This window comes from Vigna unguiculata, chromosome 5 (assembly GCF_037176805.1).
Source record: "Vigna unguiculata cultivar grain cowpea cultivar isolate G323 ecotype 2 chromosome 5, ASM3717680v1, whole genome shotgun sequence".
In the NCBI taxonomy this organism is placed as follows: Eukaryota; Viridiplantae; Streptophyta; class Magnoliopsida; order Fabales; family Fabaceae; genus Vigna; species Vigna unguiculata.
Window position 1 is genome coordinate 17,042,737 of NC_140796.1, and position 55,992 is coordinate 17,098,728.

Sequence of the window (55,992 nt, forward strand, 5' to 3'; positions counted from 1 at the left end):
CTCATTTCTCAAACTTCTGAACATGTTCAAAGTTTTCTCACCTTCTGAGTGTGTAACCAGCATCAACAAAGTAACCATCTTAAGCATGCACATAGCGAAATCAACAAACAAATTAAGTAAGATACCTTCCAAATCAACAAGGGGGTGGATGGACAAATAAACCCTAACTAAGCCTTTAGTAGGCAGCTTATGGGAATTTTTTTTAGGATCCCAACGATCTACCTATCTTATGCCGACTACTCATTTCTCTACATATCCTTGTACACTAGGGGTTATCGGTCTAGTAAAAAGGAAAGTTAGTGTTCTTGTTGTCATCATAAAATAATGCACTACTAGCCGATTTCACGACGACCTTGAAGAAGACGCCTTTAAAATGTTTCAAAGACAATGACTAGGCATCTAAAATACTTATCCCAGGACGGTTGAACAAGGATAGCCAAGTAATGGGATCTTTAGGACACGTGTCATAAAAATACAAAAAAACATTAAGGAGAATGATGAAAATATAATCATCAGCAGAGCACCCTAAAAGCTTGTAAGTATCCCTACCTATTAGGAGGTAATTGAGTTGGCGCAATGTTTAGCAGGTGAAGAACATGTAAGACCCAGGAGAAATATTTAATGTTGTAAGTTTAGTTTTGCACGTGGATATATTATTTGAATTAATAAATAATAATTTTGAAGTGTAACACAATTGGTTAGAGCCTTGTCATGAGGTAGTGGTCAAGGGTTAGATTTCTGATGTGTGCATTTAGAGTATTTAAATTTTATAATTGTTTTGGAAGTGACATATATTTTATACGTTAAATAAAGTTCATGTGGCATGTTTATAAAGTATTTTCTTGAATGCTTAAAATGTGTAGATATTATTGTATGTTTTTGTGCATGTGGTTGATAAGAAAAATTGTATAGTTGGTTAGTTTGGAGTGTTGGTTTGAATCTTATAGGTAATGAGTTCGAACCTTGGCTAGAGTATAAAGGTAGAAGTATTGGTTTTCTTTTTATGGTAATTTCGTGATGCACACAGGAAGGTGAAAAGTTGAGAACATGAGGTTTGAGAGGAAGGGGGAAAGCAAAATTTTGGTTATTTTGTGATTGTGTATGTGTAAATATTTGAGGTTTGGATTATGAAAAGCTAAGATGTGGTTTTATGGGAGAATTGTAAAGGCAATGGATTTTTTTAGGAAGATAACTGTGTGGATTAATTCATGGTGTACTTTGGAATTAATTTTTTTATCATCTTACAATCTTGTGATGTTGTGGTGAGGAGAATAGTATCATTGAATTTCATTTTCTTGGAATTGTGATTTTTGGCGATAGGGAAGTAGGCCATTGGAAGGTAAGTTGGTTGAAATCATTATAGCTTTGGCGTGTTGATTTTTTTGTTGTTAAAAGAGGTGCAAGAAAATTACATGGAGCATGTAGATGTAAAATTAATAGGAACAAATGGCTATGAACTTTGGCATATAGGCATTGGAAATATCTTTTTAATAAATTTTGTTAAAGAAAAGGTAGAGGAAGGATGCATGAGAGAAATTGGATTTTTAGTGACCAAATATAATTTTTTATTTTTTAAATTGGTATCTAAATTGGTCACTAAAATTAGTTACTAATCAAGCATTTTCTTGTAGTATATATATATATATATACACTTTTAATATATTAGTGACAATGATTAAATATATAAATTTTGAGTATATACAAGATACAAAGAAAAAAATTAAATATTTTCATAAATTACAGTTACCTGTATATAAATTGATGGGTTAAATATGTTTTTGATTCTTTAACTTTGAGTAAAAATTGGATTTAGTCTCTTTTCGAAACTTTGGCCTGATTTAGTTCTCAAACTTTATAAATATATTAATTTAGTTAATTTAAACAAATTTTGTTAAGTTAATTTGGCATTTCAATTGCGTTTCATGATAGCATTTGAGTTGTTGATTCCATTTGTCACATTTTCGTTTCAATGTTAGTTAAGAAAAGCATTTGAAATTTCAAATAAATCTAACAAAATTGGATTAAAAGAACTAAAATTCACGCATTTCTAAATATGAAAGATTATATCAATCCAAAATTTTGAAAAGAAACTAATTCTAAATTTTACTTAAAGTTAAAGTACCAAAACCTTTTTAATCCTGAATTAATTTGTATAAATCCTTTCGTAAAACTTTTCTAAACTTCCGTTTTACAAATCTTACGTAAACTAATTATAGTCTATGAAAAACTCCTTTTATTTTATTTTTCTACGATAAAAGATTCTTGAACAGAAATTTATTCATATATATATATATATATATATATAATTCCTTATTTTTCAAATTTTAAAATAAACTAATTTTATTTTACAAAAAAAATTCTGTCATTTTCGAAAACAAATTTATTCCGACATATGTGTGTAATTAAAACAGACAAGACGTGTCACATGTCTACTCATACAACATACAAAGCTTTTGGACATATATAACTACAGAATTCAATCCACGCTAACGATTGAGACACCGTCTTATGCTTCAACATATTACAGTTTCAAAGTGTTTTTAAATGCAATTTCAATGTTCAAGGGTTGTTTAGTAGCAACCATGAACACAGTTTTTCACAACAGAATGGTACTTAAGTGTAAACGCTGACTTTCACTGCATTCGAAGTTCCTGTTTTGTTAGAATCAAGTGGGAAGAAAAAAGGGTAGAGTTCATATCGAACATAGCAAGAACTGTATAGCACTCTACACCCTTTACGATTGCTGCAAAATTTGGGGAAGTTGTTCACTGCAACAGCCAAACACTGAGCACAGAATAATTCAGACAAGTCTCTGGTGCATTGCACCAATGCATAGAGTGTCACAAATGGAGACAACACAGATTTTCCCTTCCCAAGCCCTTCCTCTTTAGGCACCACAGCTTGTGCTCTAATGCGATTCATCAGAGCCCCAAGCTCTTCATTGAAAGCTTCAGGGTCAGTTACGTTTTCAACATTGAAATAGAATATACCAAAAGATGTATCAACCTCACCAAAGAAACTCTTGTTGTTGAACCTCAGAAAGCAATAGTCATACCAAATCCTTGCATCAGCTTGGTTTGGACAGCGTTGACGGATTTGCTTTGTGGCATCTTGAATACAAGTGGAGCAATCTTCAGTGCTCACATCTCCTCTACACTGAGCCAATGCATAGACTTTGTCTTGGTCTTTTCCATAAGTGGTGGCAACAAAACCAGTGGAGGGAGTTTTGAGGGCTAGTTCTTCCAATAGTTTATCGATATTGGCAGATAATTTTCCTCCACTGCTGATGTTGGTGTTTCTATTGCAGAATTTGCCTAAAGGGTCGGCAGCTTTTGCACCCCAAATGCATAGGAAAATTAAGAACATGGGTTTGTGTGAGAAATGCATCATTTTATTTTACCATTTTCGCTGAGCTAAGTGCTTCTTATTATGAAGAAAAATGAAGGTGGGTCATAGTGGAACGTTCAGTTGAATGTTTCAAGCAGACATTGCTGACTTGTGAGCACCATGATTAGTGGAGGATGCAGGAGTCACTGTCATGCTTCGTTGACTTATGTGATCGGAGAAAGTGATCGCAGATATTCTTCATAAGATGGGATGAAGCCAATAATGTGTTTGAGTGGATTGAATGTTCTCAGTAAAATTCCTATGAAGATATCTAGAAAAATCCACTCGAGGATTTTGGGTGGGAAGCAACATAACCACTTCAAAAAGATTGTGGTAATAATTTAATGGTTACTGTTTTTTTTCAAAATATTAACTCTAGAAATGGGGTTTTGATTAGAACTTTAAAATATATCGAACAAATTATGCTAATTATTTGTTAATAGAGTCGTCTAATATAAACCATGTTCCAAGATATTTTTGAAGTGTTTCGTAAAGACTTCTATACGAGAAATATAAACTAAAAATAAATATTATAGTTTTTTCTTATCCAGAATTTAGTTTGATTTCATTTTTTCTTAAACTAAACCAACTCGATGTAGATTTTTTCTCAATTAATAAACTCAAGTTTTTCGATCTAACTAGGGTGTTGTTCTGTAATCCTCTATCCACAAGACTAGTTTGACATACAAGTTGTTTATTGTGAATTAATCTGATCCAAGTGTCCAAGTAATTCGATTTCGCATTCACTTATACTTTGATTAGAATTTCATACATGTCTCACTCATACAATATGTCTTTTGTTTTGGGTTTTAGCAACTAGTGAGAACAAAAACAGAATGGGCGAAGTGCAAAAACTAAAATGGTAAATTTTAAAGTGGTATGAATGATGATTACACAAATTGAAATACAAAGTAAATAACACAAGATTAAACAACAACAAGAAAATTACCAAAAAAAATAAATAAACGAACTTGTAACATAAATCAATGAATGGTGTCCAAATTGCATCCAAATTGCATCAGTCAAACATTAGATTAGTCATTTTTCCTATTCACAGTGTTTCTTAGGATGTAAGTATTATTCCACAATTAGTCATCCTTGTAAAATACAAAATAAATTATTTCTATTAACTAACCATTCTTGGATAGCTACAAAATTTTGAATTTAAAATTTAAATAGGTTACATCTCAGGTCTTTCTATAGTTGTCTTAAAACATTACCCTCAGCAGTGTTCATTATATCTCCTAAGCGGTTGTTACTTTATCTCCTTTTCTATCAACTTTGACCCTTGCTTCTATCAACTTTTCTCGATCAACATTCTAACTAGGATAAGTAACTTGCTTTCTAATGAATTACAGATCATCTTATGAAATCTGTAACACCATCCCTATAAAATATAATGAGTTGTGGATTCTTATTTCTCATTAGTGATTTCTTAAACATTTTTATTGTTTGTATATGGTGCACGATTTAATTCTGTTGGTTGTCATTTTTTCTGTAATCTTTGTTTTATATAGGTTCTAATCCAAAGGAAACCTTCCATGCCATCAGAAAAATGATATGGTATTATATCGAATTCATGAAAACATCTATTTTGAATTTGTGTTTGAGTTTGGTTTAAGTTGTCATGTGCTTGCTTTAATACTTGTTTCTTATATGTTTCTATCTACATATGTGAAGAGAATTTCACGCCCGTGGTGTTACAGTTAGTACTCTTTAATGTAATTTTGCTTTGAAACTTTATCACTGATATTAGATATTAGAAGTTGTTGGTGCTTGGTGATGTGATTTTTTTTTAAATCATAAACTGTATGTTACTTCTTTTTCTATACGAGAATCACTTAACAAATGTTACTTTCATATTGAGTGTAGTGGTGATTAAGCTATAAATCATTCTACAGGACCATACCACTAACCACCAAGAAAGGGACAATCCATAAACTATTTGATACTTATTTAGGTGTATGTTAACATGAAGATTGGGCACTTGGATTTTATAGATTTAATTATGACTAGCTTGAAAAATGTGATCTATTATAAAGTTGTGACTATTGTAGGTGTCTCGACTCTGAGTGCAATTGCACAACAAGCCTTTGCTTAAATATGTACTCTTCACTTTATCAACATTGGAAATTTGTTAGCAGCCGAACAAGGAAGAGGATAACAAGATGAGTACAAATGTTGCAAATGTTGTTGCTCAAGCTGCTTATGGGGGAGATGACAAGCTATCAAAGTGGCAACTTATGGCTGAACTGTTATTGTACACTTTGAGAAAAAGAAATGTATAGAATATGCATTAGTAATGACTTTAATCATTACCAACGAATTGCAATTTGTTGGTAAATATTCGTCAATAATTTGGATTTTTCCAATAGTGAAGTAGAGTCTAGAATATCTAGAAAGTCTTAATTAGTGAAGGATGTAGAAAAGCTCATAGAAAATTCCATAGCACCTATAAATACCCCATTGTACTTGACCTTTTCAAACAAGAAAATTGAGTTCTCTCTTCTACTTCTCACATCTTCCTATACAAAGTGGTATCAAAAGCTAAGTTTGATCTAGAGAGTTCAGAAAAATAAAATAGAGTTGAGAGGAAAAAAAAGATAAAATTGAGAGATGGTAAGCAATGGGTATACCACCTTCCAATTTCCTCGTCTTACAAAAGAGAATTGTGAAAAATGGTTTCTACGTATGAAGGCGTTGCTAGGCTTACAAGGTGCTTGAGATATTGTACAAAAAGGCTATGAAGAGCCACAAGATGAAGAAAGTTTATCTAAAGAGGAGATTGAGGATTTGTTAAAGACAAGAAAAAAGGATCAACAAGCCCTTACTCTTATCCATCAATGTTTGGAAGATCACATGTTTTAGAAGATTTCCTACCCTACTGCGTCAAAGGAAGCTTGAGAGATTTTGTAAAAGTCCCTCCAAGGCGTCGATTGAGTGAAGAAGATAAGGTTTGAATCACTAAGGAGTGACTTTGAAGCTTTAAAGATGAAGGAATCTAAATCAATTTCAAATTATTGCTCAAGGTGATTGTTAATCAATTGAAGAAATGTAGAGATAAAATAGAAGATGTTCATGTGATAGAGAAGATCCTTCCTTGACTCCAAATTTCGATTATGTGGTATGTGCGATGCAGATTCTAAAGATCTTGACTTCAAGAGCCTTGAAGAGTTGGAAGGTTTTGTACAAGCTCATGAAGAAAGAATGAAGATAAGATAAGAAGAGTCATTGGAGCAAGCCTTAAAAGCTCAAGTTTCTTTGAAGAATAATGGAGGATTTAAGAGTCCACGAGGACGAGGATGAGGAAGAGGACATGGTCGTGGAAAAAGAGGAAGAGAAAATGATCATGCACAAAGAGGAAGAGGAAATGGTAATAATGCTTCAAACAATGAAGAAAGAAGTTATTCGTTATCAAGAGCATGTGGAAGAGAACGAGGAAAAAGTTGTGGTTATTTTCAAAAATGGAAGAAGGTATGGAAAATCTAAAGTTGAATGTTACAATTGTCATAAGCTTGGCCATTTCTCTTGGGCATCTAAATGACATGGAGGAAAAAAGTTAATTTTATTAATGAAGAAGAAGAGCCAATGTCTAAAACATGAAAATAAAAACGCTAGTTATTCGTGATACTTGAATAATGGTGCTAGCAATGACATGTGTGGATACAAGGAGAAGTTTGTGGAGTTGGATGGCAATGTGAATGGGAACATGTCTTTTGGAGATTCATCGAAAGTTCCAATTGAAGGATAAGGTACAATTATAATCTCCTCCAAGGATGGAAGTCATAAGTTGATTAATGATGTTTCTTATGTGCCTAAACTAAAAATCAACGTTTTGAGTTTAGGCCAACTTCTTGAAAAATGATGAGATTCTTATGAAAAATAAATATTTGTGGCTTAAAGATCAAATTAAAATTCAATTTCTAAGTTGCATACGTGAAGAAATAAAATTTTTATCTTGAATATAAAAACCATTGAAGCAAAGCGTTTGAAGTTGAGCTTGCAAGATAAAACATGGTGTTGATACATGAGTTTGGGCACCTAAACTTTGTAGTTGTTAAAAGTTTGGGAGAAAAAGGATGGTGAAAAGGATGCTTGTAATCAACAATCCTAATCAATTGTGTGAAGTATGACTTCTTGGAAAACATGCTAGAAAAGGTTTTGCCAAAGTGGTTGCCTCACGAGCAACTAAGCTTCTTCAACTTGTACTTGTCGATGTATATGGTCCAATTGATCCACCTTCATTTAGTAAGAATAAATATTTCTTACTCTTCATGGATGATTTTAGTAGAAATTCAAGGCTCTTGATGAAAAGGATAGTGGCTTTTAAATCAAAGCTTTGAAATCTGATCGAGGAGGAGAATTTAATTCAAAGGAGTTCATTAAATTTTTTGCAACTCATTGAGTTCGTCATCCATTGACTATTCGTAGATCGTCGCAAAAAAAATGAAATAGTTGAAAGAAAGAACATACCATTCTTAACATGGCTAAAAGCATGATGAAAGCTAAAAATATGTCAAGGATTTTGGGCTAAAGTTGTTTCTTATGCAGTATATTTATCTAATCGATCCCCAACATCTAATCTCAAAGATCAAACTCCCCAAGAAGCTTGGAGTGGAAGGAAGCCTAGTGTTAATCATTTATGTGTCTTTGGGAGTATATTTTATGCCCATGTATCGAAACAAGAAAGATCCAAGCTTAGTGATCGAAGTGCCAAATATGTTGTTGGTGACATTTATGAAAGGTCTGATGAGGTGACTTGTTTGTAACCTTGAAGAATTCTATTTCCTTCAAATAGATTTCGAGTCATGAAATTTTGAGGAAGCTGTAAAAGATAAAAAGTGGAGACATGCCACAAAAGATGAGATTAATTCAATTAAGAAGAATGACACTAGTGGAGAGGCTAAGAAGAATGCTAGTGAGAGGTGGAGAGATACCAAGCATGACTAGTTGTAAAAGGCTACAAGCAAAGGCATGGAGTATACTACGATGAAGTTTATGCACATGTCGCTCGCATGGATACAATCTGCTTGTTGATTTCTTTGGCGGAACAAATGAAGTTTCTATCAATACTGGTTATGTATGTATTTGTTTAATGAAATCAATCAGCTAACTCTATTTTTGATCGGTTGAAAGTGTCCAGTTCAAGAGCGTTTTCATTCATACTTGGTGGTTGATTTGATTCAATTAAGAATTGTTTAAGGCTTTTAAAAGTCACCTTATCTTTTAACTAGCCAATTCAACCTCCCCCCTTCCCTTTTGGCATTTCAACCATTTCAAAACTTACAACTCCAACATTTGTTTTCTATTATTATTTATTTATTTCTTTTTAATACCTAACTTTAGTTTTTTTTTTTGGTCCATTATTTCTACTACTAGTCATTTTAACAAATTTTTGGTTACCTGCAAATATATATTTCTACACTCATTCTTTCTTAATTGTTATAATCGATTCTTGTAATGTAAATAAATAGTAAATATCTTTTCCTAAAAATCATAAAATATATTTTTCTTTGATTATTTTGGTATTTGTTCTACCCTCGGGTTGCTTGACACCTTTTTAAATGATTAAAAGGTATAAGAAATACTTGGGAAAAAAGAATTAAAATATACTTCTTTTGTTCGGTCATCTATGTCGGATTTAGGGATGGAACCAGGTCGGGTCAGGTACGGATAATGTCTACCCGCAACAACAAAATCCACTTGTAATCCATCTGTTTACACATCAGGTACTCAATTAAAAAATATCTCCGAGTATCCGTGGATGCTTGCGAATATTTAAAAAAAGCTATACATTTTTAAAATAAAATTATATAAAAATATAAAATTAAATATAAAATTTAATTAAATTTAACTAATAAAACATAATTTTAATTTTAATTAAATTTAGCTTAATAAAACATAAATTAAAGTTTACTTTAATTTTTTGCCGGTAACGGGTATTAAAATACATGCTACCTACGAATATCTACTATTTGTCACAGATTTTATCGACGGGCACCACATGGACATGGATATTTTTGTCGTCACTAGTGGGATTGACCAATTTTTTTTTATATAAACTCTCTCTTCGGGAATGATGGGATATGTGATCTATTAAAATTATAAAAAATGTATAAAATTTTCAAAAATTAAAAAAAAAAACAAAAATAATTCTCAAACAACTTATTCCCTTTTAAGGACTATGTGATCCTTCATTTCTCATTTTTAATAGAGATATATAGAATTATGGTCAACCATTGTCAGGTTCATAAAAGAAATTAAATTATTTTCTCAAATAGTTTCTTTAATTGAAATACGTAACGAGTACATTTTGTCATGCCTAAAATATATATATATATATATATATATATATATATATAAAATTTTTTTAATCATATTTTTTTATATTTTTTAGAGAAAATTAAATATTTTGAAAATCATGTTTCCTTGTGCACATTTAATTAAAGATACTATCCTAAGACGAGTATCGTAAAGTGCTAACACTTTTCTTATGTGTAACACACTCAAAATTTAATTTATGTAGATTTTTAGAATAGTCTACGATGATTTAAACGTTGATATAATAGTATGGTATCTTCTTATTAATACTGTGATTTAAAAACATACAATTTTTTTATACTGTACTTTTGTATAAACTAAAATTTAAACAAAAAATTGCATAAACCACATAAATACTATTCACCATATATATATATATATATATATATATATATATATTCAATTATTATAATATTTATTATTTGGGACATATTTCTGAGTTAAATGTTGGAGTCGGTTCACATGCTCCTAATCGAATTGAGATTCGTACAACCAAGTCGAAGATACATACGAAGACATCCTAAAATTCGTGAGTCTGGAGAAATGGAAGAGTGCAAGTAGATAAATTTAAAGTACATCTCGGTCCTCACGATAACAATAATAAAATTTAAAAAAAAAATAATATTTTAACTACTAAATTTTAACAATTTTTTTTATTATATAAAATAATATTTTTTAAGTGATTTTAAAATATTAAAAATAAAAAAATAAAAAATTATTTAGAAAATAACATCTAAAATTATAAGAGAAAGTTGTTAATTTAATAGTAAGAAAATTATATTTTAACTTAAAATGTCGGTTAAGCCATCCCAAATGTTGACATTGTTTCTTATTTTTTTTAAAATATATTTATTTCAGCACTGGTATGGCTTACGTTTAAGTTGTATTTCTAATATAAAAGTTAACTGTTGTTCAGTTTTGTGTCTCAGGAGTTGATTCTTCTTGTTTATTTTTATTTTCAAAATTTAATAATTTTATATTATCATTTTAGAATGGATCGGACTTGCTCTAACAACTTCCTAGTTTTTTTCTTTTGCATCCCCTTCATGGCTGACATATGATAGGTACTTCTTCGCATTCTTGTAGTGAGTCTAATTGCATGATTGAGCTTTCTCATAGATCGTCTACTCAACATGATTTAAAGTTGGTCACTGTAGGAATTCAAGTGTGAATCTAAATTTTACATTGATCAGAAATGAGAAAGTAGAACACCGTATAAGGATCAAGGCCCACACGGTCTCAAACTCTTTAAATGCCATTTCTTAACTCGTTAATATATGACAATTTTCTGTGTATGTATATTGTTATTTGAGCCATCTCATTCTTTCATATATCTTTACCCTAAAACTAACCATCCTGGAGGTAATAATTTGTCTTGCCGTGAGACCAACATAGGAATTTAAACAATTTTATAAGGAAACTACGAGAAGATTAAGAAGTGTACATTAAGCCCAAATCAACCATAAGTTATTAGTTGCAAACATCTTAACTGATTACACATCGATATTCTCCTGCAACAAACATTATATCCAACATGTGAAACCATTATTGGGATTAGTTAAAGTACACAGATTGCGACATTGCAGTAGCTCCAGAATTAGGCACCTTGATGTATCCAACATGTGAGGAATCAGTGACTCTAGTAAGGGTTTGAAGATCATAAGCGATCCAACATCTGGAGTTCTCCCCGTTGTAGAAATAGCCGACACACTTGCAATCCTTGGTACATTTGTTTCCGCAGGTACTTTCACTTACTCTATCCCCTGTGTTGTATTTGCTGGTGTAATGCTGAACCCCTTCAAGTTTGTAGTAGTGAAACTCACTCGCCTTGCATGGCGTCACAGCGTTCGGCACGCAGTTATTGCTCCACCCAAAAGATCCATTTTCTAATGGGCAAGCCACACATTGGTTATCTTCACATAGCCCTAACTTTCCACATTTCTCAGGCAATTGGCATTCGCTCTCACCGGAATCTCTATCAAAGAGAGTGTACGTAACTTTCCAAACACCATCACGCACGTCGAGGAAGTAAGTGTGCAGCCTAATGTTGCCATCAATTCCAAGCCTGAGGTATGTCAAGGTGCTGTTGTTCACTGGCCTGCCAATGATCACGTTGCCACCGCTGGAAGAATTCGCCACTTGGTAATCAAATCCAATGTCGAAACTCTCGGAATCAGATGTGAGGGTGACATTTTCCAAGGACCCTTTTTGGATGAAGAACCAATCAGATGAAAACCAGTATAGAGTTGGTTTAGGAGAGTTCTTGCTTTTGTAGTACAAGCTCAAACCTTTAGCTTTGGGCTCCAAAACCAAGCTATAAGGTCCTTCTACATTTTCCTTCTCTGAAAGCCTACTAACCAACCTCGATGGCCCTTTTGCTCTAAGGTACTGACCAACCAAAAGGGTATCTGTGGGGTGATCAAAACTTTGCCAAACGAACTTACCTTGGGCATCAATGAGGACCATGTTACCATTTGGAAGCAACCTAAAGGCCACAACACCCTTGTTAGCAGTGTTGGTTTGCCATGCAATTCTCCCATCAGCATCTGCTAGCACAAGGTTCCCATCAGTCCCAAGTGAAAAAGTGGCGTTTTCTCCAACTGGGTTGCCCCTATTGGCCTCCCAAACCCAGCGAAACAGCTGCTCTGAGCGTTGAAGCCCCACGCGCAGCGCTAGAGTGAAGGCGTTTGGGGTGGTGTTGTAGAAACCAACTTGGAAGGGAGAGTTGAATATGCTTATCATCCGATAATCAGCACCGTACTCAACAATGAACTCTCCAAGATCACCTGAGTTCTGAAATTTGAAAGTCTCATTCTTAGGAACAGCAGCATAAACAATGATGCTGAAGAATGAAAACACAATTAAGGTAAGGAAAGTTTTGGGTTGGGACTGAAAAGCCATTGTTGTAATTGATGTGTTACGTACGAAGTCTGCTTCTCTATTTATAGTAAAATCTTAGACCTGAAAACCAAGTCCATTTTTCTGGTACGCATTGTTTACAAGTTGAAGTTGAGAGTAGTTTGTACCAATCTTTCCCATAAAACACAAAGGATAATGATATTATAATAATTAAATTTTGATAAATTTTTTTTATAATTTAAGTTGAAATATTATAAGTGAATTTGAAATATAAAAAAATAGAAAAATACTTAAAAAATGACAACATAAATTAAAAAAGATTGTCAAAATTTAGTTATTATAATATAATTATTTAAAAAATCGTGACCAAAACATTGAATTAGAGACGTATACTAATTTAAGCAAAACAAAGTGAATGACAGCTTGTACAGTATTAAAATTATAAATAAAAATAATAAAAGCACATAAGCACGTGCTAGCTCATTATCCATAAGTAGTAACATGGTACAGCGCATAATTCACTATAAGAAATACTTTCTTTTAAAAAAAGTATCAATTTTAAATAAAAAAGGAAACTTATTTTTAAATAAAAAAACACTTTCTTTGGTCCTTTAGACAACAATAAGGCACAAGTTCAATTTCAAATAAAAAATTCGACACAATTAATTCGGTTAATAAAACAAGTAGTTAATTAATTAATATAATAAAACTGAAGTTGAACCAGAGTCTAAGTTATATTAATATAAAAACAAACTTTGTCATTCTGAATGAACATGTTAAAAATGTTAAAAAGAGGTGTATACAGTGATGTTAAAAAAATTCGTATATGGGTATCTGCGGATAAAATCCGCAATGGATAGGAAATGGATATTAAAAATGGATACCCGTTACCCGCGAGTACGAGTATTTTTGATACCCGCATATTAACGGCGCAGGTACAGGTATCATAGTAGACATATGTGGGGCTAATGACATTTGATAGTGACATTGACACGTGACATTGTTTTGCCACATGTCACGCCAGGAACCTAACACATGGCAAAAAAACAATTTTGCAAAAAAAAATTAAAATATTTTAAAAAAACCACATAATTACATGTGGCATGCCATTAACGACGTTAGTAATTTTTGTTTGAAAGAGATCTAATTGAGACATTTTTTCAAAAGTTGAATGCAATTGACGCTTCTTTAAAAGCGGGGACCTGATTGACACACTCCTACCAAAGTGGGTACCATCCGAGTAATTAAACCTTAATTTTATATCCACAAGACATAACTAGATGACAATACATAACAATTTTACTGGACATGATATATGCACCGTAGAAGAGCATGAACAAGAAGAGCTTGTAATAATGAAAGAAAAATTAGGGTTGCGTTATTATATATTGCTCTAATATGTTCAATTAACATTATAAACTTATAATTGATTTTTGAATTAAATCTTAAATTGATCATTATCATTAGCTATCAAGATTTTGGCTACCTAATGAATTGATGTCTAAATTGGTGACTAATTATTTTTTTTTCTCAAATTAGTTACTACTTAAAAAAATTTCTGTAGTGTTTACATTGATGCAAAAACTTATGACAGCAACAATAGAATTAATGCAATTTACCATTACTAAACTTGAGAGTTTCATAAATTTCATACCTTTTGCAAGTACAACTCGAATAATTTGGACGACCAGTTACCCAGACCATTAGAGAAGTTGAAGACACTAGTACAAAATCACTTTTTATAGCGACTTTTTATACTGATTATAATTCACCCAGTATAAAAAGTGATATGGTGGCGTAGTTGTAAATATTGTAGACTTTCTATACTTATTGGAATTAGAATCGATATAGAAAGTAGGCGTGGTCACATTTTTGTAATAAAGAAGAAAAATTTATATAGTGGTTCTAGTTATAACCAATATAGAAAGTGGGCATGGTAATGTTTTTGTAATAAAGAAGAAAATTTTGTATATCGGTTCTAGTTATAACCAGTATAGAAAGTAGTTTCTTGTTTTTTATTTCTTTTTTGTAAACACAAAGAGGATGACATTTTTAGGGTTCTGGAACCACAGGCATCAAACCTTACCCACTACTCACGTTTTACACCCAACACTTTCCGCACATGATCAACATTACAAAACACAACATAGGGGCCACGTCCCTTCTTCCCCAATTTTCTTCTACTTCCTTTTCGCATGTACACCAGACGCAAACTCTAAGATTGGCAACATCAAAGTCCTAGATTGTTGATTCCAATGAGACTCCTATTAGCTTCCTCCAACGGTAGTGTCAACAACTTCACCGTTGCCACCCTATTTCACCATTTCTCCATACTGTCCAACCCTTGCCAAACTAGGTCCTTGTGAGAAGCCATCGCCCAACACCTTTACATCCCTCATCCTTAGTCGTTCGCCATTCTTGCACGCTACCGTAAGTGTTACTTGCACTAGCCTTTAGCAATGAAACCCTCATCGCACAGGGCACCTTCGATTTCGCCCCTAAGCCACTTCCACACAAGCTTGTTGTCATTGGAGATCGCATCTCCTAGTTGCACTTTGGAACCCTAGGTTGCGGCTTCTATCACAAGGTCGCCAATACTACGACATGTTGCAACTTTGCATTGTGGGTTGCTCACAATGATGTGTGGATCTATAGTGATTCCTAATTTGGTTTCACGATATGGGTGTGCGACTTCTACTTTTTCAACGTTGTTGTTGCTTTGGTGGTGAAGTGCACGTGAAACGTAAGGAGGAGGTTACATTTTCTTGGCCAAGATCCATATCTCCGACGAGTGTGCAAATGTGAAGTGGTTGTGGTGAACTACTGGTTCGTCGTTGGCATGCCTCTCTCATCGTTCAGCATCATTGAGGCATATTATAGAGATACAAAGTGGAACTTTATATACTAATTGTGGCTTTAACTGGTATAAAAAAGGGATTTTTCTATACTTATTTTGGAACTGATATAGAAAAGTGAAAACTTTTGATACCGCATATTTTTATACTAGTTCTGGAACCGGTATAAAAAGGCTTTTCTACACTAGTGAGATTCTCAACTTATCAAACTTTGAAATGTTTTGACCAAATCTCCTCAAGAGTCTTCATCATCATCAATAACTTTATCCCCAAACACCTTCAGAACTCCAACACTCAACAACATACATCTCACTCATTCCAAAGTGGAACAATTCTCCAAGATAGTGGCGCCACTAACATAGTTTATCCGAAAGGACCAACCTTTTTGCTTGGACTAATAGGTGTGAGGAAAACTTTCGAGAGCTTAAGCAGAGGTCGACGAGTGCTCCTGTTTTGGTTATCCCTAAAGTTGGTAAACCTTTTGAGGTTTACTGTGATGTCTCTCATCGGGGACTGGGTTATGTGTTTATGCAAGAAAGGAAGGTGGTGGTTTATGCTTCGAGGCAACTTAAAGTGCATGATAAGAAGTACCCCAATCAGGATCTAGAGTTGGCAGTTATGGTGTTCACCTTGAATATCTATAGGTACTATCTATATGGTGCACAATTCCACGTGTTCGGTATCACAAGAACCTCAAGTACCTATTTAATCAGAAGGAGCTGAACATGAAGAAGAGAAGGTGGATAGAATTCTTAAAGGATTATGACTTTGAACTTCTATATCACCCAGGGGAAAGCAAACATGGTAACTGATGCCTTGAGTAGGAAGGCAGTGCATGTGGCACACTTGATGATCAAAGTGTTAGAGTTGACTTCATTAGATGTAGTAATATGACTATATCTAGTGACTTTCTGAGTCTGATCAAAGAAAGGCGGTCTGTGGATTCTGTGGATTCTAGCTTGCAAAATGTGATAAGGTTGCTAGGATTGGAGCAAGCAAAGGAGTTTGTCATGGGTAGTGATGGTGTGCTGAGGTTTAGAGGCATGGTTTGTGTACCTGACGATGTTGAGGTGAAAAGGTTGATCCTTGAGAAAGGGCACAAGAGTCGTTTTACCTTGCATCTTGGCATGACTAAGATGTATCAGGATCTCAAGGAGACCTTCTGGTGGCAAGGCATGAAGAAGGATATGGCGTAGTTTGTATATGCTTGTTTAACTTGTCAAAAGACGAAGGTTGAGCATCATAGACTTGGTGGAACTTTACAGTCATAAGATATACCAGTGTGGAAATGGGATAGCATAGTCATGGACTTTGTTATCCATCTGCCATGATCTTTGAGAGATCATGATGTAATATGGGATGTGGTGGACCGTTTGACCAAGAGTGCTCACTTCCTAGTAGTGAATCTGAGGATGTCCATGGCCAAGTTGGCTCAGCTGTACATTAAAAAGATTGTGAGATTGCATGGGGTGCCCAATAGTATTGTGTCTGACCGAGACCCACATTTCACCTTTAAGTTCTAGTAGATACTACAAGATGCTTTGGGGAGCGGGTTAAGGATGAGTTCAGCCTATCATCCTTAAAAGATAGGCAATCAGAGCGAGTGATCCAATCTTTGGAGGATTTTTTTTAGGACGTGTGTTTTGGATCATCTTGGCAGTTGGGATGAAGTGTTACCATTGGTGGAATTCACCTTCAATAATAGCTACCAAGCAAGCATACGGATGACGTCGTATGAAGCGTTGTATGGGAGGAGATGTAGAACTCCCTTGTGTTGGCACCAAGATGGTGAATCGATGTTAGTTGGGCTAGAGTTTTTGATGCATACCACCGAGAAGGTGCAGATGGTGAGGGAAAGGTTGAAAGCCTTACAGTGTAGGCAAAAATCCTATGTTGGCCAAAGAAGGAGACCTTTGAAGTTTGCAGTTGGGGATCATGTTTTCTTGAGGGTGACCCGAACCACTAGTGTGGGAAGGATTATCTGCTTGAGGAAGCTTTCTCCTAAGCTCCTTGGTCCATATCAGATATTGAGAACGATTGGACCCGTGGCATATGAGATTGCCTTACCTCCTCAGTTGGCTAATCTCCATTCAATTTTCCATGTCTCCAAGTTGAGAAAGTACGTATCTGACTTGTCTCAAGTGTTATAGGTTAAGGATGTGCAAGTTAGAAAGGATCTCTCGATGGAAGTGCAGCAAGTTGGTTTTGAGGACCTCCAAATCGAACAACTCCGAGGAAAATCCATCAGTCTAGTCAAGGTTGTCTAGGATAAGAGGAGTGAGAGCTAGAGGAGAATATGAAGGAGTCATACCCACACCTCTTTCTTGTAAGTCTTAATTTTTGAGATCAAAATTTTTAGTTATTGGGGAGAATGTAAAGCCCACTTTCTATGTTTTAAAGTTTTGGGCCCAACTTTGGTAAAAGGCATAAGGCCAGCCCATTTGTTTCCACTTCAGAAAACCCTTTCAGCTTTCCCACTCAACTTTTCACTATTTTTCTCATGCATCCAAAACAGTTTCAACTCTTTCCTCTCCTTTGAAGCAGAAACTGAGATAGGGACCTTGCAAAATCCTCCTCTGAGCTAAACAAATGTTTTTCCCTCCATGTAACTTGAACTAAAAACCATCATTTCATTTCCTTTCTTTTCAATGCCGAAGTTTTTGGTCTGATTCAGTTTTGTGGTCATAGACCTCACTATTTTCTCCCTTTGTTCTTGTTTACCAGCTCTTTAAGTTGGAGACGCGTTGTTGTACTCCTCCGTTTGGACTCAGTTTTGGTTAGGTTAGCATTTGTTAAGGTAAGGAAGCTAGGGTTTATTAGTTTTCAAAATGATTTGCATTGAAATGTGCGATGTTTCTGCTCTAGTTTTTAGTTTTGCATGTGTGAGCTTAGGTAAGGATCTGTTGTTCTCACCTAATCAAGGAGTTTTTGCCTAAACGAGAAGCTTCCGCCTAAGCGAGAATAGCAGAAACTCATCTTTGCTCTATATCTCGAGTTGTTGCCTAAACGAGGGCCTTTCACCTGAGTGAGAGTGATCTCACCTAAGCGAGATGTTTAGCTTAAATGAGAACTCATAGATGTTTCAATGCCCTATATTTGCAATCTTGCCCATGCGAGATGTCTCTAGCTTGAGCGAGAGACTCTTTAGCTTGAGCGAGAGCTCTTTAGCTTGAGCAAGATTGACAACAAAATTGTTTCAATTACTTGATTGCTTCCACGATTGATTGATTTACTCCTTAAATCATAAAGTATGATGCCATGTATGTTTTATGTGTTGCAAAGTGATTGAAATTATTGTTTTTGGTATGTAATGATAATGGATGTATGAGAATATACATAAATATATATGTGGTATGTGCTTGACATAATTCCATGAGTATCATATGTAGATTTTATGGTGGTGTTATTATAGTGTATGTAATGAAATAACGATTTAAGTAAGGTTGCATCCTTGCACTCTAACGAATCAATCAGGCTCACATAGAGTAGACTGGTTCATATGGTGAGAGTAGCAAGAGGTCCTAGTCTTTGGTAGGATAATGACCTTAGATGATCATGGACTAACCTTGTGTGTGGTAGGATGAAACCCATTAGCAATGGCTCTATAGAGTAGTAGAAGTCACCACAAGTGCAAGCAACCCGTGAATTTGATCTCACTACATATATCTAAATAATTGAGTTAGAGGGTCTTTGAATTGTTTGTTATCACATGTTGTTCTTGCTTATAAAATGCTTATTTATATGTTAAAAATTATTTTTCTCTAGCTTACCCTTTTTCTTTGTGTCTGTTTCTTGTTTGGTTTTTTCCTATTTGCAATGATCACCAATGTTGGTGTGAGCAGATGTGGGAACTCCTGGTGATCACCATGATGATGGAGATGCTATTGTTTAGTTAGGCACGTTGGATCTTGCTCAAGGTTGAGCTCCTTTTGAAGAACATTTTTATTTGTAATTCCTTGTTCTATGAGCAATCATTTGTCAAATCGTTTCACGTTTAAGTTTGTGATTATGGAATTGTTCTATGCCCATGATACTTCTAATTCAGTATATTTTGGATAATTGTAAAAGGTTAATTCTCATATACTTTTTCATATGACTCTATTTTATTATAATTATGAGATGTTTTATTTATTAGAATTGTTCTATTAAATGGGATGTCACGCGATGATTACCACACCCAATTCCTAGTAATTCCACAAATCTTATATCATCCAAAAGCACGTTTCAAGGTTTATAAAACATACAACATAGTTTATCCAATATTCAAACAAAAAGTAATGGGTAAAGTTGTCATTGTAGTGAGCCCCTATAGTACATCACTTCAATAGTACATCACTTCAAATCTCTTTAATTTGTGAAGAGTGAAATTGGGTGCATCATAAATCATCGCTCTTCATCACACACAATCAACAAATGCAAACAAGTGATTGTCTCACTCTCCCTCGCTCCCACAAAGTAAATTCACTGATATAAACATAATTTATATGTCTACCAAATCCAGGTGATTTATCAAGGTTGTTAGCCTTCTCTAGAAAAAACCTTCTAGTGTGTCCATCCTTCATATAATGGTAGCACTTAGTAGACTATGTATTTCCACCATTGTTTATCCTTGATTTTGAGCTCCTCTATTATCAGTGATAAACAATTTACCCATTTCTAGATGGTCATATCTAAGACTAGATGCCATGACCCCAAACTTCTTGTTTGAGTTTCGTCTCTCTCCCATACAACAAGGTTTCCTTTAAATGATCATGAATCTTAGGCAAATAACACAATAACAAAAATGTGTGATCCTCATCATTAATCTAAACATTAATATTCTTGAGATCAAGGATCAACAAGTTGATTCATCTAGTTTTTGCACTACTAATCTTATATGAGTGCAACGTTTGCTTCATATATAAAAGGTTCACCAAGGATTTCGTCATTTACAAGCTCTCAAGCTTAGTTCGTAGTCTCGTTATGGTATTCTCCTTAAAGACTTGCCTTAACATTTTCTCACTAAAGCTAAGAACAATTGCACTGTGAGCCTTTTTCCAACAACATCTTTAACTTCTTCACCATGGCTACATCAAGCTTCGGTTCACCTTCCAAAGCTTAAAGTAAGCTTTTATTGAATTGAAATAGCATGTATCATCAACCCACATAATCTAAACTCATTCAAACTAATGAAATTCTCAACCTCATACTTTGTGAAAATATAACATCCTAGCCGGATATTACTTATTTAAATAAAATTAATAATAAATAAATAAAAAGATACCATTTATTCAACACATTTACCAAAACATGGGAAATAAAAGCTTTATTATAAGCGCCAAAATGTTCAAAACATAAAATTTAATTCAACCTTACATCACCAAATCCAAAATTAAATCCAAATTACAGAAAAATAATATAAAGCTATAGGAATAAAAATAACCCTAAGCTGCCCCGCTCCAACGCTAAGTCTCACCAGCACCTCCTGCAACATCATCTGGTCCCATATAACAAATTACATGATCATCGTCAAACATAAACAGATAGGGTGAGCTCAAATTAAAAGAAATATAATATATAATAAAGTAATGACATAAAAACCAATGACTCTAATGAAAACCCCAACCGTCAAACCCAACATTCACATCTTCCTCTAGATGCCTCTTGATTCTACACCCTTTGATGGTTACATTGATCAATACTTGCTGCCACGAGTGTCTACTCGGCCCTTCGACTACATGCCACCACCTATAGTCCACACGTGGGAATGATCTTGTTACGGACTACAATCCGCAATACCAAGTGGAGTTTCCCAATAAGAACCACCGTTCGTATTTGTCTCAAGACTACCAAACTTGTCGGCTAACACTATAACATCCTAGCCAAAAATTACTTTTTCCAAAAATGCGGGAAAAATTAAAACTTTATTTCAAACGCGCCAAATAAAAAAAAAGGTTAAATATGTTTTTGGTCCTTTAACTTTCAGTGAATTTTGGAATTAGTCCATTTCAAAATTTTGGACCAATTTAGTCTTTCATCTTTCAAAATACGTGGATTTAGTCCTTTTCATCAAATTTTGTTAGGTTTATTTGATGTTTCGTATGCACTTCAGGATTGTATTTGAGTTGTTTATACTATTTGACACATTTTTACTTTAATGTTAAGCCAAATACTATTATGAGACGCGCTTGAAATGTCAAATAAACTTAACAAAATTTGATTAAAATGACTAAATCCACGTATTTTGAAAGATAAAGGACTAAATTGGTCCAAAGTTTCGAAATGGACTAATTCTAGTATTCATTGAAAGTTAAGGGACCAAAAACATATTTAACCCTAAAAAAATCCATAAAGGCATTCACCTATTACAAATAATAAAATTGTTCATAACACTGATTACAAAATAATCCATAAAACTCATAAAAACATCTCTATGTAAAAACTCCCATGTAGCCCCACTCCGACTCTAAGTTTCCACGGGCTCACCTGCATCAACATCTGCTCTCATGTAACGAGTTACATGATCATTGCCAAACACACAGATAAGGTGAGCTCAAATAAAAAGAAATGCAATATACAATAAAGTACTAATTTTAAACCCATTACTCTAACGTAAAAGCCAATTGTCAACTCAACATTCACATATTCCTCTAGACGCCTCTTGATTCTACACCCTTTTTATATTTATTGATCTTTGCTGCTACGAGTGTCTACTCACCCCTCTAAGTGTAGGCCACCACCTAATAGTCCACATGCGAGAATAAATTTGCCACCGTCACAATCCGCAACACCAAGTGGAGTTCCACAATACAAACTGCAGTTCGTATTTGTTCCAAGACTACCAAACTCGTCGGATAACACCTAGGAGGACAATCTTCTGGAATCCATCTGTACGAGTCACGATCTCGCACACTCCATTAGACTTTCAAAACCACTAGGCTACAACCTTGAGTGGCCACGTGTTATCCCAATACAAGTTGCACTCTTAACTAGGTCCCCAACAAAGCATCGCATCAAGACCTCCATCCAAGATTGTGTAGAACCTGGAATTATCTAACGCCTCCATTGCGTCGCTGGACAAAATCGAGCTCTAGACCGCGTGGTGGGCATCGCCCGATGCCAAGCCCCATGCGCCTTCCAATACTCATATCAACCCAATCTCGCCTGGCAGAACCATCCCTTCTGCCAAGCGCTACGCGAGTACAATGGCCTCTGCCACTGTTTTGGGTCCCTACCGCTTGTCGTCTTGTCCCGGGTCGCCAGGTGCCATACTAGTAGCGCAATGCTACTACTTTTTGGCACTTTGGAACAGGTTCTAATGAACCTCAAACACGCAACACACAATTCCTATTATCAATCAAACTCATCCAGTCATAATCATATGGCTGAATCACAATTCACACATCAATTTACCAACATTTCACAATTTAAAATCACGCCTTTTCTCAATTAGTTATGAATTCACCCTAAACTTAATCTTTTACCAAATGAAGAATACTTCACTGATTTTCAACTAACATTACAATTTACATTTCATGACAGTAACCAGCAGGCCATGAATGACATCACAATTAAGGAAAAACATAGGTTTTACATGCTTATAATCTCAATCATCACATTATCATATATAATTCAATTTTATATCACATTCGCGAGTTTCTTTCCATACCTTCTACCCAACTAATCCATATTATGCATAAAATTTACCCAATAAACCTCCAAGAACGTGAATCACAGAACAAAAAGCATATATACTATTGTCCTTATGTGTCACCTAGTGGCAGTTCATGCGCCGCCAGGCAGTGCATACAATTATGGGTTCTGCCTATATTTTGTAAGACCTAAGAAATTTAATTAACTAAATAATTAATTAATTAATAAATGCGGGCAGTGGAAGCCTTTATGACATTAAATGTTGACTTGTATGATGTGAAATAGTACTAGCTCACATGATTGAGCATACTTGGTTATGTTGAGAGGACTTGGGTTTAAGTCCTATGTATGCCAAATTGTATGTTATTTTAATTGTACATTATTTTAATAATATAATTGATTATGATGAGTGATATTAAAATCCTATATATACATATATATATATATAAGGGTTATCATTAAACATGAATTGGTTGAATGGTTATGCATTGACTTGACATTGGTAAGGTAGTGCGTTCGAACCTTGGTAGACATGAATTAAGTTTTTCCTTTTTGCCAAATTTCTTTTTGACATGGATGCAAAGGGTTAGAAATCCAAGTTGTGAGAAGGGGCAGCCAAGAGGGTTGGAAAAGCACCTAGTAATGGTTCTTGAATGACCATTAATCCATGAATTAATCCATTTTCATTTTTTTTATTAAGGCTTAAATGGTCTTTTGGTCCTAGTTTAGGACGACTTTTTTCGCTTTGGTCCTACTTTTGAAAATGTTTTCAGTTTGGTCCTACCTTTCGTAATTTGTTTTCAATCAACTCCTTTTCGTTAACTCTGTCTAAATCATTAACGGTACAGTGCCAGCGTGGTGATTTTGTGTGACGTGGATACTGTTCAGTGACATGTCCGTTTGCACTGTCATAGCCCAGATTTTAAATTGAATTTTAGGGTTTGTGTTCATTGTGGTTTAGGGTTCCATTAAACGGTTCAGCTGAAAACAAATGTCTCGTGGGGCATCTTCATCTTCTTGCAATAGCTGGGTTCACCGAACTTGCAATTCCTGCCATGGTGGTTCTAGGGTTTCAGGGTCACCCCCAATTTGCGATTGCGGAGACATTGCAGTGGTGCGCACAGCTAGAACTACAAAGAATTTGGGTAAACAATTTTGGGGTTGTGCGAACTTTAATGTTTGTTTCTTACTATTCGGGTTTGGGTGTTTCTTTCACTTTCAGTCTTTCACTTTCATCTTCATGGTTTTTTTGTGTTGCAGAGATGTGGTGAAGATGTGTTGGGATGAAACTTTTTCAAGTGGTGTTACGAAGAGGGTGTTAATGAGAGAGATGCCATTATCGCTAGGCAAAGGCAGAAGGTTGCTTATATTGAGAATGCATTTCGTGTCTGGAAGAAACAGATGCAACTGTCATTAGCTGTGATAGGTGTTCTTATTGTAATGATTGTAGTTGGTTTTATGGGTTGTAATTGTCGTTGTCTATCTTGAAGAATTGCTTGAATGAATGAATGATATTCCTTTATCTTTAATTACATATTCTTAACTGTTTAAAATTGTTTGTAATTTTTTGTTTAATTTGAATGAACTGAAGAACGAACAATTCTGAAAAGTGGAAATGAAGAAGGCAGATAAAATTCTGAAAAGTGCAAATGATAATGTAATACTAATTAGGCTTTTAAGCCTTCCATCAAAATATCAGTGATCAAAATCCAGAAATTGTTAAAGTACATCCTGATTTCCAATTATCACATTCATAATACATAACAAAATATTCCCCTCCCCCAAAATACAATCAATAATCTCATGATGGACGTGGTGGCCTTCTTATTTGCATTTTTGGCCTCATCTTTCTAATTCCATAAGTTGGTTGGCTGGGCTGTTGTACTGCAGTGTTGGGTGGTGGTCCTGGTGCTGGTGGGTTTGGGGCTGCTACTGTTGGGTGTGGTGCTACAATTGGTGGGGTTGGTGTTGCAACTGGTGGGGTTAGTGCTGCAGCTGGAGTGGGTGTTGCAAGTGGAGTGGGTGTTGTAGGTGGTTGACTTGGTGGTGGTTCACTTTGTGTGGGTTGAGTTGGTTGTGGTGCTGTAGCTTCAGTGGGACGTTCTTCACAGCCATGGACAAGAAGTGCTGGACAATTGTTCCTCTTGTGCCCAAGTGCGCGACAAACTGAACATCTCTTTCTATGACCACCTGGCCTCATTTGGGTGTTATCTTTTCTAAGTTCCCATGCTTCCAGCCTTCTCTTCTTCTTTGGTCTCCCTGACAGCCTTCTTTTAAGTGGTGGTAGAACATCAGGAAAGGCAGTTGTTTCCCAAAAAAGTTGACCATTGGCAGGAAGAACTATGGAGTTGTATATCTCTTCATATGTTGTACGTCTGAACCAATGTGGAATGTAATCTTCTGCCTTTAAGTTGAGGAAGTTCAGTGCAGCAATTGCATGGCAGCATGGGATCCCACTAATGAGCCATTTCCTACAGCTGCATTCCTGGCTTTCTATGTTGACAGTGAACTTGTCTCCAATTAATGAGACATGTCTAACTTCAAACAACTTCTGACCTGACCAACTGTAGGAGGATCAAAGTGAAAAATTATAAACATAAACTAGGACCAGATTGAAAAGTACTTAACCCTAAACTAGGACCAAAGTGAAAAATTTTAAACCTAAACTAGGACTAAATTGAAAAGTACTTAACCCTAAACTAGGACCATAGTGAAAAATTTTAAACCTAATGTAGGACCAAATTGAAAAGTACCTTGGTATCCAATACTTAGTTTGTTCAGACTCTTTTGATAATCTGGCGTGTATCTTAGGGCATATATCTCCCTCGTACTTCTGCACCTTGGATCTATTCTTGGACCACCTTTTCATAATATACAAACGGATGTCTTCCAGCATTGAGATGATTGGCTTGGACCTTGCATCCACAATAACGCTGTTGAAGGCTTCACTAATGTTGTTTACCAACGTGTCACATTTGGCTTGCATGGTAAACCTAGACCTGGACCAATATCTGCCAAAACAAATTTGTTAATCTTTTGTTAATCTGGAGAATTAGTGATATTGATAACTAATCTTGGTGGTATTGCTATTAGGTATTTGAAGGCCTCCTCGTTCACTTCTTTAATATTATGAATTTCTCTTTCCCATGCTCTTGGGTGCGTGCTGGTTGCAGCCTTCCACATCAAGCTTTTTAGTTGCTTGCTTCCAAACTTTTTTTCTGAAATTGTTGTACAAATGGCGCATACAAAACCTTTGCTCAGCGTCAGGTAATAGGTCTTGTATGGCAGGAAGCAAACCTTATGTATATACTAGTCAGTTAGTTTTCATATTACAAAAATAGAAGTACAATGAACATAAAAAAATATGGAAACATATTACCTTTTGTTGGTCGGACATAAATGTGCAGAACCTACATACATCAGCACCTCTCAGGTCCTCAATCAACAACTCCAGAAACCAGCTCCATGTGTCTTTGTTTTCAACTTCAACTACTGCGTAGGCTATAGGAAGCATCTGGTCATTTGCGTCACGACCTACAGCAGTTAGTAGCTCACCCCCATATTGTCCTTTCAAAAAACAACCATCAAGGCCTATGATGGGTCGATAGCTTACAAAACTGTCCTTGCATGCCTTTAGACAAGTGTAAATTCGCATGAAAATCTTCTCATCATTAACATCTTCCACTTTAACTTTAACTGTGGATCCGGGATTTGATCTAATTATCTCATGAGCATAATCATAAATCCTTCTATACTGATCTATAAAAGATCCTTCAACCACCTTTGCTGCTAGTTACTTTGTCCTATGAGCCATTGAAACTGACACCTTTGTATTCCATTTCCTTGCAGCTTTATTACGTATATCAACCAGCTTCAAATAAGGATTTTCTATTAATATGTTGTCTAAGGTTTTACTCAACCATTTTGAATTCATCAAATTTATACTAAATTCTCTACTGCACTTATGACGGTTTTGAACTTTCCTAAGCTGCCATGTTTGACAAGAAACCAGAAATCCACAATAAAGGGACCAGTCACACTTCCCTTGAGCCCCTAAACATCTCACCCGCACTCTTTCCTTGTCATTTTTGTCAAACTTCAGGTTCCTACCAGCATGAACAGCATACGTTCTTACACCATCAACAAATTGTTCCTTGTCCACAAAGGTAGTCCCCACCTCCCATCTGTAATCAGCCATAGACTTTGGTTTCTTAAATGTACCAAAATAACCACTCATCCCATCATGTCCTGTCTCACTAGCATTGCCTTCAATGCTACACAACTCTTCTGACTCCCAACTATTATCAGACAGTCCTCTATCTCTACTCATCCCATCATGTTCTGATTCACTTGCACTGTCTTCACTATAATGGTTTTGTGAACTAGGACCAACTTCACCTGACCCCAAACCTTGACCATAATCAACATCTATTTCTACATCAACTACGCCTTCAGTACCTCCATTACCACAACCCTAGTCCTCTCCATCACTATCTCCTAAACAGTCTGCATCAGAATCAATCCAACTATCAATCTCAACCCTTTCATCATCACAATCCCTTTCATTATCCAACCCTTTATCACCTTCAGGAATATTATCCAACCCTTTATCAACTTCTGGATTACCCACATTATCAACTCCAACTTCTTCTTCACCTGTACCCACATTCTCAACTCGCACTTCTTCTTCACCTGTACCCACATTGTCAACTCCCAGTTCTTCTTCACCTGTACCCACATTCTCAACTCCCACTTGTTCTTCCAAATGCCCAGTACCTTCACCCACAACATCGTCAGCTACAATCTCAGAAGAAGGAGAAGCACACCTCCTTAAACTGTCAACCACTTCATCTTTGTCTGATCCAATTTCAGTCTCTTCGTTCCTAGCATCTTCAAGTGGAGCAGACCTTACATCTTCAGGTGGAGTAGACCAAACTACAATCTTAGTTCCTAGTACCTCAAATTCACTAACAGCATGATTGTTTTCTCCACTCTCTATAGGTCTCCCAGCATCTCCTTCAGGTTCCACTATATTATCATCTACCTAGGCTTCATCAACTCCATGCACAACAAACATATGCACTTCACCATAATGCCTTGTGATATGAAGCATATTAAGTGCACTTGTGTCATCATTCAAAGGGTGCAACAACATATCTACACAATAACACAACCCCTTTATGCTATGATACCCCATTTCCTTAAGAGACCCCAATATTTCAAAATAATTCCAGTGGCAGGATCGCATGACCAATGAGTAGTTTCTCCACCAACATACTTACACCACTCATTTTCAGCAAATTCACCACGGTGGTGGACCACAACCTTAAACCTTTCATCAGACATTGGAAACACACAAAAAACACACAAAAAAACCTGCAAATGGTAAACAATGTTTAAATGGGGGAACAAATACTACATCTATAACCGACAAACCGACAAACCGATAACTAACCATGAAACCCACCCCACCACAGATAGCGACAACACAAGCAATTAAAAATGGTGGGTCACCAATGAAAACAATAAACAATGCACCACCGAAAAAGCAACTACAATTTAAAGATTCCATGGAATGCATAAACAAAACCCTAATCATTAACACTAAACCCAATCAATTCTGACAAACAGTAATAACCTAAAGCAGGACATACCTTCACGATGAAATCATTTTTCCCTCCGCAGCGATTGACCAAAGATGAGCGACGAAATCCACAATGCCAGAATCCTTAATGCGACCCGCAAATCCACAATTTCAAAAAGCGAGGACGAAATCCCTAATTCGACCCCCAAATCCACAATTCCATATAAATAACCCTAAACCTAAACCCAATTTAATGAGATATTAACCCTAAAACGAATTCGCAATTTCAATTAAATGCTCAGCACAGTGCAAACGGACACGTCACTGAACAGTATCCACGTCACACAAAATCCCCACGCTAGCACTGTTCCGTTAACGATATAGACGGAGTTAATGAAAAGGAGTTGATTGAAAAAAAATTACCAAAAGTAGGACCAAATTGAAAACATTTTCAAAAGTAGGACCAAAGTGAAAAAAGTCGTCCTAAACTAGGACCAAAAGACCATTTAAGCCTTTTATTAATTTAATGAAATAAATGGCTGAAAACTTGAGAATGGAAGGGTTTTCTAGAAAAAATTAGCACAAAAACTGAGAGTGAGTTGGTGAGGTTGTGTTGAGTGCGTGCAAAGAGAGAGACGTGAGAGTTGAGAAGGAGTCTTGAAGGAGGAATCACGAGCTAAGGTTAATTGAGATCAAGAACTCAAGGATGTGTACACATTTAGTTTGGGGAGCTGGAACTCGTAATTTTATAGTTTGAATTTAATTGCATGATGTATAGCCTGATTATGCCTGAATTATTTGCTGTCAACACTTAAATTTCTGGGTTTCTGGAAAATTTTCAGAAACCGCCTAGTGAGTCTTCAAAGCCGCTAGGCGATGCTTGTCATTTTCTGTTGAATTCTGGGTTCCTGATAAGAATCGCCTGACAACATGAATTGGCCGTCAGGCGACACAACCTCGTTACCCCATTTCTAGGTTTTTGAATGAAGGGCTTGGCGGTGATAAGAACCCGTCAAGCGACACGAGTCAATTTTGTCTCATTTTTTATGTTTTGGGCTTCTGCGTTGATTCTAATCGGGGGGAAAGTGAGTTGCAACTGTTGGTTGATTGTTGGATGCTAAAAATTGTTACATTTTGTTGTGATTATGAGTTAATTGGGGGAAATTGGAATATTATGGTATATTCTAGTTTTAGGGATTGAATAATTGGGGGTTCTTGGGTTTAGGAATCTATTTTATCGTGAATTGGACTGAGAGTGATTTTTTATATATTAAAATTTGATGAATTGGCAAAACAATGATGATGGTGAGTTTAAGGTTCTAAGGTGCAGGAGATTCTGTAAAATTTCCAGAATGTGTATCTACTACCTGGCGGCACCATGTTTACTGCCAAATGCCAGATGAGTGACATTGAGTAGTTGGAATTGCAGCGAGATAAGGAGTTTGTGTGGGGCAGTTTTGGGTATGTAAAAGTAGAGTTGAAATATGTTGGCTACGATATTAGGAAGATTAAGTAATACATGGAGTGAGAATAGAAGGAATTCTAAATTGTTAAGTTGTGTTAAAAGATTTGAATATAATAATAGTGTAGTAGAGGTCCAAATAAACCAGAATCTTGTTGAATAATGAGGTATAATCTAATTTAAGTGTTGGGCTGTGAGGTGGAGTCGCATAAGGTGAAGAGGTGTTATAATTCTAAGGTAAGGTATAATTGGTATGTTACTTGTAATTGAGTAGAGATTGATGTAACAAGTTGAACACAGTGATAGGTTTCAAGTTTGTTTGTGACTCTAGCCTATAGTTGACTAATATGGTTTGTCCTAAGCTGAATCAAAGGGACTTGTGTAGTCAAGAGAGTGAATCTATCAATGACGATGAGTATGAAAGTAAGGTATAAGATATGTGAGTTGCAGGACCGTGGAGTAGGACTTATGTGTTGGTAATTATGCGAGGTGTGTGAAGACATTGAGAATGATCAAAATCTAATCTAAGGTGTCTAAATCAGAACAATTCATTGTACTGGTGTAGCGCCTGGCAGTGGGGTTTGGACCGTCAGGCGATAACTACAATTACAATAGCTTTGGAAGCGTGTGGCGCCTGGCGGTAGGGTTCGTTTCGCCAGGCGATAGTTGTAGAATCAGAGGCTCTAAAGGCGTGTGGCGCCTGGCGGTGTGTGGTGCCCGCCAGGCGGTCTGGAACAGAATTTCTCTTGGCGACTTTGGAGCAACGTCAGGCGATAACAAAGAGGTAGAATGCTTGTTTGCTTTTTATGTACGTGGTCTACAAGGCTTTGGTTATACCTTAAAGACCGGCTTGGTGGAGTGTTCCTTGAGTTGTGGCTCAGAACGTATCCCTTGAGTTGTGGCTCGGGATAAGGGTTAAGCATGTGGCATTCCTTAAGTTATGGCTCAGAATAGCATCTCTTGAGTTGTGGCTCGGGATGACGGATGAACACGAGAAATCCTTGAGTTGTGGCTCGGATTGGCGAGTGTTGTCAGTCTGAGTGTGCAAGTTATAGCTCATACGGATGGGTCCAGAAGATTGTCCTCCTCAGTAGTTAGCTGACGAGTTTGGTAGTCTTGGGACACTATGAACTATGTTCGTATTGGGAACTCCACCTGGTGTTACAGAGTGTGGTCCGTAGCAGGTTCCCTCACGTGTTCTACAAGTTGTGGCTTGTAGGTGTGACAACAAGTGCATCTTGAGGTATTCATCAAAAGGCGTAAAACATTGATAACATGGTGGTGGTCGTGTGGCATGGAATCAAAGGATAGAGTTTGTTTGATGTGTGTATGATTATATATGTTTAAATTATATGTTTTTCACTTGTCAAGGCTTGTTACACGTTTACATCATATGACTTTGTAGATGAACTTTTTATTAATAAAAAAAATTAATATCTAACCAATATACACTAATTTATGATTAATTTAAAGTCTAAAATATTGAGAGGCTAAAATTTTCATAATAAAAATTAAAATAAACCATTTTACAAACTTAGTATACATTTGATAAGATATTCATCTAAATTATAGTCGTAGATAAAATTATATAATGTGTTGTTAGCTCTTAATTTTTAACTTATTTCGATAAACTCTTCATATTTACGTTTCTAAATAGTCTACTCAAATAAAGCTTTTATCTTGTTATCTTATTTCTTGAAATAATAATAAATAATAAATCTTAATATTCAAACTTTATTTATGATTACAATTTTTTAAATTATTATTGTACTATGAATTACTGTTTTACTGTTACACTCCTAAACATTATTGATTTAATGCTCCATTATTGTTAGTATTATTTATTTTTTAATAAAATATTTTAGAAAAGAGAGAACTATTTTAAATTATAACAAAAATAATTTTTTATACAAATGTTACTTAAAAGTTAATTTATTTAGAAATTAAATAAAGAAATTTAAAATAAATTCATTATTAAGTTAGTTTTATCAAATAATTTCAGCTTTACGTTTCAACTTTTAGCCAATTTTAAAGTAGTCTTAAAAGATTAAAATAAAAATTTTAAAAGTTAAAGAAATAAGTTAGAGAAAAAAAAAAAGTATAATTTATCCTAATTCTATTATGGAATCTCTTTCATATGGTTATTATCTTCTTTAAAGAAGGGTTAATATGAGAAAATTAAAGAAAGTTCTGATGTCTAAGGTTGACAAATAATAATGATAAGTCACTAGTGTATTCATCAGGAACACAACACAACTCAGTCAGAAATTATGTATAAGAATTCCAAGTGGCCTTATTCCTTCACATTCTAAGCCATTACTTATAAGTTCTTCAAATTTTAACCAACTTTATGCAGAGCAAAAGCAGTGCTATCAACTTTTCCTGGATATCCCAGCACCATCTCAACTATCATTTCAGAAGTCCCCAGAGCCTGCAATAATTTCTTCATAATCAGAAGAAAATTATCTAAATGTTTGTTCAGAGTGCATGCTAGTGTTAACAAGCAACAAAGTGATTTTGCAATAAATTATCATACACTGTAAGTTGATTCTATATAGCTACTTTAGGATCCAATTCAAGAAATTTATAAACTTTTTGAGTTAAGAAACAGATTTTGAAGAAATTCATATAAAGATTAACTATATTTTTGTTCCCTAAATTATAATGTAATTTTGTTTTTTTATCTATCTCAAATTTTGATCATATTAGGTTGTTAGGTTCTCCTACTTAAGAAAGAAATGCATGGATGCAATCCTACACATCCAATGATGTTAACTGTTTTTTGACGTAACAAATGGTTAATTACGCTGAACTTTTAAGATGTTGACATGTGTATTAGAGTTAGTTGAGTTAGTTTTCTAAGTCTCTATCTCTGTATCAATTGAGTTGATCAATAAAGCATTATGATTTCTATCTCTGGTTTTTATCTTCTGTTACCCCCTACACACTAACATGGTATCAGTTTGGTAATTACCCTCCTTCGTTTCTGCCTTTCCAGTCTTTTTGCTTCTTCTCTCTGATCAACCATGGCTCACCCAAGCCAAAACCCTCCGGATCATGTCATAAATCCGGCAAACCCCTTATACCTCCACCCCGGAGAAAACCCAGCACTCATCCTTGTTTCACCCGTTCTCACCGAAAACAACTTCCATCAGTGGCAAAGAGAAATGATGGTCGCTCTTGAAACCAAGAACAAGGAAGGGTTCATCAATGGCAGTCTTCTATGTCCGCCCATCACCGATTCCCTACATGATGCCTGGCGTCGTTGCAATCGAATGGTGATGTCTTGGCTTATACACTCAATGAGTGCTTCGATCAAGCAATCTGTTATGTGGATGGATACAGCTCGAGACATATGGATCGATCTTAAGGACCGATTCTCTCATTCAGATAAATTCAGGGTGGCAGATCTTCAAGATCAAATCTTGCACTGTAAACAAGGTGATTCTAGTGTTTCTAAATATTATACCCGATTAAAGATTCTCTGGAAGGAATTAGAATTGTATCGTTGCGTTCTTGTTTGCACCTGCTCCGTATCGTGTTCGTGTGGTTTGCTTGCAAAATTACATAAAGAAAGGGAGGATGACTGTGTTATTCGTTTTCTAAGAGGGTTGAATGATGATTACTCTCAAGTTCGTTCTCAAATCATGATTATGGATCCCATGCCATCTATTGTTAGATCCTTTTCCATGGTTCTCCAGCATGAAAGAGAATTCCTTCCCATGGCCACCACTGGTTCCCCTCAAGATTCAGCTGCTTTCTCTATTCAATCGGGTGAGATTTCCAAATCTGTTTCTTCCAATAAACCATTAAATGGAAATAACAGGAGTCAAAATTCTAAGCAACCTAGAAATGCTAAATTCTGTGAAAAGTGCAAGAAAACAAATCATACCATTGAAACCTGTTTCTGGCGCATTGGTTTTCCTGCTGGCTACAAAAAAATCTGGTCGTGCTGCCTCCTCTGGAGTTAACTCCTCTGCCAATTTGGCTGAAGTTGATCCTGATACAGTTTCACAACAATCTCAAATGGTTGAAGCAAACACGAATGACCAGTTTACCTTTTCGAAGGACCAATATCAAGCTATCTTAGCTCTTCTTCAACAATCAAAAACTGCTTCAGCTTCTGTAAACACAACGCAAATCTCTGTTTCTCCTTCAGGTGACATCTCTTCCTCTTGGATTCTGGACAGTGGTGCCACTGATCACATTTGTCCATCCAAAGTTCTTTTTAAATCTTTATCACCTATCACACCTATACATATCAAATTGCCTAATAACACCACTGTCACTGCTTCCTTTTCTGGCACAATTAACCTTGGCAATTTGATTCTTAAAAACGTTTTGTACGTACCAGATTTTTTTGCCTTCCTTATTTCCATTCCTAAACTCCTTTCATATACTGACTGCATGATTATTTTTTGTGAACAAATGTGCTTTATCATGCAGAAATCAACATTTCAGATGATTGGTGCAGCTAAACAGTGTCGAGGCTTATTCTACCTTCAACATTCCAGTACAGCCAAACAGAAATCATGTGATTCAGTTTCTCATATTAGTTGTACTATACCTCAGTTTGCTAATGTTGTTTCCAATAAAGAGCCTATGTTATGGCATCTTAGGTTAGGACACACTTCAAACAAAATTTTGAAACACATGTCTCTCATATACACTGATATACATTTCGATTATGTTCAACCTTGTGATACTTGTCACTTTGCTAAACAAAAGAAGTTGCCTTTTTCTCATAGTACAAAAAAAAGCCTCAGGTTCTTTGAATTAGTTCATGTAGATATATGGGGGCCCATTGCAACATCTTCTATTGATGGTTTTAAATACTTCTTGACTATTGTTGATGATTTCACTCATTTTACATGGATTCATCCTTTAAAGCTCAAATCTGATGTTAAAACCATATTACCTTCATTCATTCTGCAAACTGAAAATCAATTCAATTTGAAACTACAACACATTCGGTCTGATAATGGAAAAGAATTCCTTTTACATGATTTTTATTCAACAAAAGGAATTTTTCATGAAACCACATGTGTTGAGACTCCTCAACAAAATAGTATTGTTGAAAGAAAGCATCAACATTTACTCAATGTTAGTCGTGCATTGCTTTTTCAAGCTCATCTTCCAACCTGTTTTTGGTCTTTTGCTGTTAAACATGCCACTCACATTATCAATAGGCTTCCCACTCCTTTTTTAAAATTAAAATCACCATATGAACTACTTCATGGACACTCTCCTGATTTAACTCATTTATGAGTTTTTGGATGCTTGGCTTTTGCTTCCACCATTCTTGTTGGACGCACTAAATTTGACAAAAGGGCAACTAAAGCTATTTTTCTTGGTTTTAAACCGGGTACCAAAGGCTATATCCTTTATGACCTTTCAAGTAAAATCATTTTCATATCTCGAAATGTTGTTTTCTATGAAACCCATTTTCCATATGATACACTTCATTCAAACACACAAGACACAAATACCACTGTTGAACAGTTTGATTGTATCATTCCTTTACAAAATTTTGTTTCCCCAATGCATGACAATTCAAGTATTCCTTTACAGCAACATGACATTGTTAATATTGAATTTGCATCACATGATTTCATCCAGCCCACTGAGCATGATATTATTAATATTGGTTCTGCATCACATGATTCTGATGAGCTTACTGAATGTGTATCACGAGTTTCTACTCGTTCCAAGAAGCCTCCCCACTATTTGGCTGACTATCATTGTCCCACCATTTCTTCCTCTAATGTCACCTCAAGTACTCCCTATCCTTTGCATTCTTACCTTTCTTATTCTAATTGTTCACAATCTCACACAACTTTTTGTCTTTCACTTTCTGGTACATATGAGCCAACTTCCTTCAAAGAGGCTAATCAAATTGATTGTTGGCAAAGAGTTATGAAAGCTGAATTGGATGCCCTTGAAAGAAATAAAACATGGTCTCTCGTTCCTCTCCCTCCAGGAAAGAAAGTTGTGAACTGCAGATGGGTTTACCGAACCAAATTCAGAGCTGATGGCTCCATAGAAAGGTATAAAGCACGCCTAGTCGCCAAGGGCTTCACTCAAACCGAGGGAATTGATTTCTTTGAAACTTTTTCACCTGTTGTCAAGCTCACAACAGTTCGGTTTCTTCTCTCTGTTGCTATATCTTGTGGTTGGTTTTTACATCAACTTGATATTGATAATGCCTTTTTAAATGGTGACCTTGATGAAGAAGTATATATGAGGCCTCCTCCCAGTTTGCTCCATTCTTCCACCAATTTAGTTTGTAAGCTTCATAAATCTTTATATGGTTTAAGGCAAGCCAGTAGACAGTGGAATGCCAAACTCACTTCTGCCCTATTACACTTTGGCTTCACTCAAAGCTCCGCTGATCATTCCTTATTTGTTCAGAAAACACCAGCTGCTTTTACTGCTCTTTTAATATATGTTGACGACATAGTTATAGCTGGGAAAAATATTCAAACCATTGCACACATTAAGTCCTATCTTAATGATCACTTTCATATCAAAGATCTCGGAGAATTGAAATACTTCTTAGGGCTTGAAATTGCCCGTTCTCAACGTGGATTGGTTATTAATCAACGGAAGTATTGTCTTGATATCATTTCTGACTTTGGCTTAACAGGTTGCAAACCTGTCCCTTCCCCTGCCAACCCCTCTGTCAAGTTGACTACCACTGATGGAGAACTTGTCTCTGACCCCACGATTTTTCGAAAGCTCATTGGCAAGTTATTATATCTCACCCATACACGGCCTGACATTAGCTTTGCTGTTCAACAAGTCAGCCAATTCATGATAGCTCCAAGAACTTCTCATTTACAAGCAGCCTCCGCATCCTCAAATATCTCAAAAATGCTCCTGGCCAGGGTCTGTTTTATCCTGCTCATAACCCTCATAGACTTCAAGCTTTTTCCGATTCAGACTGGGCTTCCTGCAGCACAACACGCAAATCAGTCACCGGTTATTGTGTTTTCTATGGCCACTGCTTAATATCGTGGAAATCCAAAAAGCAATCCACTGTCTCCCGAAGTTCCACAGAGGCTGAATATCGGGCTCTTGCTACTGTTGCCTGTGAAATTCAGTGGTTAAAATACATATCTGACGAATTATCTCTGGCTATTCCACTGCCTATACCCACCTTCTGTGACAATCAATCTACTATCCAGCTTGCTAAGAATCCCTCCTTCCATGAAAGGACAAAACACATTGAAGTAGATTGCCACTTCATTCGTTCAAAGATAGTTGACGGGCTCATTGTTCTCTCTCATCTTCCTTCTCAACATCAACTTGCTGATGTTTTTACCAAAGCTTTACATCCTAATCCCTTTTCTGCTTTTGTTTCCAAGTTGGGTTTAATCAATATTCACAACCCACCTTGAGAGGGGGTATTAGAGTTAGTTGAGTTAGTTTTCTGTTGTTGCCGTTATAGGGTTTGTTTTTCCCTTTTTCTCTGCAGAGCTTAGCCCTATATAACTAAGTCTCTATCTCTGTATCAATTGAGTTGATCAATAAAGCATTATGATTTCTATCTCTGGTTTTTATCTTCTGTTACCCCCTACACACTAACAATGTGGAAAACTTGTGAACTTATCCAACATGATTTGTTGTTTGTCACGACACAAAACAATGAACTATGTGAGCAAAAAGGTCTGCATCCATACATAGGATCCTAACAAGATCAAAGTTTGAGAAAGAGATAAAAACCAAAATCGTATTATAGGGATCAATTAACCCTTCGTATAAATTAACGTATGGATTACTTTGAATTTAAGAAAAGTATAATTTTAAGTGTTTATACATTGTTTCTCGGAACATGCATAAGAATTTAGTATAACAGAGAAGTGAGAACTGACCATTGAAAGTCCACACCCTTCGTGTCCAGCTGCAAGGAACACATTTGACAAGCCAGGCACAGGCCCTATGACTGGCTTTCCATCAGGCACTGACAATGAAAAGATTATGCAATCAAATATAACATGGTCTCTATGTACATAGATTTGGGAAATGTAAATACTGTATCAGTTGTTCAACTGCATAAGATAGCAAAGAGATATTGTGACTCACTATAAGGTCGTAATCCTGTTCTCACTTTTCTACTTGCACTTAGATCTGAAAGGGAAAGCGTTTTCAATTTGGGAAAGAATTCTCCAGCTTTTTTCCATATGTGACTTACCACAGACTCATCCAAATCGGTGTTGAAACCAACAAATTCACGGCTACTCCCTAGAAAGTAGACAAGATTTTGGTTTGAATAAGTAAAAGAATTGCTAAAATTCTGAACTAATAAAGAAGCATTTGCATCAAGTGCAAAAGTTTATCTGTTTCATGAAAACTAGATAGCTGTTTATCAAGAAAATCATTACAGGGTTGGTCATGTTGATCCAAAAGATAAGACTTTTCAATCCAAAAGCACATCTGAACAATTCAATAACGCCAAGACATTGTTCCCCAATAAACAACAAAACACCATCTTGTATACATGCAAATGAAACCATGAGTCATATAACAGCCACCATAGACACTGTTTGATAGGAAATACTTTGAAATACAAAAGATTATTCAGTATAAATTATAGTCAGAACTCAAAAGCAACATATGCAATCATCTGATGCATATGGGTCATGGAAAAGAAGTTTACCAAGTTGAAGATTCCCTGCTGCATCTATATTTGCTGTCATTGAAACAGATAAGTTTTGTTCAGGATCAGACGATTCTGTACCAGAAATTGTTGAATGTTTGAGATAAGCTGCCTCCATCAAGCCATGATTCAATTTAAGGAAGTTGAAATTCTCAAGCACGAGTAGATGGCCCTTTACACCAAACAGAAGAATGTATAAAAGGAATGTAGGAATCTACTGAAAGACCTTTTACAAATTAAAAATAAAGAAGTCTATCTAAGATACCCAAAGACAAGACTAAAATGGAAGCAGAAAACCCAAAACTAGAGGCTCTAAACCGAAAGTTCAAGTAAACAATAGTCATAAGCTTCTTGAAATGAAAATAAATAATAATGCAAAAGCAATACATCACATTCCCTTGGTTCCAAGCAAGAAACAGAATGGATTGTCAGGAATGAAAATTCCAAAAACTGTATATAAACACACCTTTCTGGGTTTTACAGGAACATGTAAATCCATTTCCCAATTTCTAAACAAGTCTTGCATCAAAGAACCAGTCCAACAACCAGCTGCAACTATAACTGCTTTCTTGCTGTATATTATGTTGTTGGAAGTCTGAACAGCTTTGACCTCCCCATTGATATCTGACCTAACCACAGAATGATGCAAAGCAAAAAACAAAATTTGTTTCACTGCTTTCAGTGTCAGAGTTAGTGTGCAACCCAAAGAATGGGAAAAAATTAAACCTGATGAAGCGTTTCACTGGGTCATTGTAAAATTCAGTATATCTTCCTTTTGCTGCATAACTCCTGTTAGCCTACACAACAGCAGTAAATTTGTAACTATGAGTCCGAAGTCATATACCAGCTATGTTGCAAGTTTATGGTAGAAAGAAAAATGTACACTGTAATAATTATTTACATGTTGCAAGCAAAAGATAGGGAAGGAGAAATGAACCAAGAATACAAAACCTTTTCAATATATGCAACAGTCCGACGAGCATCCAATTGGCAGTCATCTGGTACAAATGCAGCTGCACTATATTTGTCAACCAACAGATCAGGTTCCTTTCTAATCAGTTCACTGCTACTTAGGTACTCTGCTTTCAACCCAGCTTCACAAAGTTGTTTCACCCACCCCTTTAGCATGTCTGATTCTTCTTCAGTTCTACCAATTAATAGGCTCCCTGTAGATCAAAAGATATGCCACACCATTGTTATGATCGTAGGGAAAAGAGCTCTAAATTTCCATGATTATAAATATCAATGCCTTATGCATACTGCATATCATATGACACTTATTGAAGATTCAATAGACACACCCTAACTGTTTCAGGATAATCCATAGCAACCAATTAGCATCTCAAGCTCACAATCATAGGATAGCATATATAATAATTTCTATCATTCTTAACCCAGAGAATTATGCAGGCAGATCTACATTTCTTTGGAAATCAGCATGATCTACAGAAAGTGATCTCTCTTTTTACATACAAATTAGAGGTTCTCTGATGTCAAAAAAGTGCTTTTAGGAAATGTTTAGATATGTAGCCACATGGCACCAAAAAATCTGCTTGATAGAAGAGGGAATGGCTTTGAACAATGTTCCCTACACTTCAAGAACACATGTGTCATTGATGCATTCTATCAAACAAAAAGAAGACATCTAAAATACTCCCTACAAAATTAAATGTACTTATTAGTTATAATTTGAGAGTATTTCTTCAATATGACAAGCTACCATCTTGTGATTTTACCATCTAATGGTTCTTTTTTTCATCATTTATAGCTCATTTAATGAAAATAAATTGTTTCCCACAAAGTCAGAGAATACTTATAGTTTACTCTTTGTTTTTACATATATAAAAACCTCTAAACAGAAAACTCAAAAATAAAAATAACTTCTAACAGTTTGTTACCTTCACCTCCCATTTTCTGTGGGAAGTTACATATGTGGGTTGCAAAGATGAGGGCTTACTTGAAACCTCAAAAGTGTGTAGGATATGGCTAAAATGGTAGTATTCAAATTCCATTACTTGAAAACTTAACAATAACACAACTCAAAAGTCCCAATGAAGAAATGGCAAAGGGAAAGCATTTGCCATCATACAAGAATCATTACTCTAGAAACTGTCAAGGAAGTTTGGGATCAGTTGAAGGAGGAGTTTCAAGGAAGTGATAGAACAAAGAGGATGCAAGTTATAAATATAAGAGTTTGAAAGTGTCAGAATGAAGTACAATGAAATGTCCAAGAGTTCATTCACAGACTATTAAAGGTGGTCTCATGTATAAGGTTGCATGGTGAAAAACTGAGTGATAGTGATCAATGGTGGTAGAAAAACTCTTAGTCTGCCTTCCTAAAAGGTTTGAGTAAAGAATCTCCTCTCTAGAAGAAAATAAAAAATTTTCCAAGACAACACTGACCGCATTGGTGAATCCTCAACAAAATGGAGTGAAAGACTTTTTGGTCTTAAACAGTGACTAACCAAATGTTTGGTATTTGAAAATGGTATTTAAAAGACTTTTTGGGCCAGTACACACCTTTGTTTTTATGCAAAATACATTGTCAACAAAGACCTTAGAAGAAAAAACACCTTTCAAAACATGGTTTGATAGAAAACCTTCCTTGAAAATTTTAAAAGACTTTTGTTATGTCTATTATGCCCTTAATGCATACGCAAAAAGAGGTAAGAGGTAAGTGATATCATAAGTTAGAAATTTGTACTTTTTTAGAGGTACAAATAAAGACTCTGAAGGATATCTATCATCAAGGCAAAGTCTATTTGACATTGAACGATCTGAAGTGGAAGGTTCAAATGAATAGACATCAAACTATGATATTGAAGTACCCATTAGGGGCACCAGATCATCATAAGATGTATATTGAAGATGGAAGAAAGCTTCAATTGAGACTCTTAAGACGTGGCTTTTAAATCTAACTCAACCTCACAAAACTAACTTGTAAGGTGAGGTTTGCATCTACTTATAAGTCTAACTCAACCCCACAAAACTGACTTGTAAGATGAGGTTTGTTTCTACTTATGTACTATGAATTTGTCTTATCTCAAGTCGATATGAAATCTACAACAAAACCTATTGACAATGCTAAAAAAGCTGAAAGTGGAGAATAGAAGACTACCATGCAAGAGGAGATACATAAGATTGAGAAGAATAATATATGGCAACTCATGAATAGAACCAAACGTAAAAAGGTAATTGGTAAGGTGGATTTACATAACCAAACTAAACTTTGATGGATTTGTAAAAAAACTACACTAGAATGGTGGTTAAAGGGTATTTTCAAGAGGATGAAGTAAACTATTATGATATGTTTGCTCCTCTAGTTAAACATGATACTATAAGATTATTGACAACCTTAGATACAAAGTTGGATTGGAAAATTTTTCGTTTTGATGTCTTGTTAGCCTTTCTAAATGAGTCTTTTGAGGAAGAAATTTTTGTTAAATAGCGAGAGGAATTTCAAACCAATGATAAAAAGGTATACAAACTTTAAAAGGCTCTACCTTATTTGAAACAAGCTACAATAGCCATAGTACATTAGAACTAATGGTTACCTTCTAAAATAAGTCTTTACACCGAATGAGAATGAAGTCACTCAGTATGTCAATTGGGAAAATCACAAGTATTAGAGATCTCAAATAGGCTAAAGATAAGACCAAATTATAGTATATAAGAGGGAGCAAATTTTACCTTATGGAGCCACGAATTAGGCTTAAACTCACTACCTTAATATGGTATCATGCCACCAACAATTGGACACCCCTCGATTTTCATGCTCGATGTCCTCAATGTGAGGGGATGTGTTAAAATTCCACATAGATTAGAGTTAAGACCAAATTATAATATATAAGTGGGAGTAAACTTCACCTTACAAAGTAAATTTTATAGGATTAAGTTAGCTTTAAACCCACCACTACCTTAATAACAAAATCCCCATTCAACATAGAAGAACAAAGCATATCAAGGTGAAATATCATGCAGTCAAGGAAGAAAAAAAAATTAGAAGAAATCATATTAGAGCATTGCAGTTTTGATGAACATTTAACATTATATAATGGCGAAAGCTCTTCCAAAAGATAAGTTCAAATTGCTAAGATCAAGACTTGAGGCATTGAAGAAAACATTTCAAGAAAACGTATTAGAATTTGAGAATATCTTTTAAGTATGATGAAGATAATGTTATGCCTTTTTTTTCTTTATCATTTATTTGTCATTAAATAAATAATAAGTTGAGTCTCAAACGTATGAGAAGATCCATAGTTCACTCTTTGTTTTACCAAGAGAATACCTCTTGAGTAAATAAGAGCACTTATAATGATTACTTGTTACGAATGAGAAAGAGGGTTCTCTAGCCCTACACAAGCAGTTGGATTTTTTTTGTAATCGTGAAACATTCTCTTCTAAAGACATTTAAAACTTTTTCTTCATTTTTATCTCACCTGAATCCCACCAAACTTTATTTTGCATTTACTCACATAATCTCTTCCACTGTCAGCACTTCAAGATTACGAGTTCTCTCTATAGAGGTGCTGTGAAAGCAATTGCATGTAAAAGGAAAAACCATGACTGTAACACAACCAGACACACACTGCACTGATGGCTTACAATTAAAGATGCAAAATTTTATATGCAGCTTCAAATTTTGAGATACATTTGAATGTCTCCCTTCCAAATGGCAGGTGAAACAAAGAAATTTGTAGACACATAGAACTACATACCACATACCACATTTTTTCCAGCCCAATTCCACCATAGGATCCAAGCCTTGCTCTTCTATGCTGTGTGCCAGCATCTTCCAAAGTTGATGGCTCCTCTGAGAAAGATCCCATATAGCACTCCCAGGGGTTTTGTATATCATCCACAAATATCCCTGTCCTAAAACCAGCTCAAATTTATCATTATACCTTTGGAAAAGCTCATGACCGTTGTTCAAGAGTTTTTTTTTTTTTTCCAAGAAAGAAGCTTAGATACAATGATCATTTTCAAAATATACAATTACCAACATACTTCTTTCACATTGGTAAAACAAATTAAGTTATAAACCATTTTCAATGTAAATCACTTTTTTATTGTCTACAAATAGAAATAGTAGCAATCTCATTTATTTCTTGAGATATTTTATAACGAAAAAATTCTATTTTTTTTCATTATGGTACAATATTACTATTATTTTTTATTACATATATCATAAATAGTTATTTATGATTTTATAACACTACCTTTTGAAGTTTAAACGCAGAATACTTATATGTGAATTATAGGAAATAATAGTATGGGAGCTACACACGAACACCTATTATGGGCTTTCATTGTCATCACCTACAGACAGTGTGAATACTGGTCTGCACTCTGTAATTATACCAATGCTTACACATGCCATAAATGGGTTGAATGTGTCAAAAATTATTTTTTTTAACCCAATAATTATAACTTAAGCTCATGACTTATATCGCAGGAATTATCATGAATTATCATATAAAATTCGATAAAGCAGAGATAAATTATTACATCTGTTTAAAAATTATATAAAAAACCTGTATAAGAATTATTTTTTCAACAGTTCTAAAGAATATTATTAAATAAGTTTTGTATAGGCATGTATGTACACGTAGGCATACTTTTGTTAAAATTTGGTATTTAAAAAAAAAATCATATCATGTTAAAAATCTTATATTAATCAACCGCTTCTTAAATTATGAAATTACTATACGTAAATAAATAAAAGTTTAATTTTTACAAGATTAAAGTGAATTTTTAGTATTGTAAGTAGATTGATTAGATTTAAGGTGAGGGGAAATAAGAGATGGAGGTTGGTATACCTGCGCCAGTGGAACCAGAACAAGGAACTTCCTTATCGATAATTGCGACGGAGAGGTCGGAAGAGATGAGGAAGTGGCGAGCGATGGTTAACCCAATGATGCCAGCTCCCACTATCACAACGTCATAGGCGTCAGCCATAGCCACAACTTCGTTGCTCGCACTCTCACTCATCTTCTGTCTGCTTGCTTTTCGATCGCCATTCTTCACTCTTCATTTTCCTATTCTTTTAAGTGTTCCTCTGTCTGCTCACTGTACAAGATCACAGCAGTGAACAGGGAAGAAATATATATGTAACCGACAAAAGAAAATGATAGAAATAAAATTAACCGTTCATCTACTTTTAAAAGGCTAAATTATTATTTAGGTTAATAGCATTTTCATGCACTGAAGAGGCAATTATAAATTTAATATACCATTATGCCACTAAAACAAAAAGTGCAGATTCTGGGAATGGAGTCGGCGTGCTCAGAATGAAAATAATTATAATAAGAAAAATGATATTCTAACGTCCTTTCTCTTATTTTGTAACCTGGTAGTTGATGTGTATTTAATTTTTTAATTTGTGTTTTGATTTGCAAAGACATTGTGGGAGCGGGTGAAAAGCGAAGGGAGAAAATGTTCAACCACACCTAAACAATTAGAGTTTCTCTCTTCTGTAGAACACGAACAAAGGATGGAGAAGACGAAATGTGACTCGAGAGGTTGAAGTCGGCGTTATGCATGGAGAACACGTACCTAGTTTGCAAGGGTCATCCTGTGAATGAAACTCTCCTCATAATCAGAGGTCACCTCGATTCTTACACCACCAATGGAGGCTGCAACGGTTTCTTCAACTCATGTTGAATCGGCATTGGTGATTTCTACAACGAGGAGCTGCTGACATAGGCTCTGGACCCTAAACGAAAGACGAGATTTCCAAGTTTTGGTGTTATTCTTGAACCCTAAACGAAATCCCATTTCGTTCCAAGATTTTTATTGTTCTTGGAGTGGTGTTAGGGTTGTTGTTGCTTTCCGTTAGTTTGATTCAGCTCGATGGTTGTGTGTGGTGGCAGGTTGAATTACTGGTGATCATTACATATATGTAAACTTTGGATTGAATTACTGGTGACCACTGACATATTAATTGGTGACATGCCCGATACTTTTTGAATAATAGTATAATTACAGCTCTCTTTTAAGGAAGTCCACATATAAACCATTTTTAGTGTATTAGAAGACCTTAACAACATGTATGAAAAGTATATTTAATCCTAATAAAATTGCTCTAGGATAATTGGTCCATAACCCCACCTCACAAACATGATAATTGTGGATTCATTAACTGATGACCCTTGATGTATTACATGGTGATCTGTCCATTATTTTTTGCACAACAATATGAATTGTTGTATGTCGTTAGGACTGAACATGTAAAATAGTTACAAACATAACTCTCCTAACATGTGTGGAATATATATTGAACATGATAAAAATTAGTGATAGAGAATTGGTTCACAAAGTTCAATTCACATATATGTAAACTCTAGATTGAAATATTGGTGACCAATGACATATTAACTAGTGACATGCCCAATACTTTTTGGATAGTAGTATAACCACTGCTCTATTTTAAGAAAGTCCACATATAAACCATTTATAGTGTATTAGAAGACCTTAACAACATGTATGAAAGGTATATTTAATTCTAATAAAAATTATTCTAGGATAATTAGTCCATAACGCTCACCTCACAGACATGATAATTGTGGATTCATTAACTAGTAACCCCTGACGTATTACATGGTGACTTGCCCATTACGTTTTGCACAAAAATATTAATTGTGGATTCATTAACTAGTGACCCGTGACGTATTACATGGTGACCTGCCCATTACATTTTGCACCAAAATATTAACTGTGGATTCATTAACTAGTGACCCTGACATATTACATGGTGACCTGTCCATTAAGTTTTGATCAACAATATGAATTTTGGCATGTCATTAGGGATTGAACATGTAAACCAGTTATAGTGAATTACATGACCTTCCTAACATGTGTGGAAGGTATATTGAACATAATAAAAATTAGTGGGATAAAATTGGTCCACAAAATTCAGTTCACATATATGTAAACTCGAGATTGAAATACTGGTGACCATTGATATATTAACTGGTGACTTGCCCAATACTTTTTGAATAGTAGTATAACCACTGCTCTATTTTAAGAAAATCCACATGTAAACCATTTATAGTGTATTAGAAGACCTTAACAACATGTATGAAAGGTATATTTAATTCTAATAAAATTTGTTCTAGGATAATTGGTCCACAACACTCACCTCACAGACATGATAATTGTGGATTCATTAACTACTAAGCACTGATGTATTACATGGTGACCTGTCCATTATGTTTTGCACAAAAATATGAATTGTGGCCTGTTGTTAGAGACTGAGCATGTAAACCAGTTAGAGTGAATTACATGACCTTCTTAACATGTGTGGAAGGTATATTGAACATAATAAAAATTGGTGGAAGAGAATTGGTCCATAAAATTCAGTTCACATATATGTAAACTCTGGATTGAATTATTGGTGACAACTGACATATTAACTAGTGACTTACCCATACTTTTTGAATAACAGTATAACTATTGCTTTCTTTTAAGGAAATTTAAATGTAAATCATTTTTAGTGTATTAAATGACCTTAGTAACATATATGAAAGGTATATTAAACATAATAAAAATTGCTCTGACTTAATTGGTCCACAATTCACACTTCACAAACATCATATGAACTGGATTCATTAACTGCTCACCACTGACATATTAAATCGTGACCTATTTATTACATTTTGCACAACAATATGATCTATTGTAAGGGACTGATCCCCTAATCCATTTTTACTGGATTGCTGACCACAAAAATATTCTACAATGAATTTAATCAGTGACAAACAATTATAAAAAAAAATTGCTATATTCATAAACCAAAAACTATATCCCAAGAAAAAAAAAGAGAGTCAATAACAGTAATTACAATTGTCCGTAAATCAACGACAATTTCATAAGTTGTAATAAATACAATTGTTTTAAAACTAAGATATGTAGTGCACGAAGGTGACGAGCATGGAGTGGTTGTTGATGACTTGGACACATTTGTCGGTCTTCACATCCCAAACCCTAATGCTCTCGTCCAATGACCCGGACACAATGTAGCTTGATTAGGGATTGAAATTCAAACAGAAGACTGCGACAGAGTGGTCGCGGAGAATCTTCATGCAATCGCCCCTGGTGGCGTCCCAGATGCAGATGGTTTAGTCTTTAGAGGCAGAACAAATATAATGAGAGTCTGAGGACCAGGCCAGGTCGGAGATGCCCTCGGAGTGGCCGACGAGGCGGTGGAGGAGGGAGAGCGTGGCAGATGACCAAATGATTAGGGTTTTGTCGAGGCTAATAACGTCCTGTTGTTCGAAAACTTCACACACGACACAACGTTTTCATGGACGGTTAGGGTTTTCAAGTGACAGTACAATTTGTAGGTTTGGTTGTCGCCGTTGCCGCCAGCACCACCGTCGATCGCGATCATCGCCATTGAGAAACTTGTTGCATTTCGAAAGCAATCTCGTACTTCAAAATCGCTAACAAACACAACTCTTACCTAGCATACCTTAATATCGAAAATGGAAGCGCTTCAACTAAGTGATAGTTGGAAATGGGCATAATCAAATTTCGTCTTCTCCACCTTTGTTCGTGTTCTACAGAAGAGAGAAACCCTAATTGTTTATTTGGGTGTGGTCTACGGGATAGAAGAACCCTTTCTCCCTTCACTTTTCACATGTTGCCAAAGTGTCTTTATATAACAAAACACAAATTAAAAAATTAAATACATATCAGCTGCCATGACAAGAAGTAAGAGAAAGAGTCAAAAATTGGGAGTTAGAATATCATTTTCCTAATAATAATATCTGCGATAATACATAGGGATTTCTCTTTTTTTAGTCACATTTCAAAATATTAATTTTACTCTTTAAATTAAATAATTTATTAAATGTTTAAAAATTAACTATTATTTTTACAACATTTTTATAAAATCAGTTATTTTTATTTCTTTTCTTATTTTTTATTTTTTATTTATTAATAGTTATTCTGTTTTAATATATTTTACTTTTTTTAATAAACATAATTTTAATTTATATATTAACTTAATAATATTACAATATTATTACTTATTAATATAAAATCACATATATTTAAAAAGGAAAATGATAAACTGACTCCATATTCTGACCCCTTATTTGACTCCATGAGGTGGCATGCACAGATGGATTTTATTTTTAAATTAAAATTAATTTTGTAAAACCATTTTACATTCAGACGTGGCTTTTATATTTTTTATTAAAACTTCTTTTGTAGAAAGACGTTTTGGAGAGTGGGTGTGGGCGTGAAAATTGAAAGGGTGAGAAAGTAGGTTTTCTTTGTGCAGAGCAAGCAAAAACGAAGAAAGGGAAAAGAAAGAAAGAAAGGGAAAAGGAAGAAAGGAGAAAAAGGGAGAAGACATGTGTTGTAGTGAAATCGAAGAAGAAGAAGGGAGAAGACGAACCTCGTAGAGTTAGGGTTTTTGTTGCTTTCCATTGTTCGATTCAGCATCATGGTTCGTAGGTCTGTTTTTTTTTTTTGCGTTTCTCTAATACGCCAACAGTTTTGTGGTTTTTTTTTTTGAAATCGTCGTTGTGAGTTTTTTGGTTAAGGAACTAAGATTTTTTTTTTTTGGTGGCATGGTCGACTGAGTCATTCTTTAAAGGCAAATTTAACATCTATCTTGTACATGTGAATAACCACAACATTGTAATCGAAGAAGAAAAAGGGAAAAGACAAACCTTGTGAAGTTAGGGTTTTTGGTGTTTTCTGTTGTTCGATTCAGGCGGTGGTTGGTAAGTTTGGGTTATTTTGTCGTTTCTGTGATTTTGGTGCTTTGATAGGTGCATGAATACTAGTTTTCTGACTAGGTTGATCAAAACTGTCTTATTTTTTTGTGATGACCTGTTTTCTTACAAGTGATGACTTGTGCTGCATGTTTTGCAATAATGTGGTTTGACTCAATTTTTTGAACTCATACTATAACAGTCAATAGTTGATTATGAGGTGATTCACTTTGGGTAATATGTGTTGATTTGTAATAATTTCTTTCATGTGGTTTCATACCCAAGTGGGTTAAACATGTCTGATTTGTTGGTGATGACTTGTGTGCACCCAAGTGATGACTTGTGCTGCATTTTTTGCAATCATGTAGTATCACTCAATTTTTTGAACTTCCATATTATATTAGTCAATAATTGATTATTGGGTGATTCACTTTGGATAATCTGAGTTCATTTGTAATTATCTCTTTGATGTGGTTTCATAGCCAAGTTGATTACAGTTGTATGATGTATGGGTGATGACCTGTTTGCTCAGAAAGTGATGATCTGTGTTGAATTTTTTGGAAGCATGTGGTATGACTCAATTTTTTTATCTTTCATGTCATACTAGTCAATAGTTAATTATGGGGTGATTAAGTATGGGTAATAATTTGTAGTTATTTCTTTCATGTGGTTTCATAGCCAAGTTGATTACACTTGTATGATTTATTGATGATGACCTATTCGCTCACAAGTGATGACCTGTGTTGAATTTTTTGGAAGCATGTGGTATGACTCAATTTTTTGATCTTTCATGTCATACCAGTCAATAGTTGATTATGGAGTGATTAAGTATGGGTAATATGTGTTGCTTTGTAATTATTTCTTTCATGTGGTTTCATACCCAAGTGGATTAAACATGTCTGATTTGTTGGTGATGACTTGTGTGCACTCAAGTGCTGACCTCTGCTGCATTTTTTGCATATGTGATAAGTCTTTTGTGCACGAGTGGTAGTTGTTCAAAGTGAGACGAATTACGTTGAAGTAAGTCTAAGTGCTAACATTGTGCTTACTTGGGGTTATGTATTCAGGTGATGAATATGGCTGCAGTTAGTGAGGGAGGTGATTTCAGTGTTGACCGCAAGATATGATATATTTTGGAATTCAATTTATTTTGAAATTTGTTATGATAAAAATGACATAACTAAATTATTTTTATTGTTCCAGATTTGTTTTAGGCATTCATGCCGGACAAAATTGATTGCTAGTTTGAATAAGAAGTTAATAGAGGAACAAAAGTCATTTATTCGAGGAAGACCATTTGGATGGATGGTTGAGTTGAAAGAGTTTGTGAAAATATCTAGGAATCTTTTGAGTCCGTTAATTAGTAGGTGGGTGGAAAGGTTGGGGGTTTCACATGAGTATAGTTGTTGGATTTACCTATTTAGATGTATGTCTTGGTCTAGGTTTGAGAGTGGTTGGTGAGAACGTTGATTTAAACCAGGAAGGGTTAAATAGTGATTCAAAGAATTTATTTGGAGCTGCCAAACTTGTTCATATCGAAATGGTATATGATTACATTTTAAAACATATTAAAGTGCTTTGTTTAGAGGATTTTGGTAAGCTTTACATTTTGTTAGCAATTTCTGAGTTTTTATTGCCCAATCGTAGTGGAACAGTTTTTTCTATTTTGTTCAACATTGTTGATGACCTTGGTAGTATTGGGAAATTTAATTGGGGTCGAGTGGTGTATGAGTATTTGGTTGGCAGTATTTGTGAAGCTAAATTGTTCTTGAAGGAGAAACAAAGTACCAAACACTTCCATGTAGCTAGATGTGTTTATTTGTTACAGGTAGTGTATGTTAAATTAATTTCAAACTCTTTTGATCACTTTAAAATATTTGGTTATGAGTTTTGACTGATTTTCATTACAATTGTGGCAGTTATGGTCTTTTGACCATTTTTTGATTTCGAATTTAAAGGATTGTCAGCGCACGACCAAGTTTCCCAGAATCTTGCATTGGATGGAAATGAAAGCAGGGGACAATGTAATTAAAAGGAGTTTGACAAATAACACTGTAAGTTGGGTATTTTGTTGTACAATTTTTTTTAAATGTGTCATCTATAATTATTGAAGGTTGTTGTGAATTGTTTCAGGTTGTTGCAGATGTTGCTGCCTTTGTAGAAGAGTTGACCAATTCCTTCGTTAAAGAAGGTTTGGAGGTATATGGACGTCGAAATAAGGGTACTAAAATAGTTGACTTAATTAAAGCTGTTGAACATCAAGAAAGTGTGCTAGGGGAATTGCAAAAAGAACTTGTAGACTTGAATGCAATGATGATTGAAAGGAAGAACCAACGCCAACATCACGAGGGCAAACTGAAGTTTTATGAGTTGGGTGAACCAAGTGTTGGTGATTCGCAAACACCTAATTCCAACCACCTCAAGGGCTTTATTGAATTTGGCGATTCTGGTGAGAGGGGTCATGTGGAAAAAGTTCATTTTCTAAATCAGGAAGCACAAGAATCCGAACAGAGCAACATGTATGTGCGACGAAGGGATGGTCCTCGGATGCGTGTCAAGAGTATGTCAATAAGAACTCCTTTTGCAACATTTACTAGGAGGAAGTGCCATAAGTAGTTGATTTAGAAATTTTATGTTTATTGTAGTTAGGATTTATATTGCTAACTTTGGTATTTTTTATGTTTAGACTTTGTGGAAGTGATTTATGACAATTTTTTTGTTTGGCTTAGTGATTGATTTATGAAATTCTGAGTGGTTTATGTGAAGTTATAGCTAAATGTTGTTCATCCTAATTTTCATTGAGTGCAAATAAAGTTTATAGTAGGTGAACAATTAATATGTATGTGGTCAGAAATTTAGTAATATTGGTTACCACACAGATCACAAATAAGTAATTATGTGCAAGATGTTGTTCACAGGTCAACACTTAATATATGATTGATCTACATTTAAAAATCTGAGAGTTATCATGTCTTCAATGTTTTACCAATTATAACACACATGATTAATATATAATATGTGATGTACAACTTGCGAACTAAATAGCCCATACCAAAATTGATGTTCTTCAAAAAAGTTTACTCTAATTTCATACCAGATTTTTTGTACATGTGTAAATTTTTTGGACCAGTTCACTACTTAATAGTTCTTGAGTCATCTATAATTTGAATACAGATAAGAAGAATATCATGTTGGAGTTGTGGATGAATTATCCCACACGTAGTTTGTTGTTGTTCAATATGTTTCATATACACAATTAAGGTGTTATATTTCATTAAGTATGGACTAGTTATTGACACCCTTACCCAAATACCTTAGATTATGTGTGTACAAAATGTGAAGCGTAGATCAACACTTAATAGTGAAATGGTCACTATTTAAAATTATCAGAGTTATGATGTTTTTCCTCTTTTATCAATTATCACACACCTACTTTGGTAAGGTTTTTATTCGTTGAATATATGTTAGCAGAGACCACAAATTTGGAAGGTGTGCAAAATGTTTATTGTAGGTCAGCACTTAATACTTGATTGATAAACATTTATTATTGTGAGTGTTGACATGTATGTAATGTTCCACTTGTACCACAATTTTCCCACAGCTTCATCATGGGCAGTATCCTACATTATATTTTACTCTATTTATGTGATTGACTGTAAGTGAGGTTCATACTAAAACTTTTTTCATAGATTAAAAAATTTGAAGGTGTGCAAAATCTTTATCGGTGATTAACAGTTAATCGTACATAAATAATCATATAATTAGTTTAACTGACAGTGAATTACATGGATATCAAATAGGAGGTGTGGACTAAGATCATCAACTTTTGTTGTTGAACTGATAGTGAATTACATGGATATCAAAGTGATAAAATAAGTTTAATATCATACATGTAGTAGATCCTTCCAAACATGTAGTGTCATGAAAATTAAAATTAACAACAGAAACACAAAAGTTAAAAATAAATAGCCTAATAATTGAAGACATTAATCTGTCATGAGTTACGTAAGTGATATATTATCCATAATAGAAGATTGAACTTTGGAGCTCTCCCCAACCTCAAAACATGGAATATTAGTGGATGGAGGAACCATCCTCTGCAGTATATCCTCCACATTAGCAGTGTTAGTAGGCTGCACGTTGGGTTGTAAATTGGGTCCCATATTTGTGTTGTCATTTGCGTTCGGATTGGAATTTATACTAGTCTGGGCATTGGCTTCCACGTTTTGTTTGACAACATAGTTAAGTCGCACCACAAGCATAAAAGTTTTAATTTCTTCTTCAGTTGAATGAGTTATGTCATACTTGAAAACCTATTAATGTCATAAATTATTATATTGTGTGACTTGAAGAAATTGTATGAAATAAAGAAAACATATATTTGTTTCAAGATTAGTTATTTGCCTTGACAATGTTCCTAAGTGTGATGTTGAGGTACCCAAAAGGTCTGAATATAGCAACCTATTCAATCAAAATTCATAAAGCTTTATGAGTAATTGTACATGAAGAGGAAAAACAATAAAGAGACATAATTTCATAGTTTAATTACTTCTTTCAACAAAAATACAGAGTCAACACCAATGTCACTACCAAACTCACAATCTGATAGAACTTTATTGTGTAGGCTTCCCTTGGCACACTTTGAACTATTGGGTTGAACTATTGGGTTGTTAACAATGTATTGGTCCTCAATATGAACGACATTTTGAACTATTGGGTTGTTCTTCTCCTCTGCACTTAGGGCCCAACCAAACACAATCTACAAATAAAAAAAAATTGTTTTCAAACACATTTCGTAATAAAACCAAATTTAACTAAACATATACAAAGAAGACAACTCAAATAAAACCTTATTCTTTTCAAAAGCAGACTCAATATTAGGTGTCCTAATCTTCACCGAGGGCCACCGCAGAAATCTTGGGAATTGAACCTCACCCTCTACATCTTCTAAGCCAAGACGACGAGCAGCCCAAACCTATAACAATGTTAAACAAATCAAAAAATTATAATAATGCATAAGGAAAATAAAGCTTATGAAACAAAAATTACCTGAACAATTACAACAGATCCGGCTAAGTTAAGGCTACGAGTATTTATCTTTTCTCGTACAACCTTACATCCACAATTGAGAGCAGAGATAAAAAAACTATGAACTGACTCTGCCCAGTTATAGTCGCTTAAGTTGTCCAGGTTGTCTAAGACTTTGAAAGGCATATTGCTTACTGTCCTAGAGGTCCTAGGAAAATAAAAGACAGTAAAACAAAGTAACAAGTACAACCTACAAGCATTGTCTACATCATCATCACTAACCACTAAGTTCTTAATCTTGTTAATTATGTCTCGCAAGGTGATTGGTTTCTTCTCAAATAGACAGTGAACCTACTACCCTACTTACATCAACATCAAATTCAACACATTTACCAACCATACTAAGACTTAGGCATATACAAACATCATAAATCGATAACCCCACCAAATGCTGACCTACACGAATGTATTCCCCTTGTGGAACCCATCTACACAAAACTTCCCTCAACAAAGGACAATTTATTTCCAATGCGTTGTCCACCTCCAAACACCATCTAAATGGTGTTGCCTGAATCCACTTACGGTGGGTGTCTTTTAGTACATTGTTTACTTCAACAATGTACTTGCTTTCGCACCTATACAATTCGCACCTATAGCACCATGAAAAATTATTTATTATAAATAATAAAAAAATTAAATCACTTAATGATTCCAAATATACCTAATCAGCATTTTTCACCACTTTCGTCTTCTTCCTTTTATTGCCTGCTTCCGGACTACATTTGCATTGACGTTTACTAGACATCTTACTTAAAATTCCTAAATAACATACCAAGTTCATTGAAATTCATCAAACACATCTACAAATGAGCACACATAACTGAAACTTGATCAGATGCACCAAAGTAAATCACCTTATAAACAAGTATTGACTAGTATAACAAGAAAGATAAAAAAAATTTATTGATAACATGCTTGCAAAAATGCAACAGAGGTCATCACTTGTGTGGACACAAGTCTTCACCAAAAAGTTAGACAAGTTTAATCAACCTGAGTATGAAACCACATGATAGACATTATTACAAATCAACACAGTTTACCCAAAGCTAATCATCCCATAAACAAGTATTGAGTCATATCACATGCTTCCAAAAAATTCAACATAGATCATCACTTGTGAGCAAACAAGTCATCACCCATACATACAAGTGTAATCAACTTGGCTATGAAACCACATCAAAGAGATAATTACAAATGAACTCAGATTATCCAAAGTGAATCACCCCATGATCAATTATTGACTAGTATAATATGGAAGTTCAAAAAATTGATTGATACCACATGATTGCAAAAAATGCAGCATAGGGCATCACTTGGGTGCACACAAGTCATCACCAACAAATCAGACATGTTTAACCCACTTGGGTATGAAACCACATGAAAGAAATTATTACAAATCAACACGTATTAACCAAAGT

At 35.0% G+C, this 55,992-nt stretch overlaps 2 protein-coding genes and 2 pseudogenes across 4 annotated transcripts; 1 reads left to right on the forward strand and 3 right to left on the reverse strand.

The window, feature by feature from the left end:
• Positions 1-2,421: 2,421 nt before the first annotated feature.
• On the reverse strand, positions 2,422-3,411 carry LOC114184057 (receptor-like protein kinase-related family protein). The gene has a single exon (XM_028071294.2). The coding sequence runs from the start codon at positions 3,388-3,390 to the stop codon at positions 2,614-2,616; it is 777 nt and encodes a 258-aa protein (XP_027927095.1). The 5' UTR covers positions 3,391-3,411; the 3' UTR covers positions 2,422-2,613.
• A 7,753-nt stretch (positions 3,412-11,164) lies between these two features.
• On the reverse strand, positions 11,165-12,609 carry LOC114186097 (epidermis-specific secreted glycoprotein EP1 pseudogene; annotated as a pseudogene).
• A 19,679-nt stretch (positions 12,610-32,288) lies between these two features.
• Positions 32,289-45,008, reverse strand: LOC114183737 (uncharacterized). 3 transcript variants are annotated; one of them, XM_028070861.2, is made up of 10 exons: positions 44,993-45,008; positions 44,579-44,828; positions 43,485-43,634; positions 39,711-39,925; positions 39,486-39,556; positions 39,226-39,388; positions 38,760-38,931; positions 38,186-38,344; positions 37,975-38,063; positions 32,289-32,543 (listed from the first exon to the last, which is right to left on the reverse strand). In XM_028070861.2, the coding sequence occupies exons 2-10, from the start codon at positions 44,748-44,750 to the stop codon at positions 32,439-32,441; spliced, it is 1,296 nt and encodes a 431-aa protein (XP_027926662.1). In that variant the 5' UTR covers positions 44,751-44,828; positions 44,993-45,008; the 3' UTR covers positions 32,289-32,438. The 3 variants fall into 3 exon arrangements, with proteins under 3 accessions (XP_027926662.1, XP_085529055.1, XP_027926664.1); XM_085672929.1 differs by lacking the exon at positions 44,993-45,008 and having other exon boundaries at positions 44,579-44,873; XM_028070863.2 differs by lacking the exon at positions 44,993-45,008 and having other exon boundaries at positions 32,289-32,531; positions 44,579-44,866.
• On the forward strand, positions 32,579-37,500 carry LOC146886156 (uncharacterized; annotated as a pseudogene).
• Positions 45,009-55,992: the final 10,984 nt, after the last annotated feature.

Coding starts and splice junctions, on each gene's coding strand:
- LOC114184057 (XM_028071294.2), bottom strand. CDS start 3,390: ATGATGCATTTCTCACACAAACCCATGTTCTTAATTTTCCTATGCATT.
- LOC114183737 (XM_028070861.2), bottom strand. CDS start 44,750: ATGAGTGAGAGTGCGAGCAACGAAGTTGTGGCTATGGCTGACGCCTAT. Junction 39,926..43,484: donor ATTGGGCTGGAAAAAATGTG/GTATGTGGTATG, acceptor TTTGATCTACAG/GGAGCCTATTAATTGGTAGA. Junction 32,544..37,974: donor AAGGGTGTGGACTTTCAATG/GTCAGTTCTCAC, acceptor CTGATTATGAAG/AAATTATTGCAGGCTCTGGG.